At 36.7% G+C, this 52,938-nt stretch overlaps 6 protein-coding genes across 8 annotated transcripts; 2 read left to right on the top strand and 4 right to left on the bottom strand.

Moving 5' to 3' along the window:
• Positions 1-20,581: 20,581 nt before the first annotated feature.
• On the top strand, positions 20,582-22,106 carry LOC109158416. Its single transcript, XM_019306326.1, has 2 exons — positions 20,582-20,970; positions 21,422-22,106. Exon 2 carries the CDS (start codon positions 21,423-21,425, stop codon positions 22,104-22,106), a length of 684 nt encoding a protein of 227 aa, XP_019161871.1. The 5' UTR covers positions 20,582-20,970; position 21,422.
• Positions 22,107-22,142: 36 nt separating this feature from the next.
• LOC109158478 lies at positions 22,143-24,093 on the top strand. Its single transcript, XM_019306395.1, has 2 exons — positions 22,143-23,025; positions 23,120-24,093. The coding sequence occupies exons 1-2, from the start codon at positions 22,234-22,236 to the stop codon at positions 24,074-24,076; spliced, it is 1,749 nt and encodes a 582-aa protein (XP_019161940.1). The 5' UTR covers positions 22,143-22,233; the 3' UTR covers positions 24,077-24,093.
• Positions 24,094-25,506: 1,413 nt separating this feature from the next.
• Positions 25,507-26,160, bottom strand: LOC109158480. The gene is made up of 2 exons (XM_019306399.1): positions 25,907-26,160; positions 25,507-25,750 (listed from the first exon to the last, which is right to left on the bottom strand). Exons 1-2 carry the CDS (start codon positions 26,045-26,047, stop codon positions 25,517-25,519), a joined length of 375 nt encoding a protein of 124 aa, XP_019161944.1. The 5' UTR covers positions 26,048-26,160; the 3' UTR covers positions 25,507-25,516.
• A 2,602-nt stretch (positions 26,161-28,762) lies between these two features.
• Positions 28,763-36,212, bottom strand: LOC109158479 (actin-related protein 7-like). 2 transcript variants are annotated; one of them, XM_019306396.1, is made up of 8 exons: positions 35,845-36,212; positions 34,309-34,471; positions 33,951-34,184; positions 33,311-33,452; positions 32,240-32,487; positions 29,780-29,963; positions 29,259-29,326; positions 28,763-29,085 (listed from the first exon to the last, which is right to left on the bottom strand). In XM_019306396.1, exons 2-8 carry the CDS (start codon positions 34,384-34,386, stop codon positions 28,933-28,935), a joined length of 1,107 nt encoding a protein of 368 aa, XP_019161941.1. In that variant the 5' UTR covers positions 34,387-34,471; positions 35,845-36,212; the 3' UTR covers positions 28,763-28,932. The 2 variants fall into 2 exon arrangements, with proteins under 2 accessions (XP_019161941.1, XP_019161942.1); XM_019306397.1 differs by having other exon boundaries at positions 34,309-34,467; positions 35,845-36,136.
• A 10,430-nt stretch (positions 36,213-46,642) lies between these two features.
• LOC109158417 lies at positions 46,643-47,742 on the bottom strand. Its single transcript, XM_019306327.1, has 2 exons — positions 46,912-47,742; positions 46,643-46,822 (listed from the first exon to the last, which is right to left on the bottom strand). Exons 1-2 carry the CDS (start codon positions 47,740-47,742, stop codon positions 46,643-46,645), a joined length of 1,011 nt encoding a protein of 336 aa, XP_019161872.1.
• Positions 46,937-49,441, bottom strand: LOC109158380. 2 transcript variants are annotated; one of them, XR_002050370.1, is made up of 3 exons: positions 49,304-49,441; positions 47,693-48,980; positions 46,937-47,050 (listed from the first exon to the last, which is right to left on the bottom strand). XR_002050370.1 is itself a non-coding variant. In XM_019306296.1 (2 exons), exons 1-2 carry the CDS (start codon positions 49,347-49,349, stop codon positions 47,758-47,760), a joined length of 1,269 nt encoding a protein of 422 aa, XP_019161841.1. In that variant the 5' UTR covers positions 49,350-49,441; the 3' UTR covers positions 46,937-47,757. The 2 variants fall into 2 exon arrangements, 1 of the variants encoding a protein (XP_019161841.1); XM_019306296.1 differs by having other exon boundaries at positions 46,937-48,980.
• Positions 49,442-52,938: the final 3,497 nt, after the last annotated feature.

Below are 52,938 nucleotides of genomic sequence, written 5' to 3' on the forward strand. Positions count from 1 at the left end.
ACTGGTGAACAATTTCATGCACTCACCGTGTCCGATTCTCCTGCTAACCCGACATGCTACTCCCAAGCCGTTGGTCACCCACTGTGACGTGAAGCCATGGACCAGGAATTCAATGCCATACTGCATAACAATACCTGGCAGCTTGTCCCAGCAACTCCGCACATGAATGTCGTGAGATGCAAGTGGGTCTTTCGCACTAAGCGCAAAACCGATGGCACTGTAGAGCACTACAAGGCACGACTCGTAGCCAAGGGGTTAAATCAAGTGGCAGACTGGCAGGTGAGGATTTTTTTCGAGACATTCAACCCGGTAGTCAAGCCGACCACGGTTCGTATACTGTTATCTTCTGTAATTTCTCGGGGATGGATTATGCGCCAGTTGGATGTCCACAATGCTTTCCTCAACGGGCGCTTAGCACAAACCGCATGCATGCGTCAGCCTCCAGGCTATGAGGATCCCGATCACCCCGATCATGTCTGTCACCTGCAGCGTTCTCTTTATGGGTTGAAACAGGCACCCCGGGCGTGGTTCAATCGTCTTTAGGATTTCTTGCTCTCAACAGGGTTTGTAGATGACATCATCATTTGGTGCCTCAACCGATGTCTCTCTCTTTCACTACACATTTGGTGTCTCCATGGCTTTTCTACTAGTCTATGTAGATGACATCATCATGATGGGCAACGACCCTCTTCTGATTGACTCTCTTCTACAACGCCTTGCAACTACATTCAAGATCTGGGATCTGGGTGTCTCCCACTTTCTTCCTTGGGATTGAAACTCTGTCTACTCTGGGTGGTCTGATTCTCTCGCAGTGCTGCTACATGCGTTATATCCTAAATTGGGCAGGAATGACTGATTGTAAGCCATTAGCCACTCTCGCTTCGGTAACACAAGCTGTTAGTTAATCCACTGATCCCTTTGACAATCCGACTCAGTACTGGTGTCTAGCCGGGGCACTATAGTATCTCACGGTCACTCGGCCAGATCTATCCTCTGCCGTCAATCGATTTTGTCAATTCATGCATACTATCACTAACGAGCACTGGGGACTTCTTAAACGTGTTCTCCGTTACATCAAGGGCACACTGGACTATGGTTTGCGCCTGTCATCTTCCACGTCTTCTGAGATTCACGCTTTCTCAGATTCAGACTAGGCTGGCTGTCCGATTGACTGGAAATCTACTAGTGGGTATGCTGTGTTTTTGGGTTCCAATCTGGTTTCTTGGGTATCTCGTAAGCAACGCACTGTTGCTAGATCTTCGACTGAGGCTGAGTATAAGGGCCTAGCTGGTGTATGTGCTGAAGTTACCCGGGTTGTGTCTTTGCTTCGTGAACTTGGCTTACACACGGCCACACCGGCAGCACTATGGTGTGACAACCTAGGAGCCACCTATCTCTGCGCTAATCCCGTCTTCCACGCTTGCACCAAGCATGTTGAAGTTGACTACCATTTTTTCCGTGACAGGGTCGCCTCTGAGGAGTTTCAGGTTCTTTTTGTGTCTACAAATCACCAAATGGCTGATATCTTCACCAAACCGTTGCCGGCTGCACGGTTTGGGGTTCTTCGAGACAAATTCAATGTTGCAGCTCTCCAACCTTGTGCTTGAGGGGGAGTGTTAGTGTAGTTAAATATTTAATATAATTATATGTCTTAGATTAGTTGAGTTATTCTATAGCCTATTATACAGGGACTTCTATTGTTAGTATTATTGTATCAGGTTTGTAACACCCCGTGTTACGGCCTTTAATCCCGAATTATTTATTTAATTAATTCCGTTAATAATAATTAAAAAGGACTTAATTTGATTAGGATTCCCTTTAATTAATTAATGTGGTCCACCATGGATTGTGGACCCTTGCCTAAACTAGAATCTTAAGCCTATTAGGAATAAAGAGAGTAAACCTTTTACTAGTTAGCCTCTAATTAGGAATCCTAGACCTATATATCTATTGGGAGTAAAGAAAGTAGGCCTTTACTATTCAGATTATGATTAGGATTCCTGATTCTATAAATAGAGGATTAGAAAGCATTTAGAACCCATACCACCCACAGTTATATTACACAAAAATATTCCCGGGAGATTCCCCACCACCAAGCCTAGGGAGATCAATCGGATGAAAATCTTAGAGAAGAACCTTAGTAGCCAAGGATTCTGATTAAGGCTAAGAGGTAACCCATGTCTCAACAAAACCTATTTTCTTTGTGTGACACCCCAAAAATCCACACTCCAAACCATGAATTAATTGAGTAATTAATTCTATTTCTTTTGAGGAATTGATTCCTAAAATCCTGATTTTTGATACTCAAGGACTAGTATTTGACTAGTCAATCTTTAAGTTGTGTTGTACCTTGTGCTTTGAGAGGAGTTCCCTTGTTCCTTACACTTTCTAAGAGTTAGTAAGGGTATCCTTGTCTTTTCACCAAGAGCTAGTCTTGTAACCTAAACCTAGAAGACTTCTTCATTTCATTCCCTTACATTTCCTAGAAAATATCTCTACCTTCTCTCTAGAAAACAAGAGTAGCTTGTTCTTCAAGCCAAAAGAAGTCTTTGTCAAGATTCCAAGTTTTGCTTCCAAGATTCAATCTTTCCTCTATTTTGGCATCTAGAAGGGTAAGATCTAAGTTTGTCTAGTCTTTTTGGTTCCATCTTGGTTGTCTTTTTCTTAAAGGTTGGATCTTTATGATCTTTTGGTTTGATCTTGAAGTGGGTTTGGCTAGTGAGCTTAGTGGAGAGCTTGTTGTGGTGTAAGAAGAGTCTTTTGGTCTTCAAGAGGTAACCCATGCTCTACAAAACCTATTTTGCTTACCTATATATGATTTCTTGGCTTCTATTTGTGTTTTGCTATGAAATGTGAGAGTTTATGCATTTATCTTGTGATATTGCATATCTAGAGCTTGTGTTTAGGTTTCCTTTGTGCCATTGCTTGGCATTTTCCTTGGTTCAAGTCATTTTGTTGTGCTTGGTGAGATTTGGCATGTTTTGGACTTAAATTTGTGTTTGGAGGAGAAAATCCCCGAAGGGATTTGTTGTGGTACAAGGACGTACTCGCGGGCGGGGCACCACCCGCTGGCCTACCCGCGGGGAACGTGTACCGCGGCGGGACCACGGGTGGGGCACTACCCGTGGGTCCACCCGCGGGGAACACGGTGGAGTTGGTTCGGGATTTGTTCCCCGTGATTTGTTTGTCTCGGTCTTTGATATTTTGGCCACCCGTTGTTCTTTTGTGGAACTATTTGAGCGTCTTCTTGATGTTTCGTAGGTCTAGAGCTTTATGGTAGGTATCCATGTAGGATCTTTGGTGTTGTGAATCGTGATAAGTGTTCAACATTGTGTTTCGTTGAACCGTGTGGTGTCTTGTGTGTCCCTCGGAACTATCTTGAGTTTCCTCGTTGTTGAGCTTGCTAGTTATTATCTTAATGCTAGCGTCGTTGTTGTCGATGGGTGGTGACCTGTCTCTTGATTGAGTGTGTTTCATACCTTCTCTTGCAATCCGTTGTTCGTTTCTTGTGAGTGGTGGTGCGTGTGTGGCTCTACCTGGATTGCACGATTAGTGGTATGGGACACTAGTCACCAAGGTATTGCAGCGGTCCTCGTGGTGGCCGTGACGTGATTTCATGGAGTTGTGGCTGAGTCCACGTGTTTGGGGGATAACATTGTGTTATCCGGGCATGTGTTGCCATGAATTGGTGGGTTTTCATTGGTGGTCTGTAGGTGGGGGACGACGGTCCCGGCGGAATAAGGTTGGACTTGGCTGTACAGGGGTTTTCTGTAGGTAATGGTTGGCACCGAAGGTACAAGGTTGGGGGTAGCCATAAGGTTGGAACAGGGCATAAGGAAGGCATATCAATTCGTGATGTGTGATGTCACGAGGGCTTGTGAAGTCGTTGTTGTGGTGAGTTCTCTTCTCTCGTGACGTGTGTAGTCACGGAGGCTTGTGGTGTGGTGTTTTGGCATGTGTTGCCGGTGGGTGAGTCTTTATCCTTGTGTGTGGTTAATCTTTGTGGTTGGGATGTGTTCCCGGTTTTATCCTTGTGAGTGGTGAGTCTTGTGTTGTCTTTTGATCTTGGCTTTTGACTTATATATATGTATTTCGTTTCGAAAATGGTTTTTATATTATATATCTACCTATTTATGATACTTAACGGTATTGGTGGGTTACCAGCATCTTTCGCTGACCAGGCGTCGCCCCGATGTTTATCTTTGTATCTTTCGGGTGATGCATAGTCGAGCGCGATGCTAGAGCCGGTAGCTTAGCACCTGTATCTTTAGACAGTGTTGTTGAGGCCTGTGTGCCAATGTCTTTAGATTGTTCTAGTTTGTTGTTTTTGGGATAGTGTTACACTTGCAGATTGTCGCCGTAGCGTATACCTAGTGTGGTATATGTGGCATAACACCCCGTTTTGGATTCCTTTTATCCAGTTATCTTTTTATCTTCCGCTGTGCTAGTGTTTTGTTGTTAATCTGCATGTGTTAAGACTTGTTTTTAAGTCGTGTTTCGGGGGGTGTTACACTTTGCTATAATCTTCTTACTTGGCTTCTTCTCTATATTTGTGCCTTGATATATCGTTTATGATGATGATGATATGATCTTGATGATTGATGAGATGATTTTATGTGTTGATCTTGATAATCTTGATGATTATGGGAGAATCTTGATAATTGTATGATGTTCTTGATAAATCTTGATGTTCTTGATTTTAAAGATAAAGTATGATTTTGTAATTTAAATATGATTAGAGCCGTAGGTTGAATCGTGAATTTCGTATTGTGATATTCTTGGTATATTTGGGTGGGAATTCGCATGTTCGGGTGTTGATTATGTTTAGAAGTCATGTTAGGATGTGTTTAATGTGATTCTTAGTTTTGATCCGTTATTTGACTACGTGGTGTTGTCGTTTGCGTTTAAAAATGTCTAAACATGGTTTCGGGTTCCACAAAAGATCCCGGGACCCAAGTATTGAAAAAGAGTCAGTGGGGGGTAGGTGGGGGTAGGGGAACCCGCCACCTACCCTCTGCCCCTATTGGGCGTCGCTGGCGGCGGGCAGTCGACTGCCCGCCGGGCACCCGCTGCCCAGCACTTCGCCGCCGGCGGGTGGTCCTCCACCCGCCGGCCAGCCGCTGGAAATTCCCAATGTGGGATGGTGGTTTCCCCGTTTGATGTTTCCCCGACCCTTGTGGTGTCCCGACGGACTCCGTTTATCGTGCCTAAGTCTAGTTCGATATTTCGGGTACCATTCGTAGGATAAAAGAGTCTTGTGTATTGCATGCTAGTTGAATTGGTGTCCTGTTGGTCTAGGTGAAAGATGTATGAGCCCCTTAGAAATATTCCTAGTATGTGGATGACCACGCATAGGTTTCTTTATACGTTTTCCCCCCCTTCCCAATGTGTCAATGTGGGTTGCATGTGCTTGCTATGTGTTATGTGTGCATGATACCCCAATTTGGTTGCGATCAAATTGGCTATACGGGCAGTTGGATGGGTTGAGAAGCATACCAACTGTTAACCTGGTCAGTTGCGATTGGTCAGGTATATAAATATTATATAGGGCTGCGGTCCACCATTTGGTTGCGATCGAACGTTTTACATGAGCTGCGGTTCATAATCTGGTTGCGATCAGAAATACACTTTCGGGCTGCGGTCAACTGTTTGGTTGCGATCAAACATTATGATGAGCTGCGGTTCATCGGTCGGTTGCGATCGACCCCTTGTGCTGCGGTACAGGCAGGGTGCTTCGGGGCCATGCCAGAGCTATATGCACTGGCGCTTCGTGTATAGGCGCGTGAAGGTTCCTGCGGCACGACCAAAGTGTGTATATGTGATTGAGATAATGATTGAATGATGATATGAATGATGTGAAACAATCTTGTGACCTTAGGATATATGCTAGTACCTTTATATGCATGATTATAACTGTTGAATGTGTTTGTCCCTACTTGTTGAGTCTATTCTCGGCTTTAAAAACTAGAGTATCCTAAGCATATATCTTCTTGCTTCAAAATGATATATATATATATATATATATATATATATATATATATATATATATATATATATATATATATATATATATATATATATATATATATATATATATTTATATATATATATATATATATACCTATATTGTATTTTAATGCGTTGGAGTGGGTTACCAGCATTATTCGCTGAACAGATATATTTGGCTTTCAGGAACAGTTGAGTAGCTCCGGAGCGCGCTAGAGGACCAAGGCTTAGATAGTTAGTTTTCCTTTCGGCCTGCGTGCCATGATGATGTATTGACATTGCTTTGAGGACATTTAGTTAGTATAGCCTGTGCATCTGAGTTCCCTAGCTCGGATGTGGCATAGAACCCCAAACCCTTATGTTTAGTAATGCTCTATTTTGGAATTACTAATAGTATTACCTTCATTATATAAGTTTTAAAAGTTTCGAAAATCTGGGGTGTTACAGATGGTATCAGAGCCTAAGTTAGACCCAAAGACAATGCCTTTAGGATAAGACTTTATGACATTAGGCTTGAAGTTTAGAATGTTAAGCTTAAACTTCAGATGTTTAGGAACTTAGGATATAGGGATCTTAGGACGCGAGGTGAGATTGTGAGTTTATCGCTTTTTCTTACATACTTGTTCTTCATTCCTTATGCTTGCCCTAAAAATTTGTGACATCCTTGCATACTATTACCTGCGTTGTTGCATATCACTCTTTGATTACTAACAATTTACTTTGACATACTAAAACTTGATAAACCGTCGATTTTGTTTAAATACCATACTTGTTTATTTGCTTGAACATGAAAGTTGGATTATGTTCCTAATTGATTTGATTATAGACCGAGTCAGGAATTGCATATTGTTGCTTAACTATTTGATCAAACGTGCGTTATTTGGATATCTGTTATTTGATAATGTATTTTGGAACTTGTAATTGGTAATTTGATTCAGCATATAATAGCTCACTTTTCCTAATCATAATTGACCAATTACTTTGATAATTAACTTACTAATAGCTCGGTAATTACTTACATAAGTTTGCATGGAGGAAAATTGTGGGAACGTAGCTTTAGTTAAGAAGGGGGGGAATGGGGTGTGTGATCCTTATGATATCTCGTTGAATGTCTCCCGTGTTCCTTGTTAGTGTCATAATAATGTGATTTCTTAAGATTTTCCATGCATTTAAGTCCCTTTTATTGTTCATATGAGTATAGAATTGTTTGGACTTAAATCTGTGCATTCTCGGGACTTTCTCGAAGTGTTTCCTTCTTCACTGTCATATTCCAGTGGGGCCTTGGCAGGAGGTCGACCACCCACCACGTGCCCACTGCCACGATCCAATGGGGACTTGACAGGCGGTCGACCGCCCACCTCGCGCCCACTGGTACGGTATGTTTTCTTGACTTCTCATTTTATTGATCCATTGTGCATTAGTGTGTCTTCCATGATACTTCTTATGTGTTTAACATGTAAATAACAATTTAATGCTTGAACATAAAAGTCGAATTATCTTTCTAATTGATTTGTTTATAAATTACATAGAAATTATAGGGACTAATTCTATTTCTAGAAATCTAAATCCTCGGGTACCTTGAACATTATATTTTGACCCGAAAGACAATCCGAGTGAGACTGGGAGAAATCCGAGGAACCTAAACCAAGTGGTCATCTAGAAATTATCCTTGGAAAAATATATTGCGTCCCCAAACTATCTTAAAACTATCCCTCTAGACCTTGGTCCATGTTGCATAATAGACCACAAGCTTCCAATACTTTGTTTAGAACCCTTGACATCTAAGATAAGGACCCCCTAAACAAACCTTTATACATGAATAGGTATATCACTGCTACTCTAAATATATCCCCCTAAACTTCTATTATATATATAAATATATACGTTCCTAAAGTATGTAGTAAATCCCAATTACATTTGTATGCTACACTTACACGCAAATTATTATTATTATTATTATTTCTATTATTATTACACCCTAACCCTAATCACCTCGCCTAAATCCTAAATCTTCCATGGTTGCGTCATATAAGGTACGTCCCTACATGCTCTTTTATATATATATATAACTTGTGAGCCTATAGAACATCCTCCCTTATTCATACGTATTCATATAAAATTGTTACAGTCATATTATATACAATAATATCCCTAGCCCCAAACCATACACATGCACTCTAGCTATGATAATCTTATATGCATCCATGAGTTTGCACTTAGCATATCCTAACCCTAAAATATCATTCCGTACAAATTACACTACTCTTATATATATACATAAACATATCCGGAGATTGCCCTAATCCTACTTTTCCCCCTCGCATGACCTCCCTGTTACCACTCCTACCTTCCCTAAATAATTAAAAACTTTAGCCTCATCATCAGGTCATCAATTGATTTAGGAATTAGCAATCAGGGGTCTTCAATTCTAAATTGTTTAGGTATTCTAGGCTTCTAGAGGTAAGATTTATGCCTACCTAAAATTTATTTACCACCGAGATAAAACTAATTTTCCTAAGTACTTGTGTGATCAAATTCTGTCAAGATTTCTCAAGATAAACCTTTTAGTATTTGAGAACCTATGCCATTTTACTCGTAATTATTAAAGAATATTTGTATACGAATTGCATGTTCCAATTATAGGTGGAAAATTTATATTTTCATATGTAATCCACATAGCTCGCATGTTTATGTCCAAACACACACTTACACGCATTCATGTATATATACAAAGCATGATAGACAAAACTATATAAGGCATCCCACTATGCATATATACAATAGTATTAATTACACGCAACCTGCATATAAGTACCAATACTTGTTATGTGATCACCCACCATTTTCCATGATATGCAAAATAAAGATCCTAATCCTATTATCTCCCCAGAATTTATTTACCCCATAAGAAGCAAGAACCTTCCTCCTAAGTACTTACAATCTTTTCCACAAAATCTGATTTTCCCTATTTGAATAATTGTTATATGATTTATGACCTTCCTGAATTTATATGACAAATGTTTGGTTATACCACGATGTTGAGTATGTGAAATTGTTAATCATGCACTAATTTAACATGTGAAATAATACATATATGTGCTTTATGATTCCATAGGACTAGTTCTTATTTAAAACTCGAAATAGGTTCACATGCCCTCATACTCTATGCCTATAGACCTAAGAAATTGCATATTTAGCATGACTACGACTGTATACATATAGGCATGACAACTTGCAGGTTCCGCATATAACATAATAGTTAATTATCATACGTGTTGGACTTGTTATTTCGTAACTGTGAGTATTTGGTATAGTCCACCTAGCACAATGATTAGGCATAGATCCTACATATATGGCATTTTGGCTCACGGCATGTTACACTACATATTAAATATTCGCATCCACTCGTAAATAAGGTTCGCCTGTGTTGATATATGTGCATATGTGCTTTATAATAATTATGTGGCTATCTGAATCTGCACCCGCATGGTATTTGCCTCTCATTTAGGTACATAAATAATTATATGTTCGGTGCAACTTATGATCCTATATGTTAAATCATTATAAAATAATTAAGCAATGAGCATGCCGTCTATGTTATGTTATTAGTCATCCGTAAAATTAACATAATGTGAGTTGCATATCCGTAACCTTGTTATTTGGTGCATTCTGCTAGCACAATAGTTAGGCTTAAACCCAGTAAATTTATATGTGTATATCTCCCGTATAATACTTTCCTTATGTACCATTATACTAATTCGGGCTCTTTACCCCAAAATAATTTCTAAGCTTCGGGGACGAAGCTTCTTGTAAGGGGGGAGGGTGTAACACACCTTGTTACGGCCTTTAATCCCGAATTATTTATTTAATTAATTCCATTAATAATAATTAAAAAGGACTTAATTTGATTAGGATTCCCTTTAATTAATTAATGTGTCCACCATGGATTGTGGACCTTAGCATAAACTAGAATCTTAAGCCTATTAGGAATAAAGACAATAAACCTTTTACTAGTGAGACTCTAATTAGGAATCCTAGACCTATATATCTATTGGGAATAAAGAAAGTAGGCCTTTACTATTCAGATTATGATTAGGATTCCTGATTCTATAAATAGAGGATTAGAAAGCATTTAGAACCCACACCACCCACAGTTATATTAAACGAAAATATTCCCGGGAGATTCCCCACCACCAAGCCTAGGGAGATCAATCGGATGAAAATCTTAGAGAAGAACCTTAGTAGCCAAGGATTCTGATTAAGGCTAAGAGGTAACCCATGTCTCAACAAAACCTATTTTCTTTGCTATAATCTTCTTCCTTGGCTTCTTCTCTATGCTTGTGTCTTGATATATCGTTTATGATGATGATGATATGATCTTGATGATTGATGAGATGATTTTATGTGTTGATCTTGATAATCTTGATGATTATGGGAGAATCTTGATAATTGTGTGATGTTCTTGATAAATCTTGATGTTCTTGATTTTAAAGATAAAGTATGATTTTGTAATTTAAATATGATTAGAGCCGTAGGTTGAATCGTGAATTTCGTATTGTGATATTCTTGGTATATTTGGGTGGGAATTCGCATGTTCGGGTGTTGATTATGTTTAGAAGTCATGTTAGGATGTGTTCAATGTGATTCTTGGTTTTGATCCGTTATTTGACTACGTGGTGTTGTCGTTTGCGTTTAAAAATGTCTAAACATGATTTCGGGTTCCACAAAAGATCCCGGGACCGAAGTATTGAAAAAGAGTCAGTGTGGGATAGGTGGGGGTAGGGGAACCCGCCACCTACCCGCTGCCCCTATTGGGCGTCGCTGGCAGCGGCAGGCGACTGCCCGCCGGGCACCCGCTGCCCAGCACTTCGCCGCCGGCGGGTGCTCACCTCCACCCGCCGGCCAGCCACTGGAAATTTCCAATGTGGGATGGTGGTTTCCCCGTTTAATGTTTCCCCGACCCTTGTGGTATCCCAACGGACTCCGTTTATCGTGCCTAAGTCTAGTTCGATATTTCGGGTACCATTCGTAGGATAAAAGAGTCTTGTGTATTGCATGCTAGTTGAATTGGTGTCCCGTTGGCCTAGGTGAAAGATGTATGATCCCCTTAGGAATATTCCTAGTATGTGGATGACCACGCATAGGTTTCTTTATACGTTTTCTCCCCCTTCCCAATGTGTCAATGTGGGTTGCATGTGCTTGCTATGTGTTTAGTGTGCATGATACCCCAATTTTGTTGCGATCAAATTGGCTATATGGGCAGTTGGATGGGTTGAGAAGCATACCAACTGTTAACCAGGCCGGTTGCGATCGGTCAGGTATATAAATATTATATAGGGCTGCGGTCCACCGTTTGGTTGCGATCAAACGTTTTACATGAGCTGCGGTTCATAATCTGGTTGCGATTAGAAATACACTTTCGGGCTGCGGTCCACTATTTGGTTGCGATCAAACATTATGATGAGCTGCGGTTCATCGGTTGGTTGCGATCGACCCCTTGTGCTGCGGTACAGGCAGGGTGCTTCGGGGCCATGCCAGAGCTATATGCACTGGCGCTTCGTGTATAGGCGCGTGAAGGGTCCTGCGGCACCACCAAAGTGTGCATATGTGATTGAGATAATGATTGAATGATGATATGAATGATGTGAAACAATCTTGTGACCTTAGGATATATGCTAGTACCTTTATATGCATGATTATAACTGTTGAATGTGTTTGTCCCTACTTGTTGAGTCTATTCTCAGTTTTAAAAACTAGAGTCTCCTATATATATATATATATATATATATATATATATATATATATATATATATATATATATATATATATATATTGTATTTTAACGCGTTGGAGTTTTTTACCAGCATTATTCGCTGAACAGATATATTTGGCTTTCAGGAATAGTTGAGTAGCTCCGGAGCGCGCTAGAGGACCATGCCTTAGATAGTTAGTTTTCCTTTCGGCCTGCGTGCCATGATAATGTATTGACATTGCTTTAAGGACATTTAGTTAGTATAGCCTGTGCATCTGAGTTCTCTAGCTCAGATGTGGCATAGCACCCCAAACCCTTATGTTTAGTAATGCTCTATTTTGGAATTACTAATTGTATTACCTTCATTATATAAGTTTTAAAAGTTTCGAAAATCTGAGGTGTTACAAGGTTACAGTTATTGAATGAATTAATCTTTTCCAAATATCATCTTATTTTCCTCAAGTGAAGGAAAAGTTGTGCAAGTTGAATAACTTTGAGTGTTAAAGTTATACTTGTTGAATTCACCTGGTTGATATATATTCTCTAATAAATGCTAGTTTGAACATATTCTTTGCGTATGAGATTAATTTCTTTTAAGAATATGATGTGAAAGATGTGATTATGTTGTTCAAGTTGAAGTAGCATGCAGACAACATTATCTCTATGGCTTACAAACAATGAGCATTTATATATATTGTTTAAATTCTTGGTTGAGTCATCTTGAAAGACATAATTTCTGTTTAAAGGGTAATTATGATGGGTTGAGATAACCAAGTTTGTTGAAATATATTCAGCTATTGAGTATGTATTGGTTAAAGTGCAGAGCAACCATAATGTTTCACAAAGCAAATCTGCAAAACTCAGTCTACAAAGGAACCAAGGTTGGGCACCAGAGATCAATCTGGGTAAGAGATTGAATACTCTTGAGAAAAGTATTTATAAGTGTTGCATTGAGGGGGTAATTAACTCTTTATATATGTGTTTCCTAAAAGTCTTTATGTGGTACCAACAATAATGGTAAAAGAGAATATTTCATGTTGAACATGAAAATCTTGAGGGTATTATTTGTGAGTAAATAAAGTACTCGTCATAAGTTGATCGAGAGGATCAACTTACTTTAATAGAAATGACTAATTATGAGGTTAGTCATTGAATTATTGGAATAGCTTAAAGCCCAAGAGGTGATGAATTTGTGGTGGGTCCCACTTCTGTGGTTAAACGAAGCCATGAAGAGAATCACAAAGTAGTACACTAATTGGCCATTCCTACAATGTGTGTACTTGTGAGGTTGAGCTACAGCTCTTAATGAATTCATAACCCTATGAGAAATGTGATTTGTTGAAACAGACCTAATGAATTCACCGCATAATCTTGAGTACAAAAGTGCTATTAATGATTTATATACTCACTTGGGAGGTGTATTTTGAGGTAGACCTAACGAGATCCCTGGCTTGAGTGAAAAAGGGTTAACTGCCTCTTATGAAAGATAATAGGGGTATCCCAAGAAGCTGAGTGGCTACGAAATATGTTGATAAACGTGCAGTTGTGGGGGTGTCCAACACCTTCACTACATATACTTTGCGATTCACAAATTGTCATTTGCATTGCAAAGAATAGTGTCTATGATAGAAAGAAAAGACACATGAGGGTCCGATATGAGTCGGAATGTTAGTTGATGGCTAAAGATTGATCACAATAGAATTTGTGAGGTCTAAGAAATCCTCTCATGAAAGGTCTAAACTAAACCATCCTTGAAGTGTCAAGGGAGATGGGGTTAAGACCAGTGAGGTAAGGAATTTATGATGGGTACCACTTCTGTGGTCAAACGAAATCGTGAAAAGACTTACAACTGATTTATGTCTTTAACTACTCTATAAGCCTTTAGAGTTGGTCTATACTGAGATAGACTTAATAGAGTTAAAAGTCTATATTGAGATGGACTTGACAAGACGTAAAAATCTATAATGCGATAAGACTTGTCAGGGTTAAAAGTCTATATTGAGATAGACTTTGACAGGGTGGAGGTCTATATTAAGATAGACATAACAGACTTGAATACTAAGGGTATTCATAAAAAGTCTAAGAGTTTGACTTTCCTAGAACCTGCTTCTTAGAGTTGGTGTGTGCATTAGAGTTCAAAATTTATCTAACCGGTGAGTTCAAGATTCATATCACTCTCGGAAAGAAAAATTATTCAATGTCACTACGTGTCAGTTCAGGTTCTCAAACACTGGCGTTAAGATCAACTCGATTATATTGCTCAGACATTATCCTTTCTAGCCTTCTACTTTGAACGTGTAGGGTATTGTTGGAAAAATACTTCCAAACTTGGATGCCAACCTCCTTGTCCTAATTTTGTGGGTCCACATTCTTATTGGCCACACAATTATGTGAACATGGGAATGGAAAAAAAATCAAAGTCAAGGTTTAATTAATTCACTATTTTCGTGAGTGCATGGCCATGATTAGAGCTTCATGAGTATAAATATAATATCCTTCTACATTCATTAATGCACTAAAAGGAAGTTTCTTTCTTTGCTTTCTTTGATTCATACCCTCTAGTCTGAGCATATATATAGTCAGGTTCGCCTACGTGGTTGCTAGTGCAAGCTAACCGTAGTAGGTCTGTGTAGCATGTCGAAAGCGTGTCAGGGTTCTAACTGCACCATTACCGAGCAAATAACACTTTTAAGGTAGTGTTATTATAACACGGCACAAACTTCCTTTCAGTCATACATCCGCAGTGTTTGTGTTTCTTAAAAGGTTTCTCGCCCACACATTGACGTTGCGAATATTTTCCAACAAAGTATACTACGATTATTACCTCTAAACCACACAAAGTTTAACGCTTTATGAAATCAGATGTGTGACAAAACAAGTGTTTATATCACCTTCACTATCCGTATGAGAACATCGCAACACATGTTGCACAAATAAATAGTAGATATTCTATGAATTAATTTAGACTTTGAATATTTTTTAAGCTTGATGAAAAAAACCTTTGCATATGCTTGGTTTAAAAGGTTTTTACTCAGTTTATTGACGTATATGTTGGTCTATACACTTTTAGTACTCAGGATATGTTCTAATGGTAATCTTTGGTTTCCATTAAATAATGTTCTTTTCTGTATTGATTCACCCCGTTATCGTCTTGTCATTGCTTTACTGCTTGTAGTATTTTTGTTTTATCATGGTTGTGAGTCTGTGACATGACCACTGATGAAATGAGAAAAGTAGCAGTAGCAAGTCAGGGTAAAATATTTACAAATATTGTCATAGTTGTGTTTTGTACTGATTCAATGGACAGAAGTTATCATACTTGGTACAATTCAAAACATATATAATACCCACATTAACTCCAGAAGAGTGGTAAAATATTTGTTCAGGAGACTCGCTCTAGTAAAAACCTACCAAATATATTCACTAGGTTCATACCTATGTAAAATATATCCATAAAATTAATAATCGTAGGTGAGGGAGATTGTTGTCTTCATGGGAGCAACAAAATCTAAGTACAAAAGTACAAATAATTTATTGGTCAAGATGCTCAAAACAAATGTTCTAACTCACTTCACAGTTGACAATATGGAGGTGCAAGGAAAATAAACACTACTAAAAAAAAATCCTGAAGATTAAACCCTGAAAGTTCTTGTACTCTTTTTCTCTTAACTAAGTTGTTTCACACATGATTTTCTTAGTAAGGTTTTTAATGAGGCAACCAGTGCAACATATGACTTCACATATATCGTACTCTTTTTTTGTCTTGGTTTTTCCCACAAGATTTTCCTAGCAAGTTTTTAACGAGGCATGAATATATTTAAATATATTACTCATATATCATGTACTCTTTTCTTGTCTAGGTTTTCCGGCAGGATTTTTCTAGCAAGTTTTTAACGAGGCATGATTGTGGTCAAATAATGTCCAAGGTGAAGTGTTATAAATATTTTATTTAGTATGGACATTATTATTAGTTTTGTAATGCTTGTAACAACTATATCATTAATTCACTGCTAAATTATAAGTAGATTTTCCCTTAGGCTATGCAAACATAATATTTAGTACTCAGAGTATAGATATTTATATATGTATAATAAGTATACATAACTCTCCAAAATAAAAGTTCCCAAATCATGACTTTCACACAAGGTTATAATAATTTTCCTAACACATCAACGATCATTTATAAACAACCAACACGTTTTAAAATATGTTTTGGACATGAAAACACCACAACAACAAACACACGCAGGCAAAACCAAATGACCTTGCGGGCCTAAGGGGCCTAAAAGTAGTCCCGGGCCAGGGCTCTTGGCGGGACCAACGAGTCCTACCAATAGAGCCCCGCGACCATGTGGGGCTATGCGGCAGGACTAGGTAGCTTGCGACTGGTCGTGGCTTGGTGTGGCGGGACATACTAGTCCACCACACCTAGCGTCGCCTCCTTGCAGGGCTAGCCAGCAGGGCTCCTAGGCCTGCGGCTAGTCCCGTAAGGTCACTTGACAGTGAGGTAGTAGTTTTACTTCCTCCGGCAAACAACTTCACAAACACTATTGCAGACATCCAAACACCTCAAAAACAACCAACAATAAAACTCTAACATCACACAAGGATATAACTTCAAAATACACATTTATAATACCACATTTCATCATTTTCAAAGCTCAAAACAGTGATAACACCAACAACACAATATTTTCAGAAAATAAGGCAAAATAAATAGGTTTTAGGCTTCCATGATGTCTTACGTCAAGCTTGATACCCTAAGAGACAAGAATCCCTCCTCTAAGGGATTGGAGAGGAGGCAAAGAGAATAGTGCCATATATATATATATAGGGTACAAAACCCTAAGTTATTAGAGAGAAGGGGAGAAATTGCTAAGTGAGAGCAATTTGGGAAATGTGGTTCGAAAACTTTGAGTTATAATTTTGGGTCAAAAGTTAGATCAAATTTAGACAAAAACAAATTTTGATTAGTATAAAAATATGTTAGGTTTATTTTGAGTTCAAACTAGACTCAAAATAAGTAATATCAGGATCACATGTTCGTCTTAGATAGACTTTTGAGTTAAAATTTTAGATAGGATTTATATCATCATAAAAATAGGGTTTATTACAACCAGGAGGATAGCCATGTTTCTTGTAACACTTTTCAATAGTGTGCCCTATATACCCACAGTAACTATACACAACCTTTGGCTTCTGATTAGAGTAAGGCCTTCTGCTACTGTTATCAGACTTTGTGAAGAAAACACCAGGTCCTACTAGGTTGTCTGGTAAGCTGTTTGGAGCAATCTCTACTTGCCTTTCTTGTTGGGATACCATGACAAATGCCTCCCAACATCAGGAAGAGACTTCATCATCATGATCTGCCTCTTAGTGTTAGTAAAATTCTCATTTAATCCAAATAGAAAGGCTGTCAACATGTCACTTTCTACATGTGTCCTAATCTTTTCAGAAATGTCAGTTCCACATTTACAGCTAGGAGTACATTTACAAGAAGGAATAGGTCTTAGCACAGCTAGTTCATCCCATAACAACTTCAGTTGAGTGAAGAAGTCATTTACAGATGAATTACCTTGCCTTGTTTGGTAAATTTCAGTATGAATTTCAGCTATTCGGAAGATATCCTGCTGTCTAAAACGCTTCTTCAAATCTTTTCACACTCCCTCAGCAGTGTTGATCCATAAAACACCTCGTGCAATGATTGGAGATATAGCTCTGAGGATCCATGACAGCACCATTGTGTTGCATTGATCCCAATAGAAATATTTAGGATCATTCACATTAGGAATCGCCATGGTTCCATTCACCAGTGTTAGCTTGTTCTTGGATTTCAGGGCCATTTCCATAGCCCTTGCCCAGGCATGATAGTTAGATCTGCCTTCTAGGTGTACTGACACCAATTGGAGTGACGGACTCTCATTAGGAAGCAAGCTAAGGGGATTCGCACGTCGTTTGGATCAAAGACCACTGGAGTTGCATTAGATCCCGGAACAGGGTTTGGAGCAGTTGCAGATGAACCAGCCATGTTTCCATTTGCAGTTGATCACCAAGCCATCGCTTAAAGCTCTGATACCATGTTGATAAACATGGAGAGGCAAAGAAACGAAGCTGAACTCAAATAGATGCAAGAGGAAAAGAGTAAAACTTGATTGAGAAGATGGCAGCTACATCTGTTATATACAAGAGCAAAGAGAAGATGAAAAAGGGGAGGGAAAGTTAGTTATGAGCCTAACTAACTAACTAAGCTTTGTATATTCATCCTTGGGCTTCTTGAGCTTGAGTTGTGTTCATATCACTCAACAGGATTGCCATTACATCTGCGATTGGCTATGTTGCCTTCACTTGTAGTAGAAGAGAAACTACATGCTATTTTGAGTAATTTTCAAGAATTTCAAGCAGTCAAGGGCGTGGAGGACAATCAAGGATGGGAATAGGAAGAAGATAGATATGAATTGTGAGTTTTGCAATTCCAAACATACATGCGACTTGCATTCTGTGATCTTCCTGAGAAGGTTTTTCGGGTTCCACGACGATGGTGAGCTAGTTGTTCGTGCTTATGCATGCGGGAATGGAATGTTTCAGGAGTTTGGACCGACTGGCTGAGAAGACAACCCAAGCAATGAAAGGATGATTTTACCCCTAAAATTGATGTCTAAATGAGGCTTAGGTGACGGAAGGACCAATGGTGAAAAGATTTTGATAGCGAAATGTCAATTTGTCCAAATTAAAAGACGATGACCAAATGTGAAAAACGACTATAATCAGATGACCTTTGTTGGAATTAACTCTAAGAAAAAGTGTCAAATTAGTTATCTAAGTAGTAAGTATAACAAATAGTACAATTAGGTCCCTTAAATAAAATTTAAAAAAATAAATCATTGAGGTCCTTCAAACTATTAAAATAGTGCAATTAGACCTTAATGTTATCTATTCAACACATTATTGTTGATGTGCTGCTGAATAAACTAACATGTGGCATCCCAATGCTTAAGTGGATCCTACATGCATATATAATTCTTTTTAAATTTTTAAAAAGTTAGAAACAATTGTAGCATGTCCGTCAACGAACAATACAAATTCACATTAGATGGATTTCAAAATATGTAATACTTTTTCTTTGGGCCAATAACTGAAAAAATATTACTTTTTTTTTAAAAGCAAACGAGAACGATATATTAGAATTGATCCGAAATACAATCTAGAGGTGTTATTAGCCACTCTCCAAGGACAGACGATGAACCAGCTACCCGCGCTTGCGTGTGAGCAATCTGATTCGCTGACCTTCTGACATGGCGAACACAGACGTTCCCAATGCCACTAGCAGTCAAATGACACTGCTTAACAATCAAACCAACATAAGAAAAATCAAATTTTGGAGAATTAAAGCTATTACAAAAGTTCAAACAGTCTAACTGAATAATGTAGCCCGGAGCCGAACGATTTTTTATCCACGTTAGAGCCTCCTTAACAGCCAAAGCTTCCGCCAGATATGGGTCATCTCCACACAGCAATGTACCACTTCAGGCAGCCACAAAGCGACCACCATGGTCCCGGAGAACAGCCTCGAATGTTACCATTGCCCCGGTTACCGCAGCGTCGACATTACACAAAATTATTCCCGGTGATGGGAGGTTTGTCACTAAAGGTCCTGAATTCGACCATAGCATCTGCATTGAAATATTACTTGTTTCTTGAAAAGTAAAAAAATATAAGAAAAAAAATGTCAAATTGGTTATCTAAATATAACAAATAGTACAATTAGGTCCCTTAAATAAAATTTTAAAAAAATCAATGAGGTCCTTTAAACAAGTAAAATAGTGTAATTAGACCCTAATATTATCTATTCATCACATTATTGTTGATGTGGTGCTAAATAAACTAACATGTGACATCCTAACGCTTATGTGGATCCTACATGCATATATAATTTTTTTTTATTTAAAAAAATTAGAAACAATTCTAGCATGTCTATCAACAAACAATATTACAATACAACCATACTTGTGTAGGTTTGGACCTCAAAGATGTTCAAATTTGATAAAGGCAACTGTGGCCGCCTTTGTCCAATCGTTATACTCTACACCACGGCGCGCGTAGCACTGTGCGTCGCGCGCCTCCCAAAACGACGTCATTTTGGGGTCATTGGGAGGCGCGGTAGGAAGTTGCTGTGATTATGTATATTTGTTCACACAATTATGTATATTTGTTCATACAATTATGTATATTTGTTTATACAGTTATGTACATTTTTTATACAATTATGTACATTCTTTTTATACAATTATGTACATCCGAATCAGCAAATTTGTGTGTATTATGTTAAGAGTTGATGTGTATTATGTTAAAAGTTTATGTTTATTATGTATTATGTTAGATTATGTGTATTATCTTTTAAAAAGAGTATGTATATTTTGTTATATAATTATGTACATTCATGTATACAATTATGTGTATTCTAGTATAACATTATGTACATTTTTGAACAGAGATTTTTTTTTAAAGAAAAAATAACTGCCATACACTGGGGCGGGAAATTTCAAAAAAAAAAAAAAAAAAATTAAAACGACGTCGTTTTACATCTGGACGCACAGTGCAACGCGCGCCGTGATGTATGATATAAATTGCCGCCTTTGTCTATGTAAATTTATATCTCTTTGAAGTCAAAATCTAGACAATTATGATGGTCTTGTCTGTTGATTGATAGTGATAGGCTATTTGTCAAAAGAAATAAGGGTGAAGTGTCAAATAGCACCCTGAACCAACAACGAAATGTCATCCCGCACCCTAATCTTATATAAGTGATTATTTGATTCATAAACCAAAAAAAATTGTTCGCCTAGCCTTTTTAACAGGTAACCTTCAAGTTAAAGGTTATAAGTTGGTGATGTGGCAATGACTTGGCTGCGACGTGTCATGTTTTGTAGATGTGGCATCCATTAACTATTTACTGTAATAACAACTTCGAAATCAACTCTAATTTCTGCGTATTTCAAATCAAATCCCTATCAAAGTTTGAAGAAACCTAAATCCCAAATCCCTATCGCGACTTGAAGAATCTCATTCCCAAATCCATAATCTCAAACCCATCCCTAATCTCTAGCTTAAGCCCTAAGCCCTAATCTGTAATTGTAGTTCGAAACCCTAAATCCCTAAACCGAAAAGACTGGAAAGAAGACTGGAAAGAAGGCTCAAACCTCAAACCGAGTAAGGTATGTAGAATAATATCTGAGTATCCTTGCGAATATATGCTTTTAATATGTAATTTTATATCGATTGTGATGTAGTGGGGTCATGCTATATTGTCTATAAATTGAATATATGTTTAGCTTTTCGTAGTGGGGATTGAATATGTTTAAATCCTATATATGTTTAAATTGAATATACTGTCTTTAAATGTAGTGGGGACCTACTGCTTTAGCTTTTGTTTAATTTTGTATTGATTGTGATGCAGTGGGGTCCTGGGTTTAAGTTGTTTTTGTCTGTATATACTGTGGTCCTGCTCCAGTTAGGCTGTTTTTTTGGTCTTGCTGCTCTACTTTGTTAAGTGTAGAAATGTGCTTTATATATACTATATGATGTTGCTGCTCTAGTTTGCTGCTCTGTATAAACTGCATGATGTTGCTTTAATGTTAAAATGTGCATTGTATTTTTTTGTGTCAGGATGACTAATAGGGTGGATTTAATAATTCATCATGGTGGTAATTTTGTCAAATCCCCTGCGTTAAAATATTTGAATGGTGAAACAGAGGTACTGGATGTGGACCCTGACTTAATATGTTATCCCCACTTAATGAAATATATATCAGCCCAAAGATATGGGAAAATAGTTTCACTTACCTATAAGTTGACCTCTGAACCCTTTACAGCTTTAAAACTCTTACATAATGATGCTAGTAGTCTACATTTAGCTAAGATTGCTCGTGAAAATCAAAAGTGTGAGATATATGTTGAGCATGGGGTAGATGAGCCTGAGGTGGTTGGTTTATGTTTGCCTGGGCCTAAGGATGATGGGAATGAAGCTGGATTAGTGGGTGAGGAAGAGGTGGCAGAAGCTGATATATTGGGTGAGAGATTAGGGGTAGAAGATGAAGTATTGGGTGAGGAAGGGGGGGCAGAAACTTCAGAAGATGAGCATGGTGGCAGTGAGGGTGAGGAAGAAGGGAGTGAAGTAGATGCTGATTATAGTGGCAGTGAGCATATAAGTAGTGACAGTGAAGGTGAGGAGACTACAAATAGGACTAAGAGGAAAAGGAAAATAGGAGTACAAGCTGAACCTATACCACAATCTGTGCCCACATCTGAAAATCCTTTAGTAGATGAGGCAGATTCTGTACGTGTACTATGATTCACAAAATCCACCAACTGTTGAAGAAGACTTGGAGAATGAGGATGGGAATGAGGTTCAATCAAGGTACAATGATAAGTACCCTAAATATAACTCTAAATCTGATCCACCCTTTCTTGAATTAGGCATGTATTTTGATGATAATGTGCAGTTCAAACTTGCCATGATAAGTTATGCTATACACACCAAGAGGGATTTATTTTGGAAGAAGAATGGTTTAAAGTATGTTAGAGTGGAATGTCTTGGAAAGGGGTGTGGATTTCATGTGAGTGCAGGGTGGGAGGAAAGAACAAAGTGTTTTCAATTGAAAGCTATTCATTTAGATCATAAATGCAACAGTCAATTCACCTTAGGCATTGTTAGTAAAAAATGGTTAGAATGGAAATATGAAGACAAGGTTAGGCAGAATCCAACTATTGGGTATTCTGAGTTGAGCAAAGATATAAAGTCTGAGTTGAACCTCAATGTCACTGTTAGTATGTGCAGAAGGGCAATTACTGGGATTCTGAAGAAGCTTGACATAGGGTATGAGAGCCAGTTCAAAAGGATTAGGGATTATGCACAAGAATGCTTGAATTCTAACCCAGGCTCTACTGTGAAGATTCACACAACTAGCACTGTTCCTAATTCACCCTTGGTATTTCAGAGGATATATGTGTGTTTTAATGCAATGAAGAAGGGTTTTCTAGGGGGTTGTAGGAAGTTTATTGGTCTAGATGGCTGCTTTCTGAAAGGTAAATTGAAAGGTGAGATCCTCTCAGCTGTGGGCAGAGATGGGAACAATCAAATGTACCCAATTGCCTGGGCTGTGGTAGAGATTGAGAATAACTCGTCATGGAGCTGGTTTTTGAATCTTTTGAAGACTGACTTGGAGATTGAGGACAGCACTCAATGGACTTTAATGAGTGATCAACAGAAGGTAAATCTGTTTCTACATTCAATATGTTTCTGTTTCTGTTTTCTATAATCTGTTTGTGTTTCTGTTTACTATAATCTGTTTCTTGTTTCTACAGGGGTTATCTACTGTAATTCAGGAACTATTCCCTGGTGTTGAGCACAGAAATTGTGCTAGGCATGTCCATGCCAATTGGAGTAAGACTCACAGAGGGATGGTTCTAAAGGGACTGTTTTGGCAGATTGCAAAGACCCCTAATCAAGCACTACTTACAGATAAGGTAAAAGCTTTACAGAAGGTAGATGCTGCAGCTCTTCATGATCTCAATAAGTATCCTATGAAATTTTGGTGCAAAGCTTTTTTCAAAGAGGAAGTGCGATGTGACATGACAGACAATAATTTGAGTGAAGCATTCAATAAGACATTGTTGGATGCAAGGAGTAAGAATATCATTCCAATGCTAGAGGACATAAGAGTTGCAATGATGAAGAGGGTTGCAAAGAAGAAAGCACTTGGTGAAAGATGGAATGGGAATTATGGCACTATTATTATGAAGAAGTTGAATGAAAACATTATTGGGAGTAAAGATTGGGAGGTGGTTTTCAATGGAGTTGATGGATATGAGGTGAAAAAGGGAAGGTTTCAATTCAAGGTCAATTTAGATTTGAGGACTTGTTCTTGTAGAATGTGGCAATTAACTGGTTTGCCATGTCCTCATTCCATTTGTGCAATATTTCACAAGGGGGATCAGCCAGATCAGTACATACATATATGTTACAGTAAAGAGATGTACATGAAGACCTATGAGCATGTACTACAGCCCATAAATGGAGAACAATTTTGGCCAAGGGCTGAAGGTGGTGAGTTACATGCTCCAGTTCCAAGGAAGATGACCGGCAGACCCAAGAAAAAAAGAAAGCTTGAACATGATGAAAAGAACAAGGATAAAAACAAAATAAGTGAAGAGGTTAGAAAGTTGTCAAGGAAGGGAAGGGTAATGACCTGTCAGCTATGCAAGGGGAAGGGGCACAACAAAAGATATTGTCCTACCCAACAAGGACAAGCTGGTGATTGACTGTTTTGGCAGTGACTTTTGGCAACATAAACCTGAATGACTGTTATGACTGTTTTGGCTTATGTATTCTATGTAAATCTGACTTATTCACTTGTGTAATGTACAATGTAGTATGACTTATGTACATATGGCTTATTGCCTTAATGCTTAATGATTTTTGGCACTTGTTTGGCAGTAACTTTTGGCAACATAATGCTTATTCACTTGTTTATGGCTTACTGATGTTTTGTATTGGTTTACTGTATTAGCCAGAAAACTGAATTTTGTATTGGTTTACTGTATTTTTTTTTAAACATCAATCTCATCTGCATCAACCTGCAAGAAATGGCTTCATCTCTAAAGTTGTAGATCCACCAAACAAATATCTGCACAGCAGGTCAGCTCAATAGAGCCTCATCCCTGCTGCCAGTACCACAACAAGCTGTAGACCCTCAGAGATTGTCCAGCAAACAATCCATCATTGGGTATTCATTCATTTCTCAATTGGGCAGAACAAGTCTCAGCTAAATTGACTTCATGGACTAGTTCCCCCGAACTTATTTCATACTGGCAATAGGAACTCCTTTTATCACCCTCAGCATACTGGCCATATGCATCATGGGGTGATATAAGGTGTCTCTTAGCTTTAACCACCCTCAAGGTGCTTGCAGAGGACTAAGCAGACTGGGGTGATATAAGGTGTCTCTTAGCTTGTGCTTGCAGAGGACTAAGCAGACAATTTGAATTAGTCTGCAAGTCTGCAATAATCAATTATTACTAAGTAGACTGCAGCTTACAGATTGTGTATTGCTTAGAAGCTTAAAACTAGCAAGAAGCTACTAAATGGATATATAACACCTTCACTGAGGCTCGAACTCATAACTTTCCAAATGGAAGTCCAACTCGAGTACCATTAGACTACATAATCTTGATGGTATTTCATATCCACTTAGTAGCTTAAAATCATCACATTATTCTGCAAAATTGGGCAGAACTGGTCTCAGCAACAGCTTCCTAGACCAGTACTCCCATGATTGCTTTTAGAGCTTAAGACAGCTTCATCAGCTTGGTTACATGTATTGGTTTACTGTATTGGTTCCCCAATTTAGGTGGTTTGAGTTGCTTTAAGATTACAATTGGTTTACATGTTATGCACTACTGATTGTGGTCTGGAAATCAACAAGTTTGCCCAAGAATAGAATGGACTGGAATTCAGCAATTATGGCAACTATTCAAAATTGCAGAAATTTAAAATGGATTGGAAAATATGACAACAATTCAATGCAAGCTGGACTGGAATTCTGCAATTATGGCAGAAATAAAAAATTGCTTCATTGAACAATTATGGCAACAATGACAGTGCAGACTGGAATTCAATGCAAGCTGGAAATTGAAAGTGCAAACTGGATATTAAATTGCAAACTATCAATTTTTCATTACAATGCCAAACCATTACAATTTCTAACTACAAAGTTTTGCTAGAAGCACCACAATTACAATTAGGAGAACAACACACTTGATCCTCAACACTTCCTTTTCTTTTTTCATACCACAATACTCATTTACAATTAATTCTTTAACAACTTCGATTTCATTCCTCAAAGATACCACCATCTTCTTTAGATCTTCATGCTCACCTTCAATCCTCCTTGCACTATGATCATTCCAAAGGAAGAAGCCACAACCATTGCCATCCTATACATACAACTCAATTAACAAAATTACCCATAAAAAAAGTAAAAAATTACCACAATAAAAAAACCAATTAAAATGCCCCAAAAACGAACCCTAGCTTTAACTTTAATACAATTGAAAAATCAAAATTCATACAAAATTTCAATAAATACATACCTTCCATCTTTGACACCCAAAGAATTTCTTTCCCGATTCTCTACTTGTGCACATTGGAGCTTTCAATCCACAATTACAATAAACACTAGGCTCATACTCCATGTTTACTTTAACCCGTGATGAAGTTGAGGAAGATGACATCTTGGAGAGTGTGGCTTCGACGGAGGGAATGGAAACTGAAACTGAAATTGGGTCGTCGCCGACGGAGGAAACGGAAAACCCAGGCAGTCGTCTTCGTCTTCGTCTACAATACGTTTTTGAGATATGCAGAAAATGAATATTTTTTAAATAACCCAAATTCGTAGGAAACTGTTACATTTTAACGTCAAATAAGAGAATTTCGTACCTTTTATTTCCACGTCAGATTTTAACCGGAGCCACGTCATCTAAGCAACAGGGAAACCTGTTAAAAAGGCTAGGCGAACAATTTTTTTTGGTTTATGAATCAAATAATCACTTATATAAGATTAGGGTGCGGGATGACATTTCGTTGTTGGTTCAGGGTGCTATTTGACACTTCACCCAAGAAATAATCACACGAGTATTGGTGACTGTTTTTGTAATAAAGAAATTAAAATTTTATTTTTAAAAAAATGCACGCGTTGAACAGGTTATATTAGAGTCTAATTGCATTATTTTTCCCGTTTAGGAGACTTTATTCATTATTAAAGTTTTTTTTTCTTTTTCAATTAAAGAATCTAATTGTACTATTCGTGAAACTTAAATGACTAATTTGACATTTTTTCTAAAAATATAATATTTGTTGGCCCATACAAAATTAGTACATTTTCTCTAAATAATATTACTTATCTCACGTGAGACGATCTAAGGATTATTATAACATGGACCATTGTTCATCTTGCAAGGTAAATCAAATTTTTTTTTTTTTCAACTTAAGTTTATTTTTCTTTTTCATTTGTATACAAATAAAATTAATATATAAAATATATTATTAAAAATTCTAATTATATTTTAAATAACACCTCTATTAATATTCTTATTTTAATATTTCAAATAAACATATGATTATATTAAGTCATTGTATTAGGTTTTCACTATGCTAGTAGTTCATTTTCAAATTAGTTCATTTTTACAATATTAACGTAAATACATCATTATATTGATAAACATTAAATAAGTTTATTAAGCAAACACAACAAGTTCATTTTCGCATTATTACAAATTTTTTGAAACACATTACTACAAGTTTATTTTCAAAATATCGCATGATCATTTCACAATTGTAATGGAACTACATTATAATGATGGTTCCAAAATGGATTCATTAGTGAAACGTTGCAGACTTGCAAGTTCATTTTCACAATAATAGTGATTCATTTTTACAATGCCAATGTTTATATTTACAATGATATTACATAATACTGATGAAACTAAAATAATAGATGTTTATTTTCACAATGTAGAAGATTCATTTTATCAATATTACAAGTTCATTAATAAACAAGTAAGGTTCACAATATATTAATATGATTATCATTAAAAAGATTTTAAGGAGATATTTTTAATAGTACAAAAAATTAAAGAATAATGTGTAAAATGATAACATACAAATTGATGTCATATTAATGAACCTACAATATTACTATAATGGACCACGATCAACCATGATCAATAGTACTTTTTTAATTAACCTATAATATTATAATAATAATAATAAACTATAATCCATAATGCAAGTTAAACCATGATCCATGATACAATTTGTCACGATGTAACAGCAGAGTACAAGGCCCGCCATAAAATATAGGCAGAAGTGTCAAATAGACTCATCTACTATTGCGAAGTACTCAATTCCCACCACGAACTAAATTAAGGGTTAAATAGATCCATCTATCAGCTAAATTTGTTCGATTGACTTTTTTTATAGGTTGCCTATTCAGTAGTACCTTCTCAGCTGAAAACAGTAGTACCAGCCAGAATAAACAATAGATGGATGTATTAGTATATTGTGAACCTTACTTGTTTATTAATATATTAATATCATTAAGCTGAGAAGGTACAGCTGAAAACAATAGTACCTTCTCGCCGAGCGCAGCTCCAATCTCGACGTCATCAATCCAGGTCCTTTCTAAACCCTAAAAGTTTCACATACACAAAAAATTATCTCGTTTTTTAAATATAAACTACACCTTAGTCGCCTTAGTTCAATGTATTAATTATGTGTAATTGCGGTTGTAATATCTAGGTTCTGAAAATTAAATATTAGAATAGGACGAGCTCAACAGGACAGTCCACTGAACATTCCTCATTGCATTGCTCGTCGAACCAGCCAATTAAGTGCCTAAAAGAAATGTCCAGGATAAAGTCAATCTATATTTTGAAAAAAAAATTAATTTTTTTTTAAGTTTCATTGCCAATCGAACAAATTTAGATGGTAGATGGTGAGCATTGAGCACTTCGCAAGAATAAATGGACCTATTTAACACTTCTGCCTAAAATATATTATATCTAGGCGTTTTGGTTTCAAAGTTTTTGCCACTCAAGCAAAGCTTTGATATTTTAGGTCTCCTAAATATTGCAACATTGTATGTATCAAAAAATCTCCATATATTTCATTAGTCTAAGTTTAACATGCTCATCCACACGAGAACAATGCTTTCAAATCATTTTCACCAAATTTTGATTTGACTTGTAATATGTGAAAATTCTTTAAATTTATTTAACACCTATAAATTCATCAATCTTATCACAAAATATTAATTATTAATCAAATAAAATCATATTATATTTTAAAAATTATGGCAAAAGTTTGAGGCCGGAAAGCAACAAGCACAAAATCAGAAGTGCAATGACATTTGCAATTGATGCAGAAGCATAAAATGAAGCAAAAAGTTTCAGTAAAAAATAATACACACAGAAATAACCGGCTGTTAGCTTCCATACCAACTAGTAGTACGTAACAGTTAGATATTAGTATTGCTGCAACCTAGGAACATAACAAGAAAACAATACAACAACCAACTATATAATACATGTTAGATTATAATATACGAATGAAGCAGATGCTAAAAACATTTTTTGTGAACAATGGAAGGTCCGGTTTCATCATAGTCTGCCTTGGTTATGTGTTGGTTTTGCGGGAACACAACTTTTGCAAGTATGGCGCCACCAACCCATGCCGAATACATAACCAACTTCTCTGGCATGTACTCCGGAGGCTGTAATAATAGAGGACGAAATCTTAAAGCAACAACAAACAAAAAATCTTTTTAAATAAAGAGACCAACAACCCTGACTGCTTAAAAGTAGAGGAATGAACTATTAGCACGACCACGATATTGATATTGATATAGATGTAAATTGTTCAACATGAGATTAGGCACCAGCCTACCTTTACTAGAGCAGGGCTGATAGCAGATGAGCAGAGGCTAGCTTCTTTCTGGAATCGATCTTCAAACCCTGCAATATAAGCACAAAAAAAAAAAAAAAAAAAAAAAAAAAAAAAAAAAAAACAGCTTCATTCAATTAAATTCACAGTGAAGTTAAAGATGATATTCTCTAACAATATATAAAGTGCCCAACCAATCATTGGGTGTTTTCGCCCCTTTTCTTTTCACATCTAAGAGAGGAATATTTCCAACCTCAGAATCTCAAAAACAGACCATAACCAACTTTATGAGGAAAAAAATGAGGAAATTAGATTCCAAGAAATTTTGGATGCAATATTACAGAAATGCATGAAGCATTCTTGCAATGTAGGTTGGTACCCAAAATAAAATAAAATGCTTCTAGTCTAGTTGCAATAATTAAGTTAGGGCCCGGCCCAGATCAAGTGAAAGTATAGGAAAAGAAAATATGATTCCTCTTAAAGAATGTTTTGTAGCAGTGCACTGAATAAAAATTGGAACCCACCAGTGATTGAAGTAGTGCCACCACAAAGCACAGTGTTTTCTAGCAGTTGGCGGTGATTTTCAGATGATACAGTTGAAATACTACGAACAAGTTGCTCCACAATTCCATGTGTTTCTAAACCCAGAATTGAGGATTGGAATAAGGCCTCCCCTATAGTATATCTTTCTTTTCCAATTTTGATAACCTGAAATAAAACATAAACAAAAGATAAGGAATAGGACAACACATAGCTAAAAAGGCAAGTAGAAAAAGGAAACCCACCAAGTGTATATTTATTAATTATAAAGATACAAACAAATTTTAATGAAAGCATCTTATGATGGTAACAAACTAAAAGTAAATACATCCATTGAGGCAATATGTAGACATCAAGGCCACGTTTACATCAGGAAACTGTTCTATTTTTTCTGTTTTCTAATTTTCCAGTTTTCATTCTCTATTTTCTATTCTTTGTTTTCAGTTTAGAAAACTTGTTTATTAACAATCATTTTTTCAAATTTACTTTTTTTAGACTAACGTTATAATTAATTTCGAGTGATTTTTATACCTTATATTTAAAATAAATTTTGGATATGTTTGGTTTGAATGGAATAAATATAATTTTTACTTTTAAGTCTAATATATGTAAGATTTTTACATTTGATATTCAAACCAAATTTATATTTGTATATAACATAACTAAAATTTAGTTTAAATAAAATTAATATTTTTGAGCTAATATTTGAATTTTTTTTTTGGATATATTCAGTGGAATGACTTTTGTGTGTGTGTGTGTGTGTGTGTGTAGAGAGAGAGAGAGAACCAACCTCCCTATGAGTCCATGAAAACCAATCTGGTGCATTAAAAAATTGATATATGGATGAGATTAATTAGGGGAATTAAAAACGCGTGTGTGCATATAGAGCATGATGATGTGTGCATATTAAGCATGTCCCTATGTTGCACACAACAAATGCTTAATATGCAAACATCAAAGTGCTCCATATGCACACGCGCGTTTTTAATTCCCCTAATTAAATTCATCCATAGATCTATTTTTTTAATGCACCAGATTGGTTCTCATAGGTACATCACCCTATGCGTGTGTGTGTGTGTATATAACTTTTACTTTGATGTCCAATATATGTGAAATTTCAATATCCAATATCCGGACCAAACTTGTATTATGATGTAACATAACAAAAAATATCCAAACCAATAAGCTATTGAGATCAATCAAAATCTAAAACTTGGGGTACAGTTCAAATTTTAATTTTGATAATGTAAATAATGTCTAATTTATGTGTAAGCAAATAAATTATGTTTATATAAGTAAATGCGAGTACAAAATATAGAAGATGATTATAGTGATATATAACCAAATAGATGAAAACAGTTTTTAAAAGTACACTAATTTTTTAGAAAACTGGAAAATGTTTTCAGTTTTCAAAATGGAAAATTGTGCTAGTAAATATGTTTTCTGTTTTCTTTTCTTCAATTCTTCAATTTTCTAAAAAAACAGTAGAAAATTTCCAGTTAATAAACAGGCCCCAAAGCTCCATTGAATTCAATATAGTAAGCAACTTATTCCTCCACACACACATGCAAAGAAAAAAATGCTATTTATTTTCTTGAACCAACAATTTTGGATAACCAATTTGGTCTTTATGAAGACCATTTATGTTATTAGAGAGTGGATAAGTGTTGAGAAAAGAAGAGAGATGAGACCATAGTTTTTGTAGAGATTGTAAAACCATATTAAGAGAGCTGGTTCAGGGCAAAAAGACTACAACTTATATTCGGATTAGAAATGATTTGTATGAAATGACAGTTAATTGTGCAAGAATAGTAAGAAAAGAAACAAGCATGCTCCCTACTACAGTACTATTGATGGATGCCTAGGGCAAACACTTTAACCCTTAATTAGTTTTTACTCACCAATGAACTGACTAGGCACATCCAACATGATATGCTACAATGTATGCTTTGTGTTGATAAGATGGCCCACTTGATTAGAATAGGGGGTTGGGTGGATCAGAAGCTGGAAATATGGAAAGATTTTTAAGAGCAAATGGGGTTCAAATTGATTGGTCAGAACTATTGCATCTAAATTACCATTCCAAACACAATTGTAAAACGTCATTAAACTGAAATGGATTGCTATATCCTGGTTTCTTCAAAAGAAAGGAAAGGTGCATGGCTATGCAAATTATAAAATAAAAATTTATAACTATTCTGGTCCATGTAACTATAGTCTATAGCACAGTTATGGATATGGTGGATAGCAATGTACACATAAATAATTTTTTTACAACATCTACAAATTACAATTTATGTTATGCAATTAAAACAAGAAAGGATTAAATTTAACCATAATTTCGGTTTTCAACTAGAGGGATTATCAAAAGCAAAATTTCCCGGGCAGTTGGGCTCTATGAAGAAATGAAGTGATATGCATCTAAAAGCCAAAATAAAGAAAACCTGGCCGTCAGGAAGTGTGTGTTCCTCTTCTAGGCAAGTTTGTTGCATCTTCTTCTCATAAGCAATATCATCCTCAGCACACCATGCATATTGCTCTTTTATCTTCTCAACATCTGACATCTTGAGTTTCACCATTGGATTTGATTTACTCAGCTTTTCTGCCAGCAGCTTTGTCAGATCTACACCGCCAACTTCCAACCTTCTGGAAGCTATGTGCTGAACAGCACCCTCAATTACTGGTGCAATATCTGAAAAATGTCAAATCACACAAAAACTGAGTATATATGGAGTAAGTTCAAGACGACTAGGAGGCACACACAACTATCCTCGCCCTAACTAAACTTTAATCCCAATTAAGTTGGGTTCGGCTACATGTATTATGTATACAGAAAAAACAAAGGGGATGTTTGGAAAATGGCTGACTTTAGCAGATTGATTTGGTCAATAAGCTAAAATGGGTGTTTGATTTAGATCTAAATGATACTAGCACTTTAATACTACAAATACTGCAAAAACAGAAACAATTTTCATTTCTCCCATCATTTCATGGGTGCAGGTGAAGTTTCTTGAAAGTTGAGGTGCTCCATAGTATGTTCATTTTTTCTTTGTTGGAATTGGGACCTCTACATTGAGTTTAACTGTACGCCCTAGGCAACACTAACATAGAAGCTTCAACTCCAAAGAGAAATAAAATAAAAATAAAAATAAAACAGAAATCCAGGGTCATATGTTTTGCACTTAATATTATCATTAACTTCAAAAAGACTCAACTCTGTGTCTCTAAAAACATGTTAAAGGCCTAGATACTGATAACTAGTTAACTACACATGATATCCAAATAATGAAAGGGTATTCTACTTTAAACACGTATTACCATATGAGCCTCATTGAACATTTAGGTTATTTATAAGAAATGCAAAGAAAGATAATAGGAAAAGCAAACTCATTTATCAGAAAATGATGTGTGCATGTATCCACAATTCCACATAGAAAAAAAAATGATTAAGCTATAGATAAGACTGAACTCTTTCAGTTATTGAAAATTTTTAGGAATAATAAGCAAATACATACCTATTTTTCCATGACCAATGTCAACTGTGCATCCTGATATGCGCCCAACAGCATAGAGTGACAGCACTGCTTGCTCAGAGGCATAAAACCCTGAGATGTTAAATGTCTCAAACATCAACTGTACTAACTGTTCCTTGATAGCCTGTGTTGATCAGGAAAGAAAGAATTTAATATTCCATACTAGTAAAAGATAAAAACTTTAAATTATTAAGTTGTCACTTGTCATTATTTGCTGTTTCAAGTTTTGAACCAATTTATTATTTACTAAGGTTCAACAACTTTATTTGTATCCTAACATATAACTATATAAGAAAAGTTTACAAGATCACTTTTTTTTCCTTAATATTGCTTCCACTATCCAAGCGCTTAAGTTCTTCAAATATTTCTCAACACTGGTTGTGTAAATAGTTATCAACAGAAAATAGTTGAACTTATTTGCAATCTATAAGAAAATTCTTTTCTTAATTATAAAGCAATTAATTAACAACTAACTTTAAACCAAACTAATTCTACTTGACCATAATCCACCACTCACTAATAATATCTTCAAAACTAAATCGTAGGTAGCAAAAAAAAAAAAAAAAAAAAAAAAAGTGTATATTTTTCTAGGGTTGAGGATGGTGAGTGGGGGGTAGTTTACCTTGGGAGTGCAAAGTGGATCAGTGAACAAGATTTGGCCCTCATTCCCCATTTCCCAGCCAAGGCCGGTGTAAAGCACATGGTGCAATAGGTCTTCCATTGCATCCCAATCCTTCACAAAGCCACGGACAACTGGGTCCACCGCGTCTTCCTCCACCGTTGCCGTCGCCTCCTCAGCCTCCCCATCCGCGGCACTGTCATCCTCAGGAACGCGTTTCATTTGAGTTGGAATTATCTTTAAAAGAAAACCCATAATAATTAATTTTCATAGGCATGTGAGGTTGTTCTAAATGTGGAGCTAAGCAATTAATTAAAAGATAATAATTTGGCAGGCAAGAAAAAGTGAGTGAGTACTGTACCATGGACGGAGCTTGGTCAGGGACGGCGAAGCCGGCTTTGAGAAATTTAGAACCAGCATCCACCACCACCGCCTCCATCACGGGAGATTTGAGTAATAGATGGATAAATATCCCGCCGATGGGGAAGAATGTGCAGTATGTTGTTTGAAGGAGTGGAGACTACCTTCAAATAGAATTTCAATTTGAATGAAAAGCCTAGTTTAGCAGAGAATTCAGCTGAGACCATAGTTTGAATTTATTAGCCCATGATATAAGGACATGTATTCCCCCGCTCACTTTGGGCCCTCAAATTGGGATCATCCCACTTCCCACTCTCAATAAAATAGAAGCAAAGCTGCTATCATCCACATACAAATGAAATTCATAATCTTGTATGTTATAAATAATATTAAAATGTGGACATTATGATTAGAGAATGTAACGGTTGTAACGGTCAGCATCATTATTGTCATTATTATTGTTGTATTATATATATGTTGTACCCCTCATCTTTGTAGAGTTGATGATGTTATTGGAATGAAATAATTAACCTGTCTCTACATTGCTGCTATTCTCTTTTCTTTTCTTTGTACTGATTTCCATTAAGAATACGATTCCGGGGATGGCTTTGAGCTAAAGGCTACAATTACAACATTGTAGTATTAGTGATTGTATTGATTTAATTCATTATATTCCACAATCAACAAATCATGTAGCCCTAAGGCTTTGGGTTGGATTGGATTATTATACCATGGACATCCACCTCTAAACTAAATTAAATTCTTTTTTCCCTTTAATTTTTTCATCTTTTTATACAAATAAAATTAATATATAAAGATAAAGATGTATGTCATTAAAAAACTAAGTAAGATTTTTTTGTAAATGGCATCCATATTGATATTTTTATTTTAATGTTTTAAATTAATATACAATTATATTAAGTCACTATATTATGTTCATTTTTAATATACTACTAGTTCATTTTCAAAATATTGTAGGTTCATTTTTACAATACTAATGCAAATACATATCATATTATATACTAATAAATATTAAATAAGTTCCTTAAGCAAACACAATGGGTTTGTTTTCACAATGCTACAAGTTCATTTTCAAAATACCATATGTTCATTTGTAGGGGTGAGCAAACAGCAGTGGGTTACATAACTGACAGAAAACCAAAAAACCTATCGACAAACAGAACCGAATAACCAAAAAATTATACAGGTTAAGCACTTATACAATGATACAAACGCAGTCACACACTGTTTTCTCAAACACAGTAACTACATTGGTTATTTTTCAAAAATTTTATATAAAATATTAATGAACAATTAAAGAAAACTTAAAAAGTTCAAACACAATAACACATCGTCCAGACTTCAGAATTATTTTTCAAACACTAACAACAGAGTCCGGTGAGCACAATACAATTTTGTATGAAACATGTCAAAAATTTAATGTATGAAATTCGGAGAGTCACAACATATAATGTATGAAATCCCTTTAAATTTTAATATGTAAAAAATAAAAATTTACTTTGAGCCTTGAAGTTACCGTGACTCAATGAGTGGCTGAAGGGCAAGGCTAAGGTGAGGTCCGCAGAGCCGCTAAGTGCCTGAGTCCCATACGGTCGCCGCTGAGACGGCTGAGTCGATGAAGTGAGGTCTGACCGTCTGAGGATGTGAGGACTGAGGAGCGAGGACGGAGGCCGGAGGGCGTGAGGGAGCCACTGCCTGACCGGAGTGTCGCCAATGGCGGAGGGAGTAAGGTACAGAGGCGGTGAGACACGACGGAGATGAGGAGAACCGTTGTCTGTGGCTTGGAGTACAGAAGCAGAAGCCGAAGAAGGGATCAGGGCTATGCTATTTTGTGTTTTGCATTGGGCTATTGGATTGGGTCAAAAAAATTAAAGTATTTCTTTTGGGCTATTGATAGATTGAATGGTAGATAATGGGACGTTATGCGATGGAACCGTGTTCACCATTCATGGTGAACACGGTTCCAACGGTGTTAGTACACCGTTATATTTTTTTTCTTTTTTTTTTCTTAATTAATTGTGTGATTTTTCTTCTTTATTTTCACATTTTGCGGTTTTACTTTAATTTGAGGTGAATAAAGATTTCAGACATTCATAAATTATGAATTCATGTCTGCACATTCACTTTGGAACCATGCCTACACATTCCCGTTCGAAATCACGGACATTCATAAATTATGAATCTATGCCTGCACATTCACTTTGGAACCATGCCTACACATTCACTTTGGAACCATGAGATTATGAATTTTCTGTTATAAGATTATGAATTTTCTGTTATGAGATTATGAATTTTCAGTTATGAGATTATGAATTTTCTGTTATGAGATTATGAATTTTCATTACATTCATAATTTCGGACATTCATAAATTATGAATTCATGCCTGCACATTCACTTTGGAACCATGCCTACATATTCCCGTCCGAAATCACGGACATTCATAAATTATGAATCCATGCCTGCACATTCACTTTGGAACCATGCCTACACATTCACTTTGGAACCATGAGATTATGAATTTTCTGTTATGAGATTATGAATTTTCTGTCATGAGATTATGAATTTTCAGTTGTGAGATTATGAATTTTCTGTTATGCGATTATGAATTTTCTGTTATGAGATTATGAATTTTCATAAAATTCATAATCTCATAACAGAAAATTCATAATTTGATCAAACGCACGCCGTTAACTCCACGTCCGCGAATTTTTTTTTTTTTTTTGCCTAAAAACGACGTCGTTTTGCCTTGTGTTCACCATTCTCGGTGAACACGATTCCATGGCATAATTTGCGGTAGATAATGGTCGCAAATTATGCCCCGGAGACGATGGTGAACACGGGTCCAAACGATATCGTTTTTACAAAGAAAAAAAATTAGTTAATGTGCTTTTAACAGTGCGCGTTTGTTCAGATTATGAATTTTCTGTTATGAGATTATGAATGTACTGTAAATTCATAATCTCATAACAGAAAATTCATAATCGCATAAAAGAAAAACATTTATTAAATTATAAATTTTATGTTATGAGATTATGAATTTACAGTTATGTAATTATGAATTTTCTATAAATTCATAATCTCATAACAGAAAATTCATAAATTCATAAATTCATAATTTCATAACAGAAAATTCATAATCTCATAAAAGAATATTTTTTTTTAACTGTACATTTATTGCATTTCAAAAACAAATGGTTCTACAAAGACCCAAAAGTGGTCTCAAGCCATTGGCCGAATGGCCAACACCAAAGGCCATTCGGCCTAAACCTAAGAGACGGGTGGTCAACAAATGACCACCCTAAAAAGATGCATACAAGGGGTGGTCCAAAAGTGACCACCCCAATCAAAGATATACTAACTCTATAATCTCAAACTACTAGCAAGGTATCATCACAAGTCCAAGGCCCCAAAGGGCTCGAGCAAACCAAGAGAATGCTCTCCTATGTCATTTCTATCCTTAACCTATTCTCCAATTACTCTCCAACATGTCACAAAATCACGGTCAAGATTGAGCTCCCCGTCCCAACTGAGGATGGGACCGATGCCCTTTCAAAGAAGACTCCAACTACCCCTAGACCATCCTTAAGCCAAGACCCCATTCCCAACGGCACAGCGTACTGTGCCTTATCATAAAAAAAAAAAAAATTATAATTTCATAACTGCACATTCATAAATCCATGCCTGCACATTCATAATTTATGAATGTTGAAGAAACTTGTGCGAAGAGAAAGTGAAACTACGAAATGTGAAAATGAAGAAGAAAAGTCACGCGATTAATTAAGAAAAAAAAAAAAGATAACGGTGCACCGTTACCGTTGGGACCGTGTTCACCATGGATGGTGAACACGGTTCTATGGCATAACGATTGGATAATGGTAGTATTGCAATCGGTATACTGTGCAACCGCATGGTGCACATGGTTGCAAAACGACGTTGTTTCATTAAAAAAATCTCATTCCAATTGTCGTTAACGGCGTTAGGCTATTTCCTTTCATATTTAAACAGTAGGATATATCCAGAATTTCATAACTATATATCCAGAATTTCATAAATATATATTCATAATTTGATAACTGTACATTCAAAAATAATAACTACACATTCATAATTTTATATCCATATATTCATAATTTCACAACTAGACATTCATAATTACATAACTCCATATTTAGAATTCTTAAACTGTTTGTTCACATAAAACTATATTCATAATTGCATAACTACACATCCATAACTTCATAACTATATATCCATAACTTCATAACTATATACCCACAACTTCATAACTATATATCCATAATTTCATAACTATATATTCAGACTTGCATAACTATATATTCATAATTACACGTCAATTGGAGTTTTTGTAAAAAAAAAAAAATAATAAATAAATAAATAAAATTGATTGGTGGAGTTAAACGATGCCACTAATGGCGCCGTTACTCCATTATAGTAAAACGGTGTCGTTTTGCAAACGTGTGCACCATACGGTTGCACAACATAATTTGCGGTAGTATTGAAGGGATCAGGTGCGGGTGGTGTTTCCCTGTGGTTGTGCGGGTAGACTCACATTAAGCATTACACTGGCGCACTTTAAGTACACAACACACGCACATTAAGCACACAAACAAAATACATTCAGAACACAAACTCACTTACCTTAAGCACAAAAGTCACGCATCTCAAGCACAACCCTCACGCACCTTAAGCACAAAACTCGCGCACCTTAAGCACAAAAACACACGCACCTTAAGTTTTAACAACAATTCACATTAAGTACACACTCACGCACATTAAGTACAAAACTCACGCACCTTAAGCACGCAAGACTCACACACCTTAAGAACAAAACCCACACACATTAAGCACAAAACTCATGCACTTTAAAGTTTCAACAATAACTCACATTAAGTACACACTCACACACATTAAGCACAACATTCACGCACCTTAGGCACAAGACTCACGCACCTTAAATACAAAATTCACGCACATTACGCATTACACACTCGCGCACATTAAACACACAAATCTCACGCACCTTAAGCACAATACTCACGCACATTAAGTACAAAACTCACGCACATTAATCACCCGCATAATTGCACTAGAGACACTTACCCGCACTGGAACTATATATATATATATATATATATATATATATATATATATATATATATATATATATATATAAAATCAAATGAGTCCGAGAATTTCTCTCTCTCGGGTTTTCTAGGGTTCTCTCTCCTCCCTTGGAAAACCGAGGATTTCGATCAAGCTTTTTCGTTTTTCACTCCGGTAAAGCACGGGTCTTCTTGTTTCTTTACGTATGGAGGCAGCAGCAACGTCCGGGGTGGTGGGCGGACATAGTTCTTGAAGAAGAGGATGCCGTCTTTGAGCCGGCCGAGGAGGTCACCGGCAAGAGGGCTACGGCAGCAGAGGAAACGTGGCGACTCGTCGGGAAATTCTTGACAACTAAGGTTATTAAAGTGGAGTTTATGAGTCAGGTAATGGCTTCGGTATGGCAACCGGTTAAAGGAGTCCAGGTGACAGAGATACAACCAGGTCTCTTTTTGTTTGTGTTTTATCACGAGACTGACATGCAACTCGTTCTTGATGGTGGCCGGTGGTCGTTTGAGAACCGCACCCTGGTTTGCAAGCAGGTTGGAGGCAGCGCCATACCGGTCACAATTCTAATTGATATTGTTGATATGTATATTCAACTCCATGATCTCCCACTGGGGCATACCTCTGACGTGATTCTAGAATAGATTGGAAATTTTATGGGTACTTTTGTTAAGATTGATGACAGATTTGTGGATGCACCATGGAAAACATTTTACCGTATTAGGGTTTCAATATCTATGCTGAAACCGTTAAAACGGCGTATGAGACTTTTGAAACGTGATAAGACGACCTGCTGGGTGAATTTTAAGTATGAAAGGTTGCATAATTTCTGTTTCTACTGCGGGATGCTCGGATACTTGCATAGGTATTGTCTGAAGGCCCGAGAGGCGGCCTTATTGGTTGATCAATATCTTTACAGCGATGATTTACGTTCTTGGGGGAGGAGAGGACCGCGTAAGGTGGGAGCACCATGGTCACATGGTTACTTGATAAAGAAGGAAATCCAATGCAGGGGTTCAGTCATGACTGTTACGGCGTCGAAATCCCGAAACAACAGCGTCGTGACGGGCTCGGCTACCGGCCAACGGGAGGATGAGGCTGTTGTGGTGGCGGCTTCAAAACGAAGAATGGAAGGATCTGGTGGCAGTGGTAGAAGGAATGATGGTATTAGTGGTGATGTTACAATGATAGAGATCCCAAAAAACTTGTCCTCAGCGGGTTCTGGTTCCCAGACCCGCCCATCATCATGAGTACTCTTAGCTGCAGCTGTCGTGGCTTAGGCAATCCTCGAACAGTTCGTGAAGGTGTGGACCTTGTGTCACGTAAGAAGCCTGATTTTGTTTTTTCTCATGGAAACTAAGGTGGGTCAGATACATGTTGAACGTATTCGTGTCAAACTTGGTTTTGATGGACTTTTTTTTTTTTATTTTTTTTATTTTTTTATGTTGATTGCATTGGTTTGAGAGGTGGATTAACTTTGATGTGGAGGAAAACTAATACAGCGAGGCTTATGAGTTTTTCGAGAAATCATATTGATGTAGAGGTTAGTATCACTGGTTTCCCAAACTGGCGAATGACTTGTTATTATGGTTATCCAGAGCGCAACAGGCATAATGAGTCGTGGGATTTACTTAAATCGTTAGCACCACGGTCCGATCTTCCATGGATTATGGTGGGTGATTTTAATGATCTCCTATTTCAGTATGAAAAGAGAGGGGTAACCCGCACCCAGATAACCTCCTTCGTGGTTTTGGGGATGTTATTGAACAGTGTGGATTATCCCAGTTGCCTATGAACGGATATCAGTTTACATGAGAAAGATGAGGGCATGACATGTTGGATTGAGGAGAGATTGGATAAAGTGTTAGCTACAGATGATTGGGGCCAGAGTGACTAATTTATTGACGAGAACATATCATCATTCTGCCCTTTTCCTAGGGATCCATGATCCTGTTGGAAGGGGAGGTGTAGGTTGGAGGGGTTTCCGTTTTGAGATGGCATGGCCATATGATGAGGGGTGTAGGAGTGTGGTGGAGAAGTCATGGGACGATGGAAGGAGTATGAGATTGCAAGATTGTATTATGTATTGTGGTGCTCGTTTGCCGTAATGGGGTGGTGATCGATACCATAATTTAGTGAACAGATTATGCACCTTCGTAGGGAGCAGTTATATCTCAGATTGTAACACCCCGTGTTACGCCCTTTAAACTCGGATTAATTATTTAATTAATTCCGTTAAAGAATAATTAAAAATGATTTAATTTAGTCAGGATCCCCTAATTAATTAATGTGGTCCACGGAGGATCGTGGACCGTTGTCTATGATAAAGCATCAAACCTGTTAAAACTAGGAAAGGAGGCCCATTATTAATTAGACTCTGATTAGGAATAAGGAAAGTAGGCCTATTGTTAATTAGACTTTGATTAGGATTCCTAAATCCTTATAAAAGGTATTAGAAAGCCTTTAGAACCTTTCCCTCCCACCTTCTCCTTCTCCCTACTCGAAAATCCCCTCCCAGAATTCAGACAAAGAATTTCCCGTCACCAAGCCTAGGAAAGATTGATAGGAAAGGGACCGTGTGGAAAGATCCTAGAAGACGTAAGAAGTTTAATTAAAGCTACCAGGTAACCCATGTCTCACAAAACCTATTTTCCTTGCTATCTTTTATTGATTGGCTCCCTTGAATGATTGTATGTGTGGTTTTGTGGTTATGCCTTGATAGAGCTTGTCTTTAGGATTTATGATGTGGATTCTTGTTATTCTTGATATTCTTGATGGTCTTGTGTGATTGTTTGCATGTTCTTGTATTTAATTATGTTTAGAGCTTGTCCTTAGGATTTATATTGTAAATCTTGTTGTCATGATGTCCTTGGCATTCTTGGGTGGGTTTATGCATGTTTGGGTGTTATTCAAGGTTTAGGGCTTGTCCTTAGGGCTTTGTATGTTGGTTTCTTGATGTTCTTGAGGTTCTTGATACTCTTGAACCATTATTTGTTTATCCTTGAGTCTTGGCATGTTTAGAGCTTGTGTTTAGGGTTCAAATATGTGGTCCGTCGAGTCATTCTATGTGTTCAAGTCCCTATAATTGTTGATGTGTGTTTTGGGTGGGTTTGGACTTGAATTTGGGCATAATTGATGAAGTCCTGAAGTGGGAAAATCCCCTTGGAGTGTTGTTCCAGCGGGTAGTCAGTGGGGGGTCGAACCCTCACCTGACCACCCGCTGGTCACGACGTGAGTTGTTCCCGGTGGGGGGTCGGCGGGTGGTCGTTCACCCGCCGTACCACTCGCTGGAACGTTGTTGGCGGTGGTCCGTCGGTCTCCGTTTGGTTGATCCCGTGCCCCGGTGGGTCTTCTTTGATGTTTGTGAGTCTAGCATGATGTCTTAAGTATCGTAATGTGAATTGTGAGTCGTGTCCTTGCGTGTGGCCCATACTTGTATCGTGTGGTGCCAGAGTATGATCTATAGTGGTCTTTGTGTGTCTTGTGGTCGCCTTAAGGGCGCTTGTTGTTGAGAGTCAATGTGCATAATGCGCCTTTCCCCGATTATCCCCTTGTGGAGTCGTTGTTGAGTCATGCCTGTGTGTTGTTGTCCATGATGAAAAGAAAAGAGATGTGATTGGTGGATAAAAACTATGATTAGAGGTTGATGCACTGCGCGTGCTTGTGTGTGATGGTACTGCGGTACCGGTGTGTGATTTAAAGGCATCGCGGATGCTATGGGATCGGTGATTATGTAGGAGGTCTTGTAGGCACCAGGGGGAGGGGGGGGGGGGTATGCGAAGTCCCGGATGGATAAGGCTGTGGAGTACAGGGTGGTCTGGAGGTACATGTTGGAATTGTTATAAGGTTGGAGAGGCATAAAGGTTGGAACTTGGTATAAAGTTGGAACATGAACATGTTTGTGTTACTCATTGTTATCGAGTCTTATTGTTGTCTTGCTTTGTGGTCTTAGCTGCATGCTGTGTCTTTATGTGTCTTGTCGTGTCGAGTCTATTGGTATGTCTTGAGTCTGATTCCTTGTTTTGAAGCTAAAGTCGCCTAGGGCTATATTATGTATTCACAAGTCTCAAAATGATTTCTTATATCTTTATGTATTGTACTCAACGCGTGGGAGTGGGTTGCTTAGCATTATTCGCTAACGGTTGTAATACCGCATGTTTTTCAGGTATGGATTAGTTGATCGAGAGTGCGCTAGAAGAAGCTGCGGTTCCTGGCTTAGTTAGTATTAGTTTAGTTAGTCGGCTTGTGAGCCATGCTTGTATTCGGATAATGTTTATGGATTATACTTTGTTTAGTTAATTTAGCCTGTGCATCTAGGTTCTCTAGCTTAGATGTGGCATAACACCCCAACTCTGATGTTTAGTTTTCGCTCTGTTTGGGTACTAATGATAGTCTTGCATTTGTTTCATAAGCTTTAATGGTTTTAATTTATGCCGAAAATTGGGGGTGTTACATAGATGGTGCACTAATTCAGCTTCATTGGATGAATTCCAACATCTAGAGGAAGTCCAGAGCCGTATGGAAGCCCAAGAGGATGCTTATCACATGTATGTCTCTCATCGTAAAATAAAAAGAATACTCTATCTAGACTTATGAATGATTGTGGGGATTGGGTGGAGGGGGAAGCTATGAAGAACATCATTCTGGAATATTTTGATAATATTTTTTGTTCTAGTAATCCTGTAAATGGAGATAGTTTGTTTGGAAACGTTATCCCACGGGTTACCCAGGCTCAGAATGAGTCGCTACTCCGGCCCTTTGAGATGAATGAGGTAAAAGATGCACTTTTTGCAATGTTTCCTGATAAGGCGCTTAGCCCAGATGGAATGAATTCGGGATTCTATCAGCACTTTTGGGATGTGGTGGGGGGATATTTAGAAATTTATGGTAAACTACCTGAATTCGCGCTCTTTTCCTTCTGGTTTGAATGATACGGATGTTGTGCTAATCGCAAAGAAAAATACCCATGAACTGGTGTCTGATCTTCGACCTATAGCCCTAAGTAATGTGGTCTATAGGGTTATGGCTAAAAGGATTACTCACAGAATGAAGCCTTTGATGGAAAATATCATATCTGACTCACAAAGTGTTTTTATACCTGATAGGCTTATCACAGATAATATCCTAATAGCTACAGAGGTTGGGCATTACTTGAATAGAAAATAGTGTGGGGTTGTTGGCTGGGGAGCCCTCAAATTGGATATGGCTAAGGCATATGACTGTATGGAGTGGCATTTTCTACGGGGAATGCTTTTGACTTTGGATTTTGATAATAAGTGGGTGATAAGCTTAATTTCTAGGCATTATTTAGAGTAATTTTAGTAAGTGATTTACATAAATAAATTAAGTTTTAGGGTCAATTATATTATAAATATTATATTTAGTTATAGAGAAAATACCAATTTTAGTCCCATGAGTATTAGGAAAATGACAATTTTAGTCCACATGTTTAGTTCCTACCAAAATTCATCCCACAACTATTATTTTACTACCAAAGTTAATCACTCCGGTCGCCGGAGATGTTAAAACACGCCGGAATTTTAAAAGAATAAGGGTATTATTGTCTTTTTCTCATTCTCCTCATTTTTCTATAATTAAAAACCCAAATAATATCCCTAAAATCCCAATTCGATCAGCGTGACCTAATCCTTTTTCTCCTTTGTTTTTTCCTTGTTCACCGATCACTTCACCCAGGCATCGCTTACCTTTGAAGAGAGCATTCAGATGGCCATCGAATCATAGTTCAACCCTGTAACAACAATCGGAGCTCTTAATTGTCCAAAGGTATAATCCTCATGAAACCATATTTGTCATCTCTATCCCGATTCAATCATCTCTGTCAAAGTATTGAGACTAAATTCTTTCTGGGATCAGGGTCTAAGAAGATATTCATTTTTTATGCTTGGTTTGAAAATTAATAATTTTGATGATTTTTTTTTTTTTGCAATATTCTGTGTATGAAAAATGCAAGGCATTAGATTGTCATGTTAATAATTTTGATGTTAGGTTCTTATTTTTGTAAGTTTGTGTATGGAAAACGCAAAGTAGAGGGTATTAAATACATAAAATGATGATTAAAAAAGTTATCTTGTGAGCTTGAGACATTAGATTGTCCTGTTAATTGCAATTTGCAAATAGTGTTTTTCATTCGTTAAACTTCAACTAAATGTATAGAGTTCATTATTTGTTAAGCTGTTAGGCAATCTTGATTTTCAGGTTAGCTTTTCTGCTTTGAAAGGCCATGGTGAACAGAAAAGGAAGAGAGGCAAGAGTGGTGGTGGCAGAGCCTCCAAGAAGATTGTGAGGGCCCTCTAAAAGCTACTAGAAGAAGTGTTGCCACTGCTGGAATTTTTAGGCTAGATTCCAAAATTGTTTTCTGTATATTTTGTTATTCTTTTGTTTTTTTTTTTTTTTTTGTTTTTTTTACAAAATTTTGTAATGATCATGAGACAACTTGTTCTTATTGGCTTTGTAAAGTAAACATGTATTAGATCGGTTATGAAGTTATATAAAATGACAGTGGTTTGAACAATTGACCAATTAAACATGTATTGTTTTGAGCATTTGTGAATTTAAATGATTGTGGTTGAGTTGTTAATGTAATGGTTTTTGTTTGTGTTGTAATGGTCTATGTATGTGTTGTAATGGTCTGTGTTGTTAATGGTATGTTCAGATTGTAAGACAACCACTCTTCAAAAACTGAGACCATAGTAGTGTTTGTGATACCATTCCTAGGAACCTAATTTGCTAATGGAACCAATGTTCAAATGGAATCTAATTTGCTTGCATATTCTTGTCATTTTGTCTGGGAATTCCCTATTTTTGGATATCATAACAGTCACTTTAGATATTGATGATATATAATAAGGAAGGATAAGGAACTTAAATTAATAGATGTTTTGACAGTACATTCATCATCATTCATCCCATGGACCATAGCTATTCACAATATGAAATAAATGAATGCATTAACTTATACTGCCATCTGACAGCAAAATTCACCAGTCACCACCATAAATTTAAAAAAATTCACTATAGAGATAGTCTTGCTTGAATAAGTATTTTGACCGCAAAAATCACAGCAGATATGATCCTATTTCAATTAGTATTTTGACAGCAAAATAACAATAGGTGGATTCAATAACAACAAAATTCACAATAGGTGGCTTGATCATATCCTTGTTCACTAATTATTTTGACTCCACTCTAGATCTTCCAGAGAAAATACAGTAGTTGGATCATATCCTGCTTCAATAAGTATGTTGTTCTCTTCTTGTGCTTCAATAGTAGGATTGACTCCATCTTCAGTAGGTGGCAATTCCACCTGCACATGCACTGGATCCCCAACTTTTTTTCTTGGCTTCATCTAACCCAAAGGGAAACAAAAAACATGTGAATGAGGGAAATTATGATAATTAACCCAAAAAAAAAAAAAAAACAGAATAAGTATCAAACCTGTTTTTCCTTGCTTTGTGTGTTTAGAGGACATCTTCTAGAGTTGTGCCCGGATTGTCTACACTTGCTACAATGCAATTTTATCCAAGTTCTTGCCACATGCTCTCCATCATTGGTTATCTCATCAGTAGAACTTTTCCTCAATTTCTTTGGTCTGCCAGGTTTAGCTTTATAAACAGGGGGTAAAGGTGGAGCTGTATCAACCACTGGCCATTCACTTACACCTGCCATAGGATGAATTAATCCTTCATAGATTTGTAAATATCTTGCCTTTGTATAACAAGGATTGACATAGGCATAAACATGACCTTCCCCATGCTTCATCCAAATGGCACAAATGGCATGTTTGCAAGGCAATCCGGTTAAATCCCATCTTCTACAAGTACAAGATCTTAGTTCCAAATTCACAGACTGTTGGTCTCCATAAAAACCTTGTATCTCAAACTCATGTAGACCACACTGAAATCCTCCATACCTAGCAGCTTGCTTCTCATTAACCTGCAACTTTTCTAGCACTCTAGGACAAATTTCAGAACTCCATTCTTTAGCTTTATGATAAGAATCAAAAAACCTAGTCATCAATAAATGCCTCATACCATCTAGGCAAGCAATTATAGGTTTTCCTCTAACTGCCAATATAATAGAATTAAAGCACTCAGAAATATTGTTTACAAGCATGTCAGATTGTGGAGTGCATGAGAAGTGAGACCTTGACCACTCTCTTGGGTGCTTGTCATTTAACCACTCCCATGCCTTAACATCTAAGTCCCTTAACTCTCTCATAGCTGCTGTGAATGTAGGTACAGTACATGACCTAGCACATTTCCACATAACATCTTTAATTGCCTAACCTTGAAATCCAGCAACTTTCATATTCCCATGTAGATGTCGTACACAAAATCTGTGTTCAGATCTAGGTAGTTTATCTTCAAAAGCTTCCAGTAAACCCTTCTGTTTGTCAGATATGAAAGTGAACTCTTCTTCATTGTGGTCTCCAATTGATAAATCTGTCTTTAAAAATTCTAAAAACCAACACCAAGATTGTTTTGTTTCACCCTCCACTATTGCATATGCCAATGGGAAAATACTATCATTGCCATCTATTCCAATTGCAATAAGCATTTGGCCTCTTGTGGCTGACTTAAGGTGACAACCATCAACACCTATTATTGGCCTACATAATTGGAAACCTTTTTTACAAGCTTCCCAACACATATATAACCTCAAAAACCTGCTATGTCCACTCATATCTGTTAAATCACTCAATTTAACATAACATTTGGACATGGAATTTGTTCTGTCGATTTCTGCCACATAACCCCATAGCTTTTTGAAATTTTCTTCTTCATCACCTTGGATCTTTTTCTTTGCTTTTTCCATAGCTCTCCAAACTTGCCTATCACTCATATCAAACCTTTCAGCTGTACAAACTTTGTCCTTGAAATTCACCATTTTCCAATCCAAATGATGTTGAACTTCCTTGGTCCATCTCCTAGCAACAATGCTTGATTTGACCATCTTGTTCTTATAAACCCATGAACATCCATCATGTATATCTCTCATGCCTAATATTCTCCATGATTCACATTTAGGATCTTTTCTAAGGTTGATTCTCCATGGACACGCATTGTGTTTGCACTCTACAATATACCTAATTTTGTCATTCCTTACAAACTTCAACTCTTTCCCATTTTTAAAAGCATAGTTTAACACTGCTTCTTTGAATTCTTTTTTACTACCAAAAGTCATGCCTAGAGTAAATTTAGGATTTTTCATGTCTGTGTTTGCCCTAAAGTTACTCCACTTAGAGACTGAAGCATCACTATCAAACTCATTTATTGACGCATCATCAGACAAGTTTGGACAATCATTAAGATTAGGCCCATTAAAACCAGTTTTTCCTATTGCTTCTGCCTCTATAATTGCTTCCTTTTTTTCATCACCTAGCCCCACATATTCAACATTGAGATCCACGTTATTATCAAATTCAAAGTCATCAATAACATCAACGTACTCATCCCCCACATATTCACTTTCACTTTCACTGTCATTTTTCTCAATATCTTCACCTGTACAATTAAGCATAAATTGACCACATTCAATAAAAATAATATGCAAAATAGTACTTCCAATATATTGGTCCCCACAATGTGAATACTTTAACATAAACAATAAAGCACATTAAACCCATTAATTTATAGAATGGCCAATACTTGCATATGAAAACACAATACTGCAAAACACATTATGAATATAATACTTTACAGAATAAAATAAAACACAGTCCAATACTTTAAACACAACCAACTCAAATCCAATTTGTTCTACTCACAAAACCAAACTCAAAACCCAATTTGTTTTACTTGAAACACTCAATGCGAAGGAGACTAACCATACTCTTTTGTCGATTGCTCACTTTCTTCCCTCGGACAATCCATGGTTAATTTTAAAACCCACTTCTGATCCTCGTCCTTGCTTCAATTGTAGTTCCTGTCGAATTGTTAAGTGTAAAGGTTCATAGACATGCTGCAGAAATTGGGGTCGCAATTCGCTAGTTGATTAGGGATGGAAGAAGGATTAAGGATTAGGGTAAGTTTAATAATAGCAATAATGGCAATTTAGTAAATATTTTGATCTTAATGATAAAAGGACAAAAGTATCCTTATTTTTAAAAAGATTCGGCGTGTTTTAACATCTCCGGTGACCGGAGTGATTAACTTTGGTAGTAAAACAATAGTTGTGGGATGAGTTTTGGTAGGAATTAAACATGTGGACTAAAATTGTCATTTTGTTAATACTCGTGGGATGAAAATTGGTATTTGCTCTTTAGTTATATGTTATTAGTTTAGACTAGTTTAGATGGGTTTTAATAAATATTAGGCTAATGTTGCATTTTTATTAATATAAATAGGAGTTTTATTTTTAGCTATAGGATTAAATTTATTTAGTAGTTTTATTTCTTTAATTTTAAATAAGTGCTTTAATAATTAGATTTTATTAGGTTGTGTCATTAGGTTATTATAATTATAATTATTATTAATTTATTTAATTTTCTTTTGCTTTGGAGGGGTTTTGCGCAGCAGCCAGAGAAAGAAAAGGACGAAGAGAAAAAACTCATTTTGAATTGCTTTTGTTTTACTCCCTCCGTCCCATTTTATCTGTCTTACTTTTCTTTTTTGTCTGTCCCAAAATATTGTCTACTTTCCAAAAATAAACATCAATATTTAATTATTTTTCAATTTTGCCCTTTCAGATTTTATCACACTTGGTACCTAATATCAACAGGTGTCCATCCTGTCATCCACTCAATATTTTAATTAGACATAGTCCACAGCTGTCATCCACTATATCAAAACTAGTAAACATTTCATTTTAATGAAACAAGCTGAATCCCATATCTTCACCGCTCTCTTCTTTTGGTTCTTCTTCCTTTTCTTTAGTAGCCGGAGAAGCAGCTGTGGGGTAGCACCATCGGCAGTGGGAGCTGCAACAATGCCGCCACCAGCGCCCACGTTAAGATCATGATAAGATCCTAGAAATTCCTCTTTCTCACCGTGCTTTGCAAAGAGATTGAGCTAGTATGACTCCATGGAAACATTGGCCTCCTTCACTAATGTAGCAGTCTTCACCATCTCTCAAATAGACGTTGCCATCCCAATCTCCGATCAATTTCATCAAGTTTAAGATTTTTATAACTCCATCTATTTCTTAACACCACTAGTTTTTGTCTTTTTTTTTTCCTAAATCTTTTTAAGTATTAAGTTCATTTATTTTAGTATAATTACTAGTGTATAAAGAACTAAAAGAAGAATGAAAGATACAGAAGGTATATGGGATTTGTTGGAGAAAGATGAAGAAATGGGTTTGTTGAAGAAAGATGAATAAATGTACAGATGAGGAAAAGAATGACGAAGAAATGCATTGTAGCAAAATTGTCAGTAAGGGCAAAAGAGGAAAGGGAGTGACTCTGTTTAACCTTCTTAAAATCCGTGCCAAAAGTAAATCAGACATACATTACGGGACTGAGGGAGTATTATTTTGGGTACGGCAGAGAACACAGTAGATAAAAACGGACAACAGGGAACCGACGGAAAGAGGAAGAAAGTCTGGGTGCGACGACGCGACGTACGTAGCAGCGGCAACGGAGCTTCAATCGCGGCTATCTTCTTCTTAAGCTTGAATTATTTTCCTTCGTCTCTACTTTTATTCTTGCTTAAATTTCCAGAATACTATTTATTAAACAATTTATGTATTTAATTATGATTCTTGGCTAGAACTTTTAATTAGGGATTTGGATTAACCTATATTAGATTAATTGATTATTCTTCATGATGTGTTGATTTTTCTAATTTCAGTTGAACAATTGAACTTGATTATATTTATTTTATGTACTTTAATTGTGGATTGTGTGACTGGCCATTGCATAATTCTAATATTAGGGTTCATAAGAAGAACTGACAGGTGAATTATTAACCTAGAACTCGTAAGATAAACATAATTGACCTAAACTATACATAGCTTTAGGTATTTGTGGTGATATTTGATTATTGCTTAATGGGTTCAATTAATGTTGGTGAGATATCGACAGATGATCACAGTTAATTGGATACAACTTAGTAACTCGACGGAGTATTAGGATATATATGGAGCAATTGTCACTATAATCATAAGAATCAATACTTAGGAGAGTTAGTTAATTATCTAAGAGGTGAACCCCAAATCCCTAGTCTTTTCTCAATTGAAAGTTTTCCTTTGCTTTAAATTCATAAATATTCTATTTAATTACATTAATTGTATTTATTTGCATCTTTCTTTATCAAAAAATTGATTATTTAAGTTAACAGTCAATAGGGTTCTTCGTGGGATCGACCCTGGAATACTCCAGGAATTTATACTGTGATTGACTCTGTGCGCTTGCAGATTATAACAATCAAGTTTTTGGCGCCCACTTTATTAAAATGTTCTCTTTAAGTTTTTCATTTTGAATTTATTTTTGTTGTTAGGTTCATTATCATTTTATTTTTATTTGTTTTTCTATTTTTATTTTGTTTGTTTATGAACTTAAGGCGATAAAAAAGGCATAAGAACGTTGAATTATTTCCTATTGATCTTGAAATTGAGCGTACTTGCAGAAAAAATAGGGTACGAAGGCGGCTTGAAATGACTGAAAACAATAGAGTGGGTCAACAGGATGACCTCGTACCACCAATATAATAGTTCCACCTCCTCACAATCAAGCAGCTCAACCACATATTCGAAACATCCAAAGACCGGTAATAGCTGTTAATCCCTCTTGTATTCAATTATCTTATGCAGCTAGAAATTATGAACTGAAGACTTTCCATCTGAATATGCTTCCTACCTTTAACGGTTTGGGAAGTGAAGATGCTTTGGGTTTCATGCGTGAGCTCTATAGTACGGTACAAACTTTACCTTTGAATAATTTATCTGAAGAAGAGCTTAGAATGAAATGTTTTCCATATTGCATGAGGGGTGATGCTAGGCAGTGGTTGTTAAACTTACCAGAGGGTTCTTTAAGAGCTTGGGATGATGTTTACAATGCTTTCATGTTTAAATATTATTCATCTCAAAAGACAATGGACTATAGGAGTAGGATATGCACTTTTACTCAAAGAGAGGGGGAGTTATTTCATGAAGCATGGGATCGTTTTAAATTGCTTTTGACCCAATGTACACACCATCAATTCCCACTGTTATTGTTGACACAATTCTTTTGTGATGGTTTAACTCCTAATTGTCAGTCTCTTGTAGATACTGCAAGTGGATACACAGGTGATAAAAATAGTGATGAATTAGAAGCTATCTATGAGAACTTAGTTAGTAATTCTCGACAAAAGGCAGTGAGAGGTCGAAGAGCTGCTGTGCATGAAATTAGCACACAATCTGAGTTGACACTACTACAGAAAACGGTTTTAACGTCAACATTTTAACGTCGGATTTTCTAAAATCCGATGTTAAATATTTAAAATTATTATTATTATTTTTTTAATACATATGACGTCGGTT

The sequence above is a fragment of the Ipomoea nil genome, unplaced genomic scaffold, assembly GCF_001879475.1.
Source record: "Ipomoea nil cultivar Tokyo-kokei standard unplaced genomic scaffold, Asagao_1.1 scaffold2818, whole genome shotgun sequence".
Taxonomy (NCBI): Eukaryota; Viridiplantae; Streptophyta; class Magnoliopsida; order Solanales; family Convolvulaceae; genus Ipomoea; species Ipomoea nil.

Excerpts from the sequence above, each read along its gene's own strand:
- LOC109158478 (XM_019306395.1), top strand. The coding sequence starts at position 22,234 with ATGTATTTTGATGATAATGTGCAGTTCAAACTTGCCATGATAAGTTAT. Across the intron at positions 23,026-23,119 it reads TAATGAGTGATCAACAGAAG|GGGTTATCTACTGTAATTCA; the intron begins GTAAATCTGTTT and ends TTGTTTCTACAG.
- LOC109158479 (XM_019306396.1), bottom strand. The coding sequence starts at position 34,386 with ATGGAGGCGGTGGTGGTGGATGCTGGTTCTAAATTTCTCAAAGCCGGC. Across the intron at positions 34,185-34,308 it reads CTGACCAAGCTCCGTCCATG|ATAATTCCAACTCAAATGAA; the intron begins GTACAGTACTCA and ends TTTCTTTTAAAG. Across the intron at positions 33,453-33,950 it reads ATCCACTTTGCACTCCCAAG|GCTATCAAGGAACAGTTAGT; the intron begins GTAAACTACCCC and ends TGATCAACACAG.
- LOC109158380 (XM_019306296.1), bottom strand. The coding sequence starts at position 49,349 with ATGGATTGTCCGAGGGAAGAAAGTGAGCAATCGACAAAAGAGTATG. Across the intron at positions 48,981-49,303 it reads GCAATCGACAAAAGAGTATG|GTGAAGATATTGAGAAAAAT; the intron begins GTTAGTCTCCTT and ends TTAATTGTACAG.
- LOC109158480 (XM_019306399.1), bottom strand. The coding sequence starts at position 26,047 with ATGTCATCTTCCTCAACTTCATCACGGGTTAAAGTAAACATGGAGTAT. Across the intron at positions 25,751-25,906 it reads TTGGGTGTCAAAGATGGAAG|GATGGCAATGGTTGTGGCTT; the intron begins GTATGTATTTAT and ends TTGTATGTATAG.
- LOC109158416 (XM_019306326.1), top strand. The coding sequence starts at position 21,423 with ATGACTAATAGGGTGGATTTAATAATTCATCATGGTGGTAATTTTGTC.
- LOC109158417 (XM_019306327.1), bottom strand. The coding sequence starts at position 47,742 with ATGTGGAAATGTGCTAGGTCATGTACTGTACCTACATTCACAGCAGCT. Across the intron at positions 46,823-46,911 it reads CACAAAGCAAGGAAAAACAG|ATGAAGCCAAGAAAAAAAGT; the intron begins GTTTGATACTTA and ends CCTTTGGGTTAG.